This window comes from Strix uralensis, chromosome 5, assembly GCF_047716275.1.
Source record: "Strix uralensis isolate ZFMK-TIS-50842 chromosome 5, bStrUra1, whole genome shotgun sequence".
In the NCBI taxonomy this organism is placed as follows: domain Eukaryota; kingdom Metazoa; phylum Chordata; class Aves; order Strigiformes; family Strigidae; genus Strix; species Strix uralensis.
The window spans coordinates 70,318,819-70,388,978 of record NC_133976.1 but is presented as its reverse complement, the minus strand read 5'-3'; the positions used below and the strand labels follow the sequence as shown (position 1 = coordinate 70,388,978).

Sequence of the window (70,160 nt, the reverse complement as noted above, 5' to 3'; positions counted from 1 at the left end):
ATGTTTAAAAGGTTCATGGCATATAATGCCTTATTTAGCCTTTTGTGAGGTGTAGATTGATACCCTCCCTCTCCCCCTTTTTGTTGTTGTAATAGACGCTTTAGCGTGCCGTGCCTACGCTCCACAACGGCCCGTCCGGTCGGTGAGTGGGGAATGCCGGTCAGATGCTTGACTCCCCACTGTTGAAAGAAAGAAAAAAGAGAAGCAGAAACATAAGCAGGCCCATTGTCTGTCTTAATCTGTCGTGGCACGCCCAAGGAAGCAAATGCAGCTAAAAAGTGTCTTTGCACATCGCGTGCTTTTTCACCTGTATGGCAGGACGCAAACACTGCTCCAGAAAAGGTATCAACAGACACATGTACATATTTTAACGTTCCAAATGCCACGAAGTGAGTGATGTCGGATTGCCATAATTCTGAGGAGGCGAGTCCCCGAGGGTTACCACCACTAGCTGCTGAAGAGAGGGAGTCCTTCTGGCACTCAGGGAAGTGGCAATGATGTCTTTAGCCTGACGCCTTGATAAAGCAAACTGGTTTTGTATTGCCCTGGTGTTTTGGTGGGAAAATGCATGTGAAAGCCGAGCTTGCTCAAAGACATTAGGTACCACCTGTGCCACCAGAGTCGACGCGTCTGCTCGTCGACTGCCTTCAGCCAAAGGTCCAGGTAGTGCAGTATGCACTCGGATATGTACAATAAAACAAGAAGTCTTGCGATTATTTAATAATCGTAAAAGGGTGTGCATTAATGAATATAACAGTGGATTATTAACGTCCTTCAAACACAAATTTTCTATACGCTGTACAAGATTGGCAACATAAGCAGAATCAGTAACAATGTTATTTGGGGTGTCCCAGTGTTGAAATACACAGACTACTGCAGCTAGCTCAACGATCTGTGGCGATCCCGGGGACTGATTGCCAAATCTGAGTGTGCAGATCTTGCCATACTATGACTGATTTTCCCATTTTTCCAGATCCATCAGTAAACACAGTTAAGGCTTGCAACGGTACGTCGCTGACAAGGGACGCCGCATCCCAGTGTCAGCACCTTCTGTAAAAAACTGCCGCTTCTGGTGTTCGGGGCGGGGGCGGGCGGGCGCGGGCCGAGAGCACGGTGCCGGGCTCGGCCGCAGGCGGTCGCCCCGCAGTGGGGGGCTCGGGGAGGCCCGGGGCCACCGCCACCAACTCCGCGCTTGCAGGTGTGGGGGCGCGAATGCTGAGTACAGAGATCCACACACTCGGTTTTGCAGATAGAATACTGTGCCGGCGTTAATACCATTTTTAAAAGTGCCAGCCAATCCCATGGATCAATTGATATCCATGAGCGATTGCCTCCAGTATACCTGTTGTAAATGATTTTCGAAGCCCATCCCCACTAATGCTTTTCTGCAGTTCCTTAACAACAGAAAATTGCAGTCCTTCCCAACGTGGCTGACATCCCAGCTCCCAAATTCCAGGAGCAACAATCTTTCTCGCCATGTCTGTATCCCCTTGCGCCAAGGTTTCTTGCCTCGCTTTTACTCACAGATCATGCCCAGCTAGGGGAGGACACAGGCCAGGTTCTCTTTTAGGATTTACAGTGTCAGGGTCTGAAAGATTATCACAGTCAAAAGACCCAGCACATAAAGCTTGCTGCAGGGGTTCAGGACATGTGTCCTCGCCCTCTGTGTCCTCATCCTCTGTCTTAACAGACTGGCCGCGTTCCTTATCTTGTCTTTTTATTATCTCAAAAAGAGATCTCCATGTCAGTAAGAGTTCTGCCGCAACCCGATTCCCTCACGTTGCACACTCCCACAGTCTTCCTCCTGCTTTATCCCATATCGGAACAGGGAATATAGTAACCGCGGCTGCTACCCACTTTAAAATTCTCTTCAAGGCATGCGAGCTAATATGCGCTTTATGTTTAGCTAACAGTCTTTCCATCAGTGCAACCACTGACTTTTCTTCCGAGGGTATTGACCTACCCATCGCTTCCCCACAGCTCACCTTGCTCACCCTGCAACGGTGATTAATGCTGGCTCGTGCTTCCTCACAGCAGCTCTGAAGTTCTGAGGCGTTTGCCACCGGAGTGATCCAAGCAGGTCACACTAATCGCCCTCCTCACACGGGGCACCATTTGTGGCAATTGAGGCACGGACTCTCCATGAAGTGCAGAAGGAAAGACCCTTTATTATTACAATAGTACATACTTATGCTCTGGTCAAAGCTCTTACTTCATAATTAGCAAATCAGCAATTAGGCAGCTCTCAACCTTTTCTCCTAGCAGCATAAGACCACTCTAACACGCGCTGCGCAGACCAATCATCTTCTCGTTCACGCGCTGTTCACGCGGCGGTAACTTTTCCCAGTTCAGTGTTGCAGCTGTCCGTTGTTTTTCCCTGCCACCTTGGCACAACTCGGCAGTTCCTTATCTTTCTCCCAAGGCCTGTTTCTCATCCAAGCCTTGCTGCTTGTCAGGGGCTGCGCAGAGCTAAGAGGCCGACGTCGAGTTGCCTGTCTGCCACAACAGATCACGGTGCACGTATTGTATTTGTACACTTTGACCATAGGAATACACGTTTACTGTAACGACCAGCGGTTAGTTTCTTATCACAGGGGAGGGACACCCCAATTTCAGCCCCTCCCCGCCCCCCCCCCCCCCTCATCTTTGAACGCAGAGAGGGGGCAGGTGTACGACCTGCGGCTGGACGTGGCCCACTTGGCCCTGCGCCCCATCGGCCTCCGCCAGCCCATCCACACCACGGTCACCGACCACAGTGTTGCATTCCTCACCAGTACTGCCCCCTAAATCCCCCAAATTGACCCAAAACCCCACCCCTCCTACACGTGTGAGCCTGGCGGTGCCCTGCCCAGCCAGTGCCTGTGCCCCTGCCAGTCAAGGTAAACATGAGGGTCCCAAGGGAGTCCCTGCCATTGTTCAGGCCCACCGGTTCCCTTTCAGCATCTAAACCCTCACTTGTAGGGCAGAAAGCATCAGTTTAGGGTCCAAAGCCCCACTGATAGTGTCCAAAGCCTCAATTTTCCTTTCCTAAGTCTTAGTTTCGGCTTCCAAAGCCTCATTTTTACAGTCCAAAGGCTCAACTGTAGTTTGCAAAGTCTCCTTTCTAGAGTCCAAAGCGGCATTTTGACTCTCCAATATCTCATTGTCAGGCTCCAAAGCAGCATTTTTAGGAGGCGGCCAGCCATTCTGAGGGTCCAAGCTGCCATCTTGAGTGTCCAAACCCCTCCTTTTTATGCTCCAAACCCCTCTCATGGAACCCAAAGCCTCATTTTTTGGGTACAAACCCTCATTTATATGTTCCAAACCCCAGCTTTTAAAGGCCACAGACTGGTTTCAGGGGTCCAGAGCATCATTTGGAAAGCCCAAAGTCTGACGTTGAAGGTCCAAAGCCTCAATTTTAGAAGGCAGACCCTTATTTCTAGGGTCCCAACTTGTCTTTTATTACCCAGAGCCTTTTTGTAGAGCCCAGACTTTGATTTTTAGCGTCTAAACCCTCACTTCTTGGGCAGAGCGCAGCCATTTAGGGTCCAAAGCTGCACTGACAGCGTCGGAAGCCTCCCTTTTCCTTTCCTAAGTGTTAGCTCTGGCTTCCAAAGCCTCATTTTGGTGGTGCAAAGGCTCAACTGTTGTCTGCAGCATGTCCTGTGAAGGAGTTTGCGTGTGCCCCCGTGGGAGGTGCGTTCTACGAGCGCACGCGTCGCTGGGTGCACGCTGTGAGCTTGCAGGTGGGCGCAGGGGTGGGTGCACGCGGGGTGCGTGCGTGCGGGGCGTGTGGGTGTGTGCATTCCGCGTGCGTGTGTGCTGCAGCGTGTGCACGCGCTGCCTGTGCGCGTGTGTTGCGTGTGCGCGCGCACGCTCGGGGGGTGTGTGTGTGTGAACACTGCGCGTTGCGCTCTGTGTTGCAGACGTGCGTCTCCCGGGAGTGTGTGCGTGCGCACGTGCCCCAGAGCTGTCTGCGTGTGGCATGGATTTTTCCTATCCTCTTTCTGGCCCCGCTGTGTCAGTCTTCTCCGTGCCGTGGTGGCTCTGAGCACCCTCCTCTCGGACCAGGCTCGGGTTCAGCCCTTTGGAGTGACTCTTTGCCTTTGTGGCCGACGTGGCTGCCTGCGGCCTCATTTTGCAGGTGGCAGGCATGGAAGTCCTTGCCTTGCACAGGAGACTGAATTGGACTGCAGCGTGGTTAGCTGTGAAAATTGGAAGCTTTATTTGAAGAAGTAAGTCATGTTGAGCGTTTGTGTGCGCTCAGAGGAGCGTGGGCAGGACGGAGCAGGCCTTTGACACTGAGGCTGCCTTTGGGTGCGCAGGCAGTGAGTGCCCCAGCAGGAGATGGCCGTGGTACACTGCAGCCTGCGCTGGATCCCATTCCTCCTGCTGCTCAAGCCTTCTTCCCCTTTAGGATCTGCAGGAGCTCCTGCAGCCGGCTAAAGAATTGCAGCAGCTTCTGGAGTGGAAAGGGGCAGGAGCTAAACCAGCCCGACTGTGCTGGTGTTGGGCTGGGCCTCTGCAAGGGGGTTGAGGTGGTGATAAAAGGACTCCATGGCCGTGATGTTGGAGCAGCCCTTGCTGTTGAGTAGAGTCCCATCTGTACCAGGATCCAGTCGTAGAAGTGCTGAGTGGAGGTGTAGATTCCGGGCCGTTTGGCTCTGGCACAGCCTCTCCCCCAGCTGGTCACCCCAACAAGCCAGAAGTAGTCAGCAGTCTTGTCTTTGCAGACGAGAGGACCACCGCTGTCACCCTGCAGCAGAGGAATGAGGGTCAAGGTGGTGTCGGGTGGCCGCTGGCAGCAGTAGGGCCGGCTCCTTCTCTCTGCCAGCACCTGCCAGAGCTGTATGCGCTGCACGGAGAGGCTCTGCTCGGGTGCTGGGGCCTCCGGGACCTTGTCTGGGAGAGGGTCGTGGGCCCGTGGGGTAGGACTGGCGCTCATCTCTGCACAGCGATGCTGGCTGTGTGGAAGAGGGATGTTCCAGGACTGGGAGCTGGACCTCGCAGCTGCCAGGAGCGCTGGATGGGCTTTCTGGGCAGAGTCGTGGGCCTCTGGGACAAGTGGGGCCCTGGGCAAGGACATGCAGCTGGGGAAGGGGAGCCCCAGCAGCGGTGGGGCCCCAGGGGTGGGAGGGCGACTTGGTGGGCAAAGCCCACGCCGGGGTGCGTTTGGGCGGCTGTGCCGGGGCTGCGTGTGCCGCTGGGCGCTGCCTTGTCGCAGGCTCCTACCTGGCAGGTGTCGATGCCGCCCTGCGGATAGCCAGCGCACAGGTTGTAGGGGTGGACGGCCCCTCGGTACCACCGGCTGCTGTTGCAGAGGTTGGGGTCGATGAGGTGGACCTTGGCCTCCTGCAGGACATCCGTGGTTCCTGCGGCTGCAAGGACAGAAAGGAATTAACACGCGGCAGCTCGTTGCCAGGTCTCCTGCCCTGTGTGGGTGAACCCCTTTGCTGGGGCTTGGCTTTGCATGGTGAGAGACATTGTACTGGTGTTGGCCTTCTGTCTCGCCTTGGGCCCTGGGCCAGGCCCATGTCTCCGTGGGCATACGTCCCCACAGCCAGACTGTGGCTCTCGCCTCTGCTGTCAGGAAGCCCAGCCCGCCTCCCCCCGTGTGCCGAGCTCACGCTCGGGACGCGAGCGCTCTTTGTGAACTCACATCTCGCCGTCGTGGCCCCCCAGCCACTGATGTAGCAGTTTGTCAGCTCTGACACTCTCAGCGAGGCGTCGGGCACGCAGGCAAGCTGTACATAGTAGCCGCACTGCACAGGCTGGTCCAACTGCAGCAGCGCAATGTCGTTCCTCTTGGTGATGTTGCTGTAGCGCGGGTGAACCAGCAGCCGCTTAATACTGCGTACTTGGGTCTCCGGGCCCGGCTGAGTCAAGTGGTTGGCCCCAACCACCACGCGCCACATGGCGATGTGCCTGGAAGGCAGATGGGGAGAGGGCTCAGAGGGAGCCGAGCCACGTGCTGCAGCAGTCCAGCAGTTCCCTGCCCTTTGCTTCAGACGGGGGAGAGGAAAGCAGTGCTACGGAGGGTGCGACTGCCCTAGCACGCCTTGGGCTCAAGGCGTGTCGAGCTGGAGGCTGCTAGGAAGCCGTGGCAAGAGCCCAGCCCTCTCCCAAGCAGTCTCTCAGCCAGGCTCTGCAGTGCCCAGGCACTTGGTGTACCACAAAGAAAGGGGACGGGCGTAGCACGTGGTGCTGCGGATGGGGCACCTGCGAGTGCTGGGGGGATATCCCCGTGCCTGACCCTCCTTACCTGGCCTCGAGGAAGCAGTGGGCTGCTGTGAGGACCCACTGTGGGCTGACGAGGGACCCTCCGCACACATGCCCCGTGCCTGCTTCCCAGGGATCCTGGATGCTGACGATCCAGGGCCAGGCCCCTGGCTGGGCACCTGTGCCACCCACAACGCGTGACGTGCCGTAGTAAGCGCCGTAGTAAGCATCCATGGGCCGGAGCCCGCAGGTCCTGTAACCAGAAACTCATCACCGTCCTGCTCGATGGCTCGCTGCTGTTGCGGCTGAAGGTCAGCCGTCTGCCCTCCCCACGAGGCGCTGAATGGACAGCGAGGCCAGGGGACCCCGTGGGGCGGGCGGGCGTCCGCCCCCGTTTCTGCTTTAGCCCCGCAGGCAAGTTGTGCCAGCAGCCCGGGTGCTGCAAGGAACCGAGGCTCCCGCGTGAGGCTGCGGAAGCCGTGGTGTGGCCACGGGGGACAAGCAGGCACCCTCCAGGGAACGCCATCAGGTTGCCCAGGCTCCCTCCCAGAGCCTCGGCCCACTTACCCACAGCTCTCCCACGCGCCATGCGCAGGCCAGCGCAGGGCCAGCAGGATGAGGAGGAGGAGTAGACGCATCGTTGCCAGTGGCATGTGCCAACTGCAAGAAGCGAGGGCTTGCTGCCACCAGCGCAGCAGCTGACAGAGTGGCCGCAGGGCTCACGTTGCCCACGGTGCCCTTGGCAACGAGGCTGATGTCACAGAGTCACAGTCGGTTCCAGGTGCTGGGCACGGTGGCCTCTCGGCGGGGGGACACCACGTGGGGGTTTCCAAGCGGGAGGGGAGGCAGAAGCTGGGATCGGACAGCCCCGACAGACCCCCGCTGAATGCTCTGCTTGGGGGACGGGGGTGTGCAGGCCCCGTGGCAGGCAGCAGCGCCCGGCCCCCCGCACTGCCTGCCAACGGCGAGCAGGAAAAAACCCAGTGTGGCACCCCAGCCTCTTTGGGGAGTTCAGCGCCCCCCTGCTCTCCGCAGCCCTGTGCCACCAGGTCCTTCCCAAAAAACGTATGCCAGAGAACGTGACTGCTGCGGCACTCCCTAAATTCGCAAGCACGGCGTGTTCGTGGGTGCCTTCAATATGAGCATGGGAGTTCAGTTCCGTTCAGATCTTGCCGCGTGCTCCTACCTGGCAGGTGTCGATGCTGCCCTGCACAGCCAGTGAGTCCTGTGCTGGCAAAGAATGTACCTGTGGCTCTTTAGGGACTAGTGAACAAATGAAATGAAAAAAGAAGGTTAAGATCCCAAATCAAAGCATACAGGCCATTTCCTGGTTATCTAGAAACGAAAGAAACACATACAAAGGGGTTTTAAGAAGAGTGAAGGGGTTCTACAGATATCTGTAGTTTTGGATGGAGATGCATTTTTTAGTTTTAGCCTGCTCTTGTTTTGGTAACTACATGCAGAGAAAGTGTTAAAGTATCCTTAGGACTGGTAAACTCTGGAGACTAGTGCTCTTAGTGAACCTGCAAGAATTACTGAATTCAGAACTGTAAGGGATATCTGAGTCTGTACAAGGCCACTTGGAGAAATAAGCATCTACAGCAGGTTGTGCAGCTACTGCACACAAGAGGGCAGTGGCTGCTATGTGGAGACAAAGACTAGGTGATTTTTTGTATGTGAGTATACACACAGTTTGTTTTTATTTTATATGAATAAAAAAATATTCAGGGCAGATACCAGGAAGCCAGTGGTGTGCCAATACATGCTCTGCTTCTGCATATGCAGTTAAAACTGACCTCCCATTTCCACCTGGGTGACTGAGTGAATTGTGCATGCATATGTGCATGCATGCATGAGAAGAAATGCATATGTTGTGTGAACACTTATCTGCTTTAATAACAGATTGATGTTATTACTAATAACAGAACAAGTAAGGTATTTTAAGAAGTTATGTTTGTACTTTGTGTACCACAACTTCATTCCATATCAGGATACAAGAGATCTACAACATCCTCATGTGTACTAAGAAATAATCATCAGCTGTTAAAATGCTGTGTCTACTTTGTTCTCCCTTTTTCCACCTCCTCATTCAACTGTAATCAGAGCTTTATAATCCCTGAAAACTATTAATTTGCAGTCATTTAGCAGCTTACCTGGTAATTTTCAGGCTTATGCTTCAGTCCTGGCTTGTTCAAGATTCTTTCAGTCTGTTCATCGTTAAATTGGAGATGCCAAAGGCTTTTACCAGACCAGCATCCACCAGCTCTTCCAGGGCCTAACATAAAGAGGAGCAAAGTCAGCACCCAGTGTACAAGACAGGGCCTGAAGATGATCTTTCTGGTATGGCTTGTTTCCCTTCATGGGAAGGGAAAGACAACTAATTGGAGTTGCAAAGTTAGTCTCTTGCGGAAAGTGCGCACTGGTGTATCTGCGCCATGTCTTCCATCTCACCCAAGCCCAAAGGCTCATTTCTTGAAATGGCAGAAATTCACACTAAGGTATTTATACATGGAAAATGATGATCAGTAATGTGCTGTCAAGCCAGCACTGGATGGCTGTACTCCAGGCTGTAGGCAAGATCACAACCTGAATTATTTTTATTCCTCCAAAGTGTATTTGAGCAGTTTAAGAACTGTGGTGGTGAAGAGAGTTCTGTGGTTCTTATGGTCAAACACCGTGGTCTGCAGCTCCACTGAAGATTATCAGCTTGACTAAGCATGTATGTTTTGAAAAGCTGCATTGTATACTGTATGATAAATACATAAGAACTTTGACTGCTGAAGCTAATGAAAGCATGGAAAAGATTGCCAAGGACAGAAAACATGATTCTCCCACTGTGGCTGAACTTACCTACATGCATGTAGAATATCTCTGTTGCTGGGTATTGACATGCCTTTGTCATCGGTGGGAAGCTCCTCTCCTGCCTGTTAGGGACAAAGAAAATGCTTGATACACTCTTCGGTGGGAAGTTAATACCAAGACAACTGAGGACCATGATAGTTTTAACTTCTAGTACAGAAAATACTAATACTTGACTACATTGTTCATGCAGATTTATGGCATTTTGCCAGCAACCATTCCTAGTAGGAGGGACAGGTGTATCTCCTGGACCCTGCAAACTGGTGACTCACCAAAACACATGCAGATAAACAAATCACATCACTTGTGGAACAAAGCAGAACAAACCAGCTTGCTGTACTGCTCTTCATGCCTATTAAGGGAGAACAAGAACTGTTTTTTTAAGATTTATTTTTTTGAAGACCTGTTCAGGTCCCCAGTCCATTTATGTTAGGTCTAGGGTGAGCCACATCTGCTGAACGAGGTATTATGTACATACACAGGTCTCCTGGGAGGAGAGCCTCAGCTTAAGTAGGTGTCACTAGGAAAATCAGAACAGAGATAGATCTCCACATCTCCATATTGCTCTACACCTAGTGTGTTGTGCAGATGACAGAGTTCTATGCCATGACACTTTTATTCAAGGGTTTTGTTCACATAAAACTAGCCATGACAGGTTTGAAAGCAAGACAAACAGCCGACAAGCTCAAAAGCAACAGATAGGATGGAGGTCTTAACCTGTCTGTAGCAGAAAGGAAAAGCTAAGAATAGAAATAGACTGAGACATCAGCTTCTTTGAAGTACAAAACTTGGATGTCAGAAAGTCTCCTCTTTTGAAGTCCAAGGTCTGCGAAACAACTCTAAGGCTCTTACAGGCAAGGTCAGCTCAATCTGTACTGTATTAAGGTCTCAATGATTGAAGACAGAAATGGAAAACAAAAGCATTTTCTTCTGCTCTGCAATTCTGTAACTTGTGGAGGAAAGAATCTCTGTCAGGCAGCAAAGCACAGCCCTCCTTCCCACAAAGCAGGAGGCTAAGTCATTGGCAGATGAGTATACTTTGGATTTGTAGAGGACAGCGCGTAGCCAAAAGTAAAGCAGCACAACGCAAGCTTGCAGCTGGGAGGCCAGATCCTAGTGCTAGGTCTGCATCTCCCACTATTAAAAGGGCAGAGGACGCTGTGCAAGCTGTGGTCTCAGGAGCAGAGACAAGAGCCTGGCTCATGTGACTGGAGTAAAGCTGAATAAGCAGCACTGCAGCAGTGCTGGTACACACCACAGACATATGCTCTTTCTGGACTGGAGCAGCAGTAGTTCTGCAAGCGTTACCGGCAGTTTTGAGGAGGTCTCCCAAGAGGGGAAGCCAAAGGCATTGCTGTTACTGTACCTTGAACCCAAGAGGCCAGTGGATGAGGTAGAGATCCAGGTAATCCAGCTTCAGGTTGGCAAGAGTCTTCTGGCAGGCTCCCTTCACCAGAGGCTTTTCATGAAACGTGCACCATAGCTAGAGACAAAAAGGCAAGGCACACCATGACCTCCTGGGTTAAAGCTCTTGGAACCCTTCTGTCATTCTTGAGAGTACCTGTCTCCTTTGGAAGGCGATGTGGAATGAGGCCACCCCAGTGCTCTTCAGATGGAGCGGGATGGGCCAAGGGCCAGTGATACTGAGGGCAGGATGTGCTGTGGTGGCGTATGTGATCAAACAGGATTGTAAACTGAAAAACTCATCCTGTTCCATTAGTCAAGACATGTAAAAGCCACTTACTACAGGCAGATATGGGTTAAAGAGCTCTTTTTAAGATAATAATTCCAGTGGTGAGCCAAATACAGGATTTCCTGCATAAGCAGGGGGAAAACCAGCACACTTTCTGGGACTGCCTGAGCTTAATACATACTTTGAACAGTCTCATGAAAATGGAGAACGTGGAGGTTATCTTAGATAACTCTCTTCAAAATAGGGTGACAAAAAGAAGCTTCCACCAGTATTGACCTGAACTATACTCTGAATTACTCCATGCTATAGCACACAGCCTTCCCCACTGCTCTGAATTTCCTCCTATGAACATGTTCTACATAAAGCAGGCCTTCCCCTGGATCCTAGGTCACCAGATCCTTACCTTGCTGACAGTGAAGAGGTCATCTCATTTCACAACCCTTTCCTGGATTTTCTGGTGGATCCCTCCCCCAGCTTTGTTCATTGTGGTACACGTAGGCACAATCGAAGCGGCGGTACCAGCATCGATGGCAGCCATCACTGCAGCTACTTGCCTGGCCTGAGACTGAAAAAAGAAGGTTAAGATCCCAAATCAAAGCATACAGGCCATTTCCTGGTTATCTAGAAACGAAAGAAACACATACAAAGGGGTTTTAAGAAGAGTTCTTCCATGCAGTGTTCTTAAAGCTGTATTCGTCTTACAAATGCAGGCGCCTGGGCTTGAGTCCAGCCTCCAGCCACTTATCTGTAGCCCTACTCTCATGCAGGCTCAGCCCAACAGCGAGGCAGAGCAGAGCCCCCAACACCAGGACAGTTCTGCAGAGCTGGACCAGGGGGAACCGAGTTTTGTGCCAGTGAGCTCTGCAGTGCCCCTCGCCCAGCGCACCTCGCTTCCCAGTGCTGTGTCCGAGAAGAGAAACAGTGGGCAACTGCCCAGCTGGGAGAATTTTAGTTTGATGGCAAGGGCAGTGGTCTCTGCCTTAGTCATCCATAATCACCATGGAGTAGCCCAGCAACTCCCCTGGGCACATCCCACCTGTAATTTGAAGGTTACCGCAGCTGCCTCCTTCCGAGATGAAGAGATGTGCGTTTCTGTGTTTCTACACCCTGAAAGGGCATGTAAGAGCTGTACACGAACGTTGGCATATCTTGCTCATACAAATCCAGCAACGTTTGTTTTCAGGCACTGTACGGCTCACCGATTTTGCAGTCGTCGTAACAGCGTGCAAATCTCTTTGTCAGAACTTGCTTGAAGCGCAGGAATTGTCTTCTAAAGCCGTGTCTTATTACCAGGTGGCTCCAGGTAACCGCACCCTGGATTGAGGTTGCTCGGCGCTGAAGCAGCAGCCCCCCGAGGGTCCCCGCAGCCGCCGCGGGGAGGGCGAGGGGCGCGGCAGGGCGCTGCGGCCGCGGGAGCCTGGCCGGGAGCGGGGCAAGGAGCCGCCTCTCCCCGGGCCGGCGGGGCCCAAGGCCCGCCCCTCCCTCGCGGGGGCTGGCGGCAAGAAGGACGGCGGGCACGCTGGGCGAAACAGCCCCAGGCAGCGCGGGGCTCGGCCGGCGGCCACCGCCGCACCCAGCGGGCAGCGCCGGCCGCGGTGGCGGTCCCCGGGCTGGGCCGCCCTCCCCGCCGCTCCCTCCCCAGCCTGGGGCGCTCCGGAACCCCCCGCGGCCCGGCCGAGGCCGGGAGGAGACGGCGCCGGGACGGGGTGCGGATCCGGGAGCGAGGGGCCGCGGCCCGACCGGCGGCACCGTCCAATGCCCGTTACCGCCAACGCGCCCGGCGCCGGGAGGGGCCTCCCGGCCGCGGTGTCCAGCTGCCGGCAGGTCGCCGCGGGCCCCGGCGGGAACGGTGCCGGGCAGCGCTGCCCGCCCCGCCCGGGGACCCGCCCGGGGACCGCCACCGCCCTACCGCCGCCGGCCGCGGTGACACCGGGCTCTCATCGTGCGGGTGGCCTCGGTGAATTTGGGAGCTTTCAGACCTCCGTGCCCCTGCCGAAGCTGGAATGGTCGCGATGATAGGAGAGGAAGTGAGCTGTTTTGTAGGGGTAATTTAGAAAGAAGTGATTTTAAAGAAGAATGTGTTTTAGTGTTGGGAGAAGTTTATTTTAATGTTCTTTGAAAGTCGAAGAATAGTGAGTTTTTAATGAGCGTCATGACGATCACATTGTCCCTCTATTTTCAGGAAGGTGCAGGCCATATTTCAGAATAAAATATAGAAGTGTAGATATAAATGGTAGGTGGTCTGTAATTTCACATTACAAACTGGCTTTGAAGTTTTGCAGATAATAGCATGCTGTTTTGTTGAAGTGGTCACAGCACAGTGGGAAAAAAAAGGTACCTGCAGGATTCAATAGATGGTCCTGGATGTTATGTTAAGGCCATCTGAGAAACTTTGCAGCTTGCTCATGCTTGGAGAATTCATTCAGGTGCAAGCATTAGTTGGGAGTATAATGGTGCTTTTCCCACAGCAGATGCCCAACTGCTTTGTAGCTTTATACTTTTTGCTCCATTTACCTGAGGGCAGACAAGGTAATCCGTCGTCTCTTTAATCTTCCTCCTGTTTTTTGTCAGCACCATCAGCTATCCTCAGTAGGATGTGATGTTTTAGTTCCACCACAAAACAGTTATATACATGGTCTTTTACATTTTTCTGGATTCCTTCTCCGTAAATCTGCTCTGAGTATGCTCAGACTCTTGGAGTTTGCTTTGGGGTCAGTGAAATTGGTGGAAAGATTGTGATAATAGGAGTTCCATTGATGGTATTAAAAGCAAGCTCCATGAGAGGCCTGCTGCCACCCTAGTTGAGGGGTTTTCACACTTCCTTTTTGCCTTCCTACTGTCCCTCCCTCAGTTCAGGGGAACGGACACCAGCCGTGTGCAGAGCTGTAGGGAAGTTCCCTGTGCCAGTCATGGCATTGTGCCTGATGGACGTTCCTGCTGAGCGCCACTGATGGTGGGCGAGGGACTGGAGCTAAAGTTAACAGAGGTGCAGAGCTGTTACGCAGAGCAAGTACGGTTGGGGAGGTGGACTATGTGGTGTTAGCTATGCTCAGAGAGAACAGTTTTCCATGCCTGACCTCTGTCTTGGTCTTAATTATTAGCAGAAGTCATATGGAGACTTGTCCTGACAAAGATTGTCTCCCTCCAGAAAAGTCACCCTATTTTGAAACATCAAAGTGATCACCTGCACTGTCCCCTTTTTGCTGACAACTGCTAAATTTTATGCAATATGCACTTCACTTTTTTTTTTTTTTTTTTTTTTTTTTTTTTTTTTGGCAAAATAGTATGTTGAGCCACAACTGTGATTTGCTTTTTCAGGGCAGCCTGAAGACCAGATGAAGTACCAGTTTGCCTTTGCTCTCCTCTGTATTTTCTGGATGCTCGAGCTTGTGCTGATGTTTTATTAATATCAGCAGTGTGGTGCTTTGACTCCATATGTTGTAGTTCTCAGTGTAGGAACTGTCAGAATCAGTCAGATTTTGTACTGGAGCAGCACCAAGGTGAATGGGTACCGTCAGAGAGTCGTGCCCCACAAGTCCATGAAAGCTTGCAAAGCCCGGCTGTTTGGTCGGTAAGATGGGATCTGCTACAAGAAAGGGCAGAAAGCCCTGCAGTGTTTGTTCTCATTCTTCTGAGCTTGTCTTTTTGGGGAGACATTTCAAAGCCTTGCATTCCTGTGGCTAGGAACTGGGTAGAGTGTGGGATAACATAATGAGACTTGGTGGAGAGCACAGCTGAGATGCAATTTGTCCTTCCTCTCATTTTCTTCTGAGATTTGTGTGTTGCTTCCTCTGCGAACTCCTGTTCTCCTGTGAAGGCCGGTGCTTGGTTTTCCCCAATGGTTTCTTGAATGAGAGATGTCTGGGTCTTTTAAGAGTGGATTTGGGGCAGAAGGTTTGCATTTTGCTTTGCTGTTTGTGCCTGTTGGTGTGAGACTTTCCCCAGATCATGCCAAGACACAGGAGCTGTCAGTTGTTTCTCTGTCCTGAAGGCATGGCTGGGGTTGTCAGATGATGGTAGGACCTTTGGGAAAGAAGTACCACATGCATCAGTGGACGACTACTCTGGGAAATATTGCGAACTGTGTGCTTGATAGAATGCCCAAGGGTTCCTTGCATGAGATGAGGAACTGTGTGTGTGAGGAAGGGTCTGATTTGATCTGAATGCAAAGGTTTGTGCTAAAGCTGGATGCTTATTGTGTCACCTTTCAGGTTTGTTGTGTTGACATCTGCGTGTAGTAATTCTAATTCACCAAAAATCATAGCTTCAAGAGATGAGCAGTTTGGTATCTGAGAAAAACAAGACTTAAAATTATCAAAGTGGGTAGGTCCCAGTGGAAACCACCTTTACCAGGAGGAAGGCTGCCTGGTTTGCTCCTGGCCTGCAATGACAGAGAAATTCAAGCCTCCTCTGAGGGCTGGCTGCCCTCTGATGCCTGTAGGAAAAGCACCGCATGGTTTTATTGGTGGGAATTGTCCCAGGAAGGGTTCATGTCCATTAAGTGCAGGGGACTGCAGCTGACTTAACCTCTGTTACCAGGAAAGGGAGATAGAATGCATTAGGTCTGGAGCAAGATGGGCCAGAGCCACGAGCAGCCCTGGCCCTGGGTGTAATGAATCACACTGAATGCTGCTGCCTTGTTTTGCCCAAACATCTCTTTGTTGTGACTGAAGCTTAGAGGTGGGCCGAAGTGGCTGCTTGCACTCACACTGTGGACACCTAAAGTTAGGTGAGATTAATTTCCCCAGGGAGACTGCTGTATGTGACCTGGGCATAAAGGACAAGTATGGCCAGTGCAGAGCATTTCAGATATGGAACTGCGTTTAAAAAAAAAAAAAACCCAAACCCACAAACACAGCAAGGGGAAAGCACTGCCCCTTGTAAATTCTGATTCTTGTGTTTGCCTGTAAGTAATATTTAACATTAAGATTTGTGCTGCAATACTTCTTCCATATTTTTTTGCCTCATCTTGAGGTTGCATGTTACATTCTTTTGGAAGTTTTGGTTGGAAATATTTGGATGAGCTCCATCTGAAAAGCATATTACATATATTCTAGGGATTTATAAATATATATTTTATATATATATTTTAGAATATCTTATGTGATCTCAATATATCAGTGTACTGAGACAAATATTTGCATGCTGTGTTTTTTTCCTGTTGGAAAATGTAAATGGGTACTAACAACACCTAAAGGTGTAATGTATCTGAGGTCCATTGTCCTGTGTCTCTCATAACCATAACACTCAAGCCAAAAGTGGAAGTTTTGTTCCCACCTCATTTGAAAACAAAAAGGTTCTTTCTCTTTAATCACATAACAAGGCTAAGTTCTTTTTGCTTTTGTCATGGGGTAAGGGAGCACCAGGCAGTGTGACACTGCTAAGCTGAATTCATCAAGTGAACCACTGGAGGAGTAGCCTACAGTAGTTACATATGCACAGGAGGAGTCTTGGTACATATGAGCTATGGCTGTGAAGGTACAGGAGAACAATACCTGGAAGTATTCACAAGGTGTAATATTATGTGTCCCTCACCTACTAGTCCAGTGAGTAGTGTGAGTTTAATCATACATATAGTTACAGTTAACAGAGACCTGGCCTAGCTACCATGCTACCATGCCAGTGAGTCAGCGGGAACACTAGACCAGGTTGCTCAAAGCCCTGTCCAACCTGGCCTTGGCATCCACAACTTCTCCGGGATGCCTGTTCCAGTGCCTCACCACCCTCACATTAAAGAATTTCTTCCTTAGATCTAATCTAATCTACCCTCTTTCAGCTTAAAACCATTACCCTTCATCTTTTCCCTACACTCCCTGATAAAGAGTCCCTCACCATCTTACATGTAGCCCCCTTTAAGTACTGGAAGGCTGCTATAAGGTCTCCCTGAATCCTTCTCTTCTCCAGGCTGAACAACCCCAACTCTCTCAGCCTGTCCTCATAAGGAAGGTGCTCCAGCCCCCTGATCATCTTCGTGGCCTCCTCTGGTTTTGCTCGAGCAGGTCCATGTCCTTCTTACACCGGGGGCCCCAGAGCTGGACACAGCACTGCAGGTGGGGTCTCACAAGAGCAGAGTAGAGGGAGAGAATCCCCTCCCCCAACCTGCTGGCCACACTTCTCTTGATGCAGCCCAGGATACAGTTGGCTTTCTAGGCTGCGAGTGCACATTGATGGGTCATAGTCAGTTTTCCATCCATACTACCCCCACATCCTTCTCCACAGGGCTGCTCTCAATCCACTCATTGCCCAGCCTGTATTTGTGCTTGGGATTGCCCCAACTCATGTGCAGGACCTTGTGCTTGGCCTTGTTGAACTTTGTGAGGTTTGCACAGGCCTGTCAAGGTCCCTCTGGATGGCATCCCTTCCCTCCAGTGTCAACCAGACCACGCAGCTTTGGTCGTCAGTGAACTTGCTGAGGGTGCACTCAATCCCACTGTCCGTGTCACTAACAAAGATGTTAAACAGCACCGGTCCCAACACTGACCCCTGAGGAACACCACTCGTCACTGCTGTCCACTTGGACACAGAGCTGATGACCACAACTCTTGAGTGCAACCTTCAAGCCAATTCCTTATCCACTGAGTGGTCCATCCACCAAAACCATGTCTCTTCAATTTAGAGACAAGGATGTCATGCAAGACAGTGTCAAACACTTTGCACAAGTCAAGGTAGATGATGTCAGTTGCTCTTCCCTTATCCACCAACACTGTAACCCTGTCATAGACGGCCTCTGAATTTGTCAGGCATGATTTGCCCTTAGTGAAGCCATGTTGGCTGTCACCAATCACCTCCTTATTTCCCATGTGCCCTAGCATAGTTTCCAGGACAATCCACTCCATGATGTTGCTTGACACAGAGGTCAGACTGGCCTGTAGTTCCCCAGGTCTTTTTTCCTTTTTAAAAATGGGGTTACGTTTCCCCTTTTCCAGTCAGTGGGAACTTCAGACTGCCACAACTTCTCAACTATGATGGATAGTGGCTTAGCCATTTCATCTGCCAGTTCCCTCTGGACTGCTTAACACAGTCCCCCCCCCTCTTCTCCCAGTCTGTTACTCTGGGTTTTTAATAGCCAGATGTCAGCACAGGCTACCAACCAAGTCAGTCCACAGTGGTACCACTGTACAGCTTTCCATCAGTTTCAGGTGCTGGTCTCCTGTTACTTGTTGATCCAGGATCTATAATAAGACTTGTCATTCTTGACTGTTCTTGTCAGCATTGCTCTGTCAACCAAAGCTCATTATACCAAGTTATTCAACTTCTGATCAAGACAAGATCTTCATGCTCCTGTGACATCATTTAAAATTAAGTATGGATGATGGTTTCCAATGACATTGTTGATGCAAGTGGCTTGGTTTGTCAATTTTTCATATTAGACTAGAACTTCCAAACCAGCAGTAATCTAAACATTTTTTATTTTGGATAAGAATAAAATTGAACACAATCTCTGCCCAGTTTCAGCCTGTAAAAGAATGCGACTGAAGTAAGGCCCAGTGTGAGTTGGTATGCATCTGTAGGTCTGGACATTTCTCCCATTTATTCTTTCCCAGAAAGCTTTGGGCTATGATCTAAAAGGAAAATTAATTGCTGTCTTTATCCTCAATTATTTGTTATTATTATGTAGTTCATTCTTTTAGGATGGATCTTTCTTCTGTGCTAACATATCCTTAACCTGCAGCCCTAAGTGGCAAGACAGAAGATTAAAAAAAAAAAAAAAAAAAAAAATCAGTTGCTGGTTCATTCTTCATGTTTTCTGCTTTGCCATTTCAGCCATGCAGGGACTCTCATCTAATGAGTGGAGCATTATTATAGCCCATATTTTGTTCTTCAGAACAATTTTACTATTTCTTTCCACCAAAGAAGAAAAACCCAAAGTCACTGAATACATATACTGTGCCTTTGCTGGCAGGAGATGCACAGTGTGCAAGCTACATAGTGGACAACTCTAGGCAACGCTAGAAGCTCAGACCCCAGAAGCCTGCAGGAGGGCAGGATAAAATTATCTTCAGTATTCTGCATTGAAAGGGTACTCCTTGTGGGTTTTGCACCTGGAGAAAATCAAAGAGGAAAGATTACTCTCAAGGCTGAAGTAAATGCTATATAGAAATGAGTGTATAGAGGAGCCTTCAAGGGAGGCTCTGAATTGTGTAAATGCAGAATGACTTTAAAAGGCTTATCAGCATAGAAATGTCATACATGACCAAAAAGTTCAAGTGTTTTTCTATTATTCAGGCACTGAACAGTGGTGGGACGAAGTTACTTTCTAGATAAAGTTCACACTGCTTACAGAGAAAACAGCAGTTTCTGTGGCCTTTCAGCCAATACTTCTTGTCTTGCTATAGGCTTCTAAGGTGCACATCTGCAAGCAGTTGTTCATACTGCACTTCAGATGGTCATTCCCTCCCCCAACTACCTATGTAAGAGCTGACATCAGTTTAAAACTGCCTGATGCTCATTTCTCCAATATGGACATAGCCAAAGTTATCAACTAGAACGCTCCTTTTGAAATTGCAGGCACACAAAGTTTCCTCTAGAAGGGATTCACAATGAATACACAGTATGACTTCCACTCATCCTTCAGTCAGTAAAGTGAAACTATAACTCCAATAAGATGTTAAATAACAGATTCATCCCCTAAATGATTTCAGATTTCAAAATATACCAATTTAAACATCTATACCAGTACTTGTGAGATCAGAATAAAGATTGAAAAATGTAAGAGTTTGAAGGAAACAAGCTGTCACTTACGTGATCATTTCACAGATCCTCCAGTTTCTGTTTAAGCTGAGAAGAACTGCCATCTCCTCTTTGGTCAATTCAAAGTCAAACACCTAGCAAGAGAAACAGCTGGAAATCACCTCTTTGAACAAATCAAATCAGAAGCAAGAATCACAAGATTAAAGAACAAGTTCACATCAGAAAGGGTGCTGGTTAGAAACGATGGTTTCATGAGACAGGGAAAGGAGAAGTATCTGGATTTTTGAGACTCTACTGGCGGGGGGAAGAAATAAACAAAAAAGATTGCCAGTTGCAGTTACGTGTGCCAGCTGTTCAAAGATGTTTGGTAAGCACCTTAGTGTTGCAGAATGCCTCTATCTGTGGAAGATGCATTTCTCTCCAATTCCAAAGAAAGATCTGGAAGACTTTCATATTTCAGTAAATCCAGCTGTGTTACTTCTGAAATCTTGATGTCCAATATCAGGAAAAAAACCCTGATTTAACAGTCAGAAGAGCAATGTGGCTTATTGACACCAGGACTCTTCCCTTAACATTGCTTATTCTATATTTTGAGGAATGTTACTGCACTTGGGCTCCAAGCAAGCCTTGCCCGCCACTTCATCCACAAGTCACAGAACAAGAGACACTATGTAAGGTGGCTGATAAGGTTATCAGCATACTGTTTCCAAGAGCTCTGTATCTTTTCTCCAGCTCTAGTTTTCATTGTAGCCCTAGCTTCCAGACAGAGAAAAAAAGTCCAGTCCTCCTGCTGGAGGGCCTGGGAAGGGTGAGAAAGGGTCACTGCTGGCTCTGCAGGGGGAAGGCACGCCATCCCTGAAGGGGAGCACCCGGCTTACTTGTAATCACTCACCTTGAAGTTCTCCACAATGCGCTGTGGTGTGACAGACTTGGGAATCGCAATCACATTTCTCTGGATCTGGAAGCGAAGGAGAACCTGCAGGAACAGATCACTGAGTCAGAGAGGATGTCTCCTGCTCTGGAGGAAGCAGAGCCTGCTCCAACAGCTGTTTTCTGTAAGCTATAGCCACTTCTGCAGAGCTGCATTTCAAATCATTCCCACCCCTGTGGCTGAGGTAGCGCTTCCTGGAGAGCAGAAAGAAGTGGTGGAGGCCCACATGGAAGGCCTCCTTTCCCATCCAGTTTTGGGACAGTCAATTAGTTTTTTCCTACCTGGGCTTTTAGCAGTCTATGTGAGGCTTTCATTCTCTGCAAGAGGACTTGAGAGGGGAAGTGACATCTGAAGATGGGTCAAGAATCTTTTCCTGGCTGAAGGCCAAAGAGATACTAGTAGCATATATTGTAGGCCACAGAGTAGGCAACCTGCACTGCTTGTTAACACAACAGAGCACTACAGTTCATAGGGAACACTGAACCTTCTCTTCAGACAGTTTCCTTAATGGCCGTGTTACAGGAAGTTGTACCCACTGTCCAGCACCTACATACCTGTGCTGGGGTTTTATTGTGCTTGGCTGCAATGTCTTTGATCTTGGGGTCATCCAGAAGGGAAGGCTCCTCTGGATTAGCCCTACACAGAGAAAAAAAAAAAGAGGAAAAACAGCAAAGAATCACTCCAGAATGATTCTACTTAGCATGAGTAATTTAAAAAAAAAAAAAAAGTAAAAAAATGTATATACACCTGCCCCATTACTCATTCGATTAATCTGAATGTTTCAAACTTAAACCACACCAACACACTTGGAAATTACCTGTCAGGGCGTCCAAGGGGACAGTACGCTGTCACAGTGATCCCTTTGGACTGGCAATAGTTGATCAGCTTCTCCTGGGTGAGGTATGGATGACATTCGATCTGCCAACACAGGAGCAGTGACTGACAGCTGTAGAACTACTGTAGTGTTCCCATACTCCAGAGATTTTTTTTCTGAATCCTAATTTCCTAATTACAGGCTGCCTTCATCCTAACCTGCACGTGGGCACCAACTTTTCTATTGAGTCCTTAAGTACTTTTTGTATTTTGTTCTGAGAGACTTTATAAAAGTCATTGGTTACAGTCAGAATGATAGCTCGTGTCTAGATTCTTTATCCCTCCAGAGAGTGTTTCATAGAAAAATACTTCAGAATTTGTAAAAAGTGGTTCAACAAGGTGAGACAAAAAGGAAATATTCTGGTCCTTTTTGTACTGAGAAATATCCATGGAGCAGGACTTAAGAGTAAGTGCTATGTCTATTTTGTTCTCCCTTTTTCTATCTCCTCATTCAGCTGTTATCAGATCTTTATAATCCCTGGAAACTATTCACCTGCAGTCACTTTGCAGCTTACCTGGTTATTTGCAGGCTTATGCTTCAGTCCCGGCTTTTTCAAGATTCTTTCAGTCTGCTCACGGTTAAAGTTGGAGATGCCAATGGCTTTTACCAGACCAGCATCCACCAGCTCTTCCATGGCCTAACACAAAGTGGAGTAAAGTCAGCACCCAGTGTACAAGACACGACCTGAACACATTCTTCCTGATGTGGCTTGTTTCCCTTCATGGGCAGCACAGAGTAACTGTTTGGACTTGACACGTTTTTGATTCTCAAGTGGAAAAGTGGATACTGTTAGTATCTGTGCCATGTCTTCTATCACTCCAAAGCTCAAAATCATTGTTGAGACTATGAAATTCACTGAGTTACACAAGGAAAAGATGACTAACTCTACTATTGTCACAACACTGGAGGGCTATGCCCTAGGAGGAGGGCAGGATCACAACCTAAGCATCTACTTCTGCAAGATCTGTTTGAGCAGTTCAAGAACTGCATGAGAACTGCAGTGAAGAACAATTGTATAGTTATGGTTGAGTAAATAACTTTCTCCAGCCTCACTCTGGTCTGCAGATCCACTGAAAATGACTGTGTAGCTTGGTGACTTGAGACACTAAACCACGGTGAATAGGAATAATAGCTTGACTAAGCATGCACATTTTTAAAAGCTACCACATACTTTTGTGAATTCTTTCCAACTAATTGTGCATACATGCATAAGGCATTCTGTGACTTCTGAAGCTAACGCCACTGCTGAAGACAGAAGACATGACTCTTCCACTGTGGCTGAACTTACCTCCCATGTATGTAGAATATCTGTATTGCTGGGTATACACATGCCTTTGTCATCTGTGGGAAACAGCTCCTCTCCTGCCTGTCAGTGACAAAGAAAATCCTTGAAAAATTTACTGAGAAGTTCGCTTAATATCACGAGAGCTCACAACCATGATAGTTTAAACTCCTAGTGCACGCAAGAACACTAATTCTTGTCTACATTCAGTCATTCCTTTGAGGAGCAGGAGGAATTTAAGGCATTTTTGCCTGTGACCACTCCCATAAAGACAGGTTTTTCTGCTGGACCCCTCAAGTGATGACTCGCCCAAACACCTACAAGGAAACAAACCACTCAGAACTATAGCCTCCAGTCTCATACATGTTCATTTCATGTATTGTTCTTTTGTGCCCACTTAGAAGGAACTGTTTTGTTCTTTTCCCAGAAGGGCATCAGGGACCTAGTTGGGTACTAGGAACACACAGCTTTGGCCTACACAACACCAGATCTGCTGAAGAGAGGTACTATGTGCAGTGACAGTTCTTCCATGACAAAGCTCAGTGTAATGCCACTAATACTAGGAAAATTAGAAGAGCCTTTGTGTACAAGTTATGAAAGGACACCAAAACTGAAATATATTTAACAGCTGTTTGCTACTCTCACCATGAGACAATTTCATTTCCATGGTTTTGTTAACATAAAGCTAAAATAGAGTATGAAATAAAGATGAGCATCTCAAAAACAACAAGTAGGATGGAAACTGATCGGACTGTAGCAGGACAGAAAGACTAAGACTAGAAAGACTGAGACATCAACTCTTTCACTAACCTGTGAAAGAGTTTAGGCCCCCAAGAAGTTTCACCTTTTGAATTCCTGTCTCAGAGCAACACTAAGACTCCTACAGGCAAGGTCGGCTCAATCTGTACTGTATTAAGGACTTAGTGATTAAAAAGAGAAATGAAAACCAGAAATATTTTCTCTTGCTCTGTGATTCAATAACACAGAGGGGAAAATTTCTGACAGGCAGCAAAGTGCAGCCCTCCCTCCTGCAAGGGGTAATTTTGAGATGAGCATACATTGATTTGTAAGAGAAAGGAAGAGCAGCCTAGTTTATGCTTGCAGCTGGGAGACCTGCCCCTAGTTTTCAGACCATCATTTCCAGGATCAAAGGGGTATGCAAGCAATAGTCTCAGAGGCAAAGATCAAGAGCCTGGCTCATGCAGCCAGAGTAAAGCTGAGCACCACAGCAGTGCTGGTGCACACAGACACGTGATTGTCGTTCTCAGCCAGAGCAATTGTTGGGCTGTAAAGCCATGTAGCTCTCCAAAAGCCGTAGTCACAAGAAACAAAACCAAGGGCATTACTATTACTGTACCTTCAAACCAAAAGGCCAGTGCATGAGGTAGAGATCCAGGTAATCCAGTTTCAGGTCAGCAAGAGTCTTCTGGCAGGCTCCCTTCACCAGAGGTTTGTCATGAAACGTACACCATAGCTAGAGAAAAAAAAAAAACAAGGCACACTGTGACCTCCTGCATTAAAGCTCTTGCGTGCTCTCCTGTACAGGACAGGAATGCTCTATCATCTTCTTTGAAAGGTGATGTGGAATGAGGCCATCCTAGCACTCTTCAGATGGGGCCTGCTCTGTGATGGGACTGGTCCATGACACTGAAGGCAGTGTGTGCAGTGGCAGCACAGGTATTTGAGCAGGATCATAACAGACAAAATCCTCTGGTTCCATTACTTAAGACATAATTTGTGCTCCCCCCTTTTACACAGCATCTGCCTTGGCAATAGGTGGCTTTTAAATGAAGACATAGATCTGTCATTCCTGAGGACGCATAAAACTCCTGCATTAAATTTAGCAGGCAAAGCCAAGAAAATATAAGACAAGCCACAAAGAAGGGGTTGGCACCAACCTTTACTAAGGTAAGAAGCAACTTCAGAATCCAGCTAAATATCCTGTTTTCCTTAGGAAGCAAGAGAAAGAGAACTCACCAACCACACCTGCCTTGGGACACATGTTGAGCAGATTACACTGTCCCAAGGTGCCCAGAACCTCATCTTCTTCACACAGCAGAGACACCCCTTTGGCAGGGCTGCGGGCCCAGCTGCTGGAACAAGCACCAGGCACTGCCAGGCTTTTCTCCTCTGCTGGCTTTAGCAGTCAGTGAAGTGCCATTACCAAACTGGTTCTGCCTCTGTATCGGTCCATGACACCAAGTGGTCTCAGACCTCTGCATCACGGGTTTCTACCTTGCTTGGTGCTACCTGGCCCACCCTACCTTTTCCTGCTTCCCTTCCGCATCAATTGGTTTGCGGGTATGAGATGCAGAGCTAGGTTCCTCCTCATCCATCCCCCAGCACTTCTGGGTCTCCTCAGCAGAGTGCCAGATCACAGCAGGGCTGTGGTGCTCAAGCTTCCTGTAGCTTTTGCAGGGGGAAAATCAGAGCTTGTTTTCCTTCAGTGTTATTGGGTTGACTGGGGAAGAAAGCTGCCACCAGACAGTTAGCATAAGGGTGATTATTCTCCCTGCTCAGAGCTCAAGGAACATACTCTTCCTATCCAGTGGCTACAACAATAAATATTATTATCAGTAGACAGGAAAGAATCAAACTCCATCAGTGTTCTGATGAAGTGAAACAATAAAGTAGTATCAGGAGTGATCTCATTTACATTATGAGCTTCTCCAACTACTTTAGTTTCCTACTGTAAAAAAGGTAAAACCAGCTTGTCCATGATCCAAGACCATCTGATCCATACCTTACTGACAATGAAGAGGTCACTTCGTTTCACAACGCCTTCCTTGATTTTCTCCTGGATCCCCTCCCCAACTTCCTTCTCATTCTGGTACACGTAGGCGCAGTCAAAGTGGCGGTACCCAGCATCGATGGCAGCCATCACTGCAGCTTCCACCTTACCTGGGGGGGACTGAAGGGGAACAGGGCATAATAGGTCTTGATTTGGGATTCTCACTTGCTGCTCCTTCGGTAGTTAGAGAGCAGGTAAACACACAAAGGGGCTTTAAGAGGAGCTTTTCCATAAAGCTTTCCTGGGTACACATCTCAAGCACAGGCACCTGAGCTTAAAGCCAGACTCCAGCCGTTCCTCTGTTCCCCCCACCCCGCTCCCAGGCTGGGCTCTGAAAAGCCTTTGCAGAGCTGAGGCCCCAACACCAGCACCGTTCTCCACGGCCGGGCCCAGGGCTCCTCACTTCCCCACACCGCTTCTCAGAGGAGAAGCCCCCGGCAGCTTCGGGCAGGGATTTAACCCAGTGAGGGGCCTCAACCCAGGCCGCGGTGACCCGCGTCCCCGGGCAGGGCCCTGCAGCGGTGCCTGAGCCTGGGCTGCTGCGAGGGGGCAGCGGGCAGGGAAGGACCCTCGGTGCCAAGCGCCGCAGCGGCAGCCCCGTACCGAGCGGGGTGCCCCGGCGGAGACCCCGGGCCCGGGGTGTCGGTGGCGCCGGCAGCGGTACGGCCCCTCCGGGAGCGAGAGGCCGCGCAGCACGGCGGCAGCCCCGGGCTCCGCTGCGGGAGGACTGGCTGCGGGCGCAGTTACCTTCCATGTGCCCAGCCCCAGGAGGGGCACCTTGGCAGCAGCACCCAGCCGCACGTAGGTCGCCATGGCCCCACGCGGGAACACGCCCCGCGCTGCCAGTACAGCCCGTCCCAGAGGTGGAGCCCCCCACCCACCCCAGCGGCTGGTAGCGCTCGGCCTGCCCCTCCTTGGCAGCCAATCACCGCTCAGGTCCTGCCCCGATGGCAGCGCCGCCCAATCAGGAGCAAAGCGGGGCAGCCAATGGGGGTCCCGGCCGGTTGCTATGGTACGGTATGGGGGGACCTATGGGGGGACCTACGGGGCGGGGTGGGGGGAGCAGCGCGGGCAGCGCTCCCTGGCTGCCCCCAGCATCCGCTCTCTCCTTTCCGCCCGCCCGCCGCGGCCTGGCTTGGCGTTTCTCACCGGAGCCGATGGCCTGGTCAGGCGGGCCCGGCGGCGGCGGGTGGCGGCGGCCGGAGGAGCCGCCGGCCGGAGGAGCCGCCGCCGGGCTGGGCCTACGGCAGAGCCGGGCGGTAAGGGCCGTGCAGGGGCTCAGCGGGCCTCACACCGCCCGCTCCAGGGCAGGCCAGCCGCGGCTCGGGCGGGCCTTCTGCTGAGGCCCGGCTCGTGTGGGCTCTTGGGAGAGCTGAAGTCAGCTAAAAGTCGCGGAGGTGATGACCCCCACCCCCGGGGTGCGCCCTGTGGACCTCTCCTCCTGGTGAAGTTCCTTATCAAAAGAGAAGCGCTGAGGGCGTCTGTGACCGGATCCGGCTTGTGTTTGTGCAGGGTTCAGCTCCTGCAGCGCCCGGTCCCTGTGCCACAGGTTGTTCATGTGTATCTTGCTTGTGATACGTGCTGGGGTGTTGCAACACCCTGTTGCAGTTCACCCTGTCGGTTACCTGATGGAGAGCCTGTTTCATTCAGTGGCACTTTGGCCCACGGTTTGTCATTGCTAAAGCCAAGGGGTGACCCAAAATGAGTCAATAAATAGGAGTCCCAGGTTAGGGCATGAGGCAGAGGTCTCTGGCTCTCAGCTCATGGAGCTGCTCCCTCACTGCTGGCCGGGTGTTTGTGTGCTGTGAGCCATGGGCTGACGAAGGGCTGAGCTCTTTGGCTGGAGCAGTGTGTCCCCATGACAGTGATGGTGGCCTGGGCTGGTCCCAGGAGCCTTGTGACCCTGTGTGCTGATGAAGCGAGACAGTTAAGAGAAACCTCGGTATGAGATTACAGACGAAGAAGTAGGTCCTTTTCACGCACACACACGAAGATGATGGTATCTGTGCTTCACAGGCTGGGAAGCTAGGCACAGGGGAGAACAGGGAAGTTCACACAGGGCATGTGTGGCAAAGGTGAGAAGTAAAATTAAGTCCCCATTTTTTTCTGATCTTAACAGAACCATCTGGTAAAATTCAAGAGTTGCCTGTTTTTTCTTTTCACTTTTACTTCTCCTTGTTTTATTAGTACAGGCAAGAGGCACATCTCTATGGCTTGTTTTTTTAGTGGCCAATGCATTCACAAAGGAGAGTTTCATAATGCAGAGAGAGACACGTGAGTGTAGAAAAGGTATCCTGTAGCTACGTGGTCATTGTGGATGTCATATATAATTAAGTGTCATAAACTGATACATCATTTTGCACAAAAATGGAACAGAATCCAGGTAATGGATGGGAAGGTGTATTTTAATGTTTGCACACACGGGGGCAGAGTTAAACTTGTGTGTGACTGCTGCTTTTGAATTTCTTCGATAATCTGTCAGCAGATTGAATTGCATATTGCATTCCTCGGATTTTGTAATAATGAGAAGGTGGAAATCTCTCTTCCTCTGTCTCTTTTCCTAAAAAGGATAAGAACAAAAAAAAATGAAGGTGGGTTACATTTGTAATATATAAAGAGGCATGAAAATTTTCTGGTAAAGACTCAAAAGATACAATCTGAGTTTTGAAGAGGAAATTAGCAATTATTACTTACGTACATACTTTCTGAATTGTCTGATCCTTAAATTAAAGGCAGAGAAAAGAATTTCCTTTTCCCTGCTGTGTTTTGCACTGAAATGTGTGAGACCGCTTTTCCCACCTCAACTTACCACTCTGTCTCAAAGATGTTGCAAAACTTGTACTTTTAAGCATTGTTATATGTGGCGGGGGAAATCAAGTCTATTTTCTCTATTCTGTTAACTGGGCACTTATTTACAACATGTTGTATATCCTAGAGGAACAGAAAGACTTGTCTAAAATTTAGAATGGTTGGATTTACTATGACGGGAAACACTCTAGTGTGCTCAGCACCTTCAGCTTGTTTTTGACGGCAGCAATCAGTGGGGATTGTGGGCTGTCTACAGCTCATAGGAAGCAGTATGCGCTGAACAGAGTTGGGTTGTTAACTGCACATTTGCGGCCAGAGGCTACTTCCATTGGGAGATTTGGTATTGATTCAACAGCATTGGAGAAAGCTTTTTGTTAAAATGTCTGCCAACAGTGTCAGCTCTCTGTTTAGCCAGTCTAATACCAAACTCTGTCTAACCAATTTTGTATATTGGCCCTGATGTTCTCAGAATGGCTGGACATCATGATTTCAACACTGTATAAGTCTTCCAGTGCTTCATCATGGAGATCCCCTCTGTTCCCCCCGCTGCAGCTCACGATGGCCATGGTGGTGGTTTGGGCACAATGGGGGAGACAAAATTCCTCAGGATCTGCATCCCAGCCTTGGCTCGAGCATGTTGGTGTCTGGGGGAAGGAATCAAGAAAAGCCAGAAGAGTAAGAACTGACCTTTTCCTAAGTACTTTCCCCAGTTTGTAGTGTAAACCAGTGGGCTCAAGCTGATCGAACAGGTGCTGGGATATCATGCCAATCTAAGAAAGCAGAGCTGCTAAAAATGCTTTATGGCCTTTCTTATACTTTTGCTCAGTCACCATGTGTCACCCTCTGGAGAGAGATGGAATTCCCAGGAGTAGTCATATTCTGACATTTCCACAGCATTGGACACACAAGAAGCCTGGAGGGAACTTAATGGCTTTAAACTGCAACAGCAGAAGTTCAGACTGGACATTAGGAAAAAATATTTCACAGATAGAGTGGTCAGACAGTGGAATAGGCTGCCCAGGGATGTGGTGGAGTCACCATCCCTGGATGTGTTTAAGGGTCGTTTAGATGAGATGCTGGGGGATATGGTGTAGGGGAGAACTTTGTAGAGTAGGGCTGATGGTTGGACTCGATGATCCCAAGGGTCTTTTCCAACCTGAATGATTCTGTGATTCTGTGAACCCCTGCCAGTCTGGCTCTGAAGCTGTAGTAACTATTACTGTTACAAATAGAGGAAATAGGGGAAAGCCTGTAGAACATCAGCTTGAAACTACGCTGAAGAGGAACCTTTTAACTTAGCAGAACTGCAGGAAACTACAGTTTTGAGAGCTACATCAAATGGGGTAGTTTGGTGATAAAGAGAAGTGTAACTTGCCAGTAAGTGGGTACCTGAGGGTAAGTAAGACAGGAAGAGATAGTTAATAAAACTGTCAGGCACTGGGTAGCAGACCCCTGGAGGCAGTAAAGGAGGTGTTGACAGCAGACAAGGGCAAAACAAGACATGTTCACATTATTCCCAAAGTATAATACGGCTACATTTTCTTCTGAGTCTTGTCAACATGCAAATCTTGAGCTGTTTCATTACATTGATGTAAATGCCTTTTTTGGACACATATCAGTTGAAGTATGTTGTGTATTGATTTAGCTTAAATCCATTCCTTACCACTTCAGTTAAAACAGTAGAAAGCACTCTTCAGCTGTGGGAGTGCACCTCCCACAGACTTAGCGTTAATTTAACAGCACCAGTTTTTGAACTGGTTTAATTAAACTGCAACTTCCTGGCACAGGTCAGGACTGGTTGCTGTGGAAGCAGAATCATGTCAGTGACTTTTGTGTCTTTTCTCAAACTTGTAAAAAGAAACCTTCTGATCATCGACTGGAGAGGTGGATTCATGTTGGACTGGCAATTACTTTGCTTGATTCTCTCTAGGTCAAGCCCTGTGACAAGAGCAGGTACCAAAGCATCAACAAAGACCATACCTTCTGTTATTTCTGTGGAAGAATGGGCTTTGTAATGAGGGGATAAGCAACTTAAGTTGAATAGGAAGGACACCATGGCCAGCTTCCTAACCCAACTCATCCAGAAATGGAAAATTTGCCCATCCCTGTCCTTACCTACATTCCTGTCCAGTTCTGTTGGTAGGCATGGTTATCACAGGAATGAGATTTTCCTCTCTTGTATATGCAGACTGTAGGTTTTCCAAAGCTCATCACTTTTGAGAGCAGCCTGCTATTTTTCTTGCCAAGTGGAGGCTCTTGTCCTTGTGGAAAAAGATTTTCATGCTCCATTTCAAGTTTCAGCAATCAGCCGTGTCTAGTTTTGACAAGAAAAGGGGTGCTTCAAATGCCTTAAGAGTGGTGGAAGGGATATGTTTTCCATTTGTGAAACAGAAAAGTGTTGAAAATATTTTCCTTATGTTTGAAAAACAAACCAAAATTAAGCACACAGTAAAACCAATGAGTTCATCTTGATGAGGAACAACATGAAAAATACCACTGTGGAATCTGTGCAATTAGAGCTGAATAGAAATTGCTTTATAACCTGAACTCATACACAACAGGGGAGCCAGATTGTTTTAGCTGACTGAGGTACTCCGGTTTTGTGAATACAAGAGCAGAACCTCATGTGGTCTTTCTCCTGTCACATGGCAGGACCCATGGGCAATATGAACGTTTAGTGGGGATGTGGAAGGTCAGTGATTCCCACAAAAGTTTGGGTTATTGTCCTTCATTAATCCATGGATCTGCAGTTATTTCGCTGTATGCTCCAGGTTTGCTGTAGGGTTGGTCAGATGGGCTTCCGCACTCTCAGCATCTGTCATTTCCAGAAGTAATTCAGGGCATGCAGGGAGGAGGCCATAAACCAGGAATTATTCTGGCAGGATGCTTCCAGCTATTATCTTGTCTGGGGATGCCTGTGTGTGTCCTGTAACCAGAACATGTCTGTAACCCAAGGGGCTGGGAAAAGATGGTGGTCAGGTGTGGGTTGTTGCAGAAGACAGGAAAATTAATTTGGCCTGTGTGTGCTCCCAGCTGCCCCCATAAACTAGGTGTAACCAAGAAGACCAGATAAAGTGGCTTCTTCATGTCTAAAGTTTGTGAGCACCTATATCTTTAGAAGGGCAAGAGACCTTGGTCAGAAAGCATGGGCATCATTTTATGGTATCTTTCTAGAGGTATTGTAAGCCTCCCCCCGCAATAGATAGTTTGTTACCAGGTATATGCTACTTCTGCAAATGCCTCTTAAGAAGGGCAGGACCATAGTCCCCAGACTTTTTTCTCAAAGATCCATTGAATTGATCTTGGCTCAGTTACTTATTTGGTATATTGCAGATGTGGACTTTGACAGGGAAGAATAATGATGGCAGTACCGAATGTTTAAATGAGTACTTGACCTATCCAAAATGCTAAATGTTGGATAGTGTCTCCTATCTCTGGGAAGCAGAAAAGTGTCTTTTTTTGTAATATAAAAAGGAGATACTGAATTACAGGCAAAATATTTTTTCCAGGCTCTTCTGTGGACAGCTAGATCTGATGGCAATAGAGAGGAATAAACTATCTGAATCAAAAACCAGTGGAAGTCAGGCACAAAATTATTTAAATGAATAGATTTCCATGTAAGTAAAACAGGTGTGAGATGAAAATTAGAATTGAAAAATTCTGGGAAGTTGGATATCCTGACTCTCCATCTATGCATGATTTATTGGTCCTGTCTGCCTTTCCACTCATGCTCCTTTTTTGTTCAAGAAATGAGGGGAAGCATGAATTAACTTGTGATACACAGCTATTCATTTAGCAACTTCTAAAGTTTCCCAGGAAAACATCCTGTAAAAGAGAGGCCTGATTTTGTTGCTTTTTAAAGTCAGGAGCAACCCCAGTGAATTCTGAAAAGTTACAGTAAAGTAGAACAGTGTGACTCAGTCCTCTTTATATTACCTAATCATGACACATAGGACAGATTTTTTTATATAGGAAGCTCATTTTTGTGCTCCATTCAAAACCAAACTAAACATCAGTCAGGCCTGTTTTGTAAACTGGTATGCTGCAGGAGAGCCACATACCATGGAAAGAAACGTAAGTAGCACAAGACAAATCTTTGTGATTTGTAGAGTGTTTGTGATAAAACAAACCTAATAAATACAGACCGAGATAGCTCTGCACACACACATCAGCGAGTTCTTAGTTAACCCATGGCTCATTGTAACATGGAAGTAAAAAACATTAGAGCAGCTTTTCTGAGGTGAACCATTAATTTTTCACAGACATTGGTACAAGTGAACTTGAATATGTCTTGTGTGTGTTTGTTGTTCTCCCCATTCTCTGCAATGACACTGGAGTTCCCATTTTACCCTTTTGGTTATATTTTCCCAGATTCTTATGTGCTGTTACCATGCTCTAGTATCAACACTATCCAGTCTGTTTTCTAACTAACTTATCATGCCTTGACTAGACACCACCTTGCTGCTTCCTTTTTTACAGAGGCCCTTTAAAATTATCTCTTCCCAGACAGTTTCTTAGTGACGTCTGATGTCTGCAGCACTTTGTTGATCACAGGGAAAAAAAGGCAGATTCATCACGTTATTTTCTTTGCTTTTGATACTGTTACAGTAAGTTAATTTGTACAGTATTATGACTAGAAAACAGTGAAATGCCCCAAACCAAAACCTGCAATGTAAACCACTCCAAACCCACAAAATTTAAAAGTGAACCTTGTAGATTTTCAACTTGTGTTTCTTGCTCTAGAAATAGGAAAACTTTTGTTTGTGAGAAAATTTTGTTTTCCTACCTGTCGGCACACTGTACAACTTATTTTATAGCTATTTTTGGGAGCTAGAACTGTATCCATGAGGTCTCCTTCAGTACATTGTGTTCTGTACACTTTCCTGTAGCAGCTAGGCACCTGTTGTGGTAAGGTGTTTATTTAATGATGTCCATGTAATGGTTTTGAGGGCATAGAGAATGTAAGGTTTTTCGCAGGTGTATGTTTTCAGCTTGGGATATGCAGAAATAAAATACTTTTTTGAGTTAAGATTTCAGATGAACAGACAGAATTCACATGTTTTACTTCAGAATAACATTACCAGTATCTAGCCATAGGGATTACGTAAGAAATTCAGTTCCCACTTCAGGTTTGGAATACGATGCCTTACATAGCAGCTTCCCTCCATCTGTTTTGCATATAGTGAAGGCTTTTATGTATTTTCTTCCTCTTTCTCAGTCATTTATTCGGTACTTAATAATTCAGAAAAACTTCTGCATTTACTTAAAGATTAAAGCTATGATTCTGGTGACAAATGCAGGGTTAGTTTAAGTGCTTACACACTCACTTTTTTTTTTTTTTTTTGACAGATTTTCCCCCCAAGCAATGGAGTTAAGAGTTTAAAAAAAAAAGTAGAATACTTTATTTACCCTTCACAGGGACTTAGGCTTCTGGTTTTGACATAAAGAGAATCCATGGGTGAAGTTATATATTGCCTCCATACCCAAACAGGATGAAAGCCGCACTGTATTTACATATGAAAGCAGCATTGTATTAGGCACTAGTAAAACAAAAGGTGAAAAAGGCCCTTTGCTGAGAGCTTAAACTGTAATTGGGTGACTAACTGGTGTGCAAGGTACGCCTCACTGCTCTGTCTGGTGCACCCCCAAGTTTTAGGTAATAAGAGGCTTGGTTTAAGACGTGGTGGTGCGATATATTGGCAAATAGGGGTAGGTGTGTGATGAAAAATTACCCACGCACAGGTATGCTTGAGCCAAAAAAATGTTGACAACCACTCATCTGGTTAATGCAAGACGCGGTGAGTGGCTCTAAGAAAAGAGACAAAAGTAGGACTGGCATGTCCTTGCCTGCTATGTGCTCTCTGAGCTCTGATGGAGAAGGCTTTATTTGCCTCATATTATAGACCAGAGTGTAGTGTATAGAGATGTATGGAGGACTTCAGGCCAACAGGACTGTGCAGCATGTCACGTGAACTGTGCTGTGATCTCAGGACAAGAAAAAGAGCTTCCAGTCCATAAATACACTTAAGTTTGCTTGAGATTCAGCTAAACAAGTGGGTGTAAAGACTAGACTTGGGTGAAAACATGATATTGATATCTTGTGGACTTGCAGTCTTCCTGGGATGGAAAAATGGAGTTGATTGAAAAAAGCAGTGAATAAAGTGGTCTTTTAAACTGGAAAAACTGAATAAGCAGAGGTGTAAAAAGAATACGTAAGGAGACTGAAGGCGTGATGGATAAGATGGCTGTGGTGTTACAAGGAAGGGTATCCTTCCTGGGTAGCACTGTCCTGCTAACAGGAAGATTAATACACTGTGTGGGCTTCCCAGGCCCCTGTCCACATTGCAGTTGATTTCTTGCAAGAAATAAAGCTTGTGTTTAGTTTACAAGAGAACACATAACCACTGTATTGAGGGATGATGGGCAGGGAGATGGATGTAGCCAGAGTGATTTTACGGTGTAACAGTTCTGAGTCCTCTTGGGGAAACAAGGAGGTGTTTATGTCTCTGTGTACTGTGTTGTACTCCCAGACCCTTCTCAATACAAATTTGGCCTCAAATGAAAGTGGACCATCAGAATAGTTGCAGAGGAATGTGAGACAACAATAGCATGGATAGCAGACAGAGAAAAGATGGAATCTAGGACTTTTGTAGATGAAAAACTGTCAAGTGTTGAAAATAGCACGAATGGGCCTGCATCCAAGAAAAAGGTGAGGTTGGGCATGCATCTGGGTGGCAGAGAGAATGGGCATGCTGCTGGCAGCAACCAAATATGGAAAGGAGTAGGGAGAGTCTAGGAGGGAAGGCACAAATTCATGCAGTAGAAAAACACCCAGGAGGAAGTTTTAGAGAGGAGGTTTCAGAGTTATTAAAGAGTGTGAGGATTTGATTACAGAAGTTTCTTTTGAAGATGAAATTATTAATGAAGACAGATCATATAGCAAATAGTTCTAAACAAAGAGCTCAGGCTCTTCTTGAAATTACAATGGGTATGTCTGCAGTGCTCTATGGCAAATACTTGATCTAGCTTTGAACAAAATAACTATTCTATTAAGAAGTACCAAGGGCGTTATCAGTAAAGAACACTCCTGTTTGCCACAGTTTTCATCAATCATGAATCAGTCTTTTTTTGTTCCAGTTCTGTTTCCGTCTGTTCCTGCCTTGCTCAGCTTCAGGCCTTTTTTCAGTGTGGTGCAGTTGTGCTGGTGTCAAGTGGAAGTTTATGTGTTGAGGAAAGAAGTTTCCTGAACTGCTTCTGCCATAAACATTCCAGCTAAACTCTACAGCCTGGAAGGGCTCCAGAGCAGAGACCCTGAAAAACACAGCCCAGCTGGTCTGAGAGATTATAGTTGCCAAATGAGTGTAGCTGTCTGCAAGAAGTCATGTATGGGGATATGGCTTTGACTCTTCTGTCCTTGTGTAGTCAAGGTCAGATCAAAGTCATTAGGCTGTTTTTGCCATGCTGATGAAACGGTCTTGTTCAAAGACTAATGGAGATAAGAAATCTGTATTTAATGGCCATGGAGGTCCTGGCACATGGCACGGGTTGTTGTCTACTCCCTTGTAGTTATGACTATATGCCTTGTAGGCATATAATGTTTCTTTCTGTTAATTGTATTCTTAATAATTGAAGTACAGCCAATACATAGTGCTGATGCTCAAGAATAGATATTTTTCTTTCTATCTCTAGGACCTTTGGTTCTTTTCCTTGCAAAGTCAATCAACCAGTTTGCCTGTGATGCACCCATATTCAGAGCTGTACCACTAGTACATTTGTACAAGAGGAGGCAGGTTTGATCTGACTGGAGGCAGGATGACTGCCGGTGTGTGATCACGCAGTGTGATGTGGGAGCATTTTTCTTTACCAGTTAGAGCTGATGGGAGGCAAATCAAACTCTTCTGGTACAGTGAACTTAAGAGTACTACTTTGATTACATAGGCTGGACTGGCTTTATACTGTAGGTTCTGGTTTAGGCAAAGTCGATAGAGATGAAAGGTAATTGTTAACATTAAAGCTAGTGGGTGAGGTGAAGAGGATTATATGTGTAAGTGCAATTCCCATCCAGTGGAAATATTTTGCAGAAGCAGCAGATTTAATGTGGTTCTGTATTGAGGTCAGGCATAGCTCTTTTTATCAGGAAAAGCATTGAAAATGTTCTCCCTGAGATGCAGAATGCTTTCCAGAGCTTCCCAGATAAATGAGGAACAAAGTCAGTGCAGTAACCACCAAAGAGACACAGGATGCTGCTCACTTACAGCCTGGCCACTCTTACCACTTAGCACACTTAGTGCTATGCCGTGCTGAGAGCCTAGTGAAGCAGTGTTTCAGCTGGCTGGTCCTTCTTTCCCGCTGACAGGTTAGGATCTAATCCCTGTAACTGCAAAACAAAACACCCTTTTTCCTCACAGCACATTAGAGACATTAACACCTCTGCCCCAAATTTTGTTAAATTTCCTTGTGTTGCATTTTTCTATGGGAATCTGAGTCCCCCATCTTTCATTTTCATGCACTATCATTTTAACCTAATAAAAATGGAAGACCACCTCCATCTCTCTTGTAGAGAGGGTGATCGAACACGTTCGGTATACATTCAGTTTGTGGCCCTTTAAACTTTACATTGTGGTTGTTCCAGGGTAAGCACTTGCAGAAGAAAATGTGAAACTGATTATGTACAGAAGATGTGCTCTGATTCTTTTTAAAAATAAAAGCAGACCTATGGCAATAGAAGCAGTAAAGGACACCACCTTCCCACACCATTTCTCACCACAGCTGCTCCGTCCACTTGGGTTTGATTACTTTGAACTGGAATTACAGCCTGTGAGTATGAGGGTAGATAGCATGATCGTTAAGAAGACTAACGTCTGTTTTTTTTTCCTGCTGATTTCATTATGAGTAATGAGATTTTGGACCCTTGCTTCTCACCAAAACCAAAAGGTCCTCAAGCCAGAAGAAAAGGAGAATCCTGCCTGGGGAAACCCCCGCCTGCCTGACCCTGCGCCCTGTTTCCTCCCCTCGGGGAACGAGCGAGAGGCTGGACGGCAGCCCAAGGCATCGGTGCTACGCACGGCGGGGGCTCCGGGCAGGGGGGGCCCGGCGGCTGCGGGCAGCCCGGCTCCTTCCCTCGCCTCTTCCCGGAGGCGGCAAGCGAGTGAGCGGGCGCCCTGCTCCCTGCCGGCCGCTGCCGCAGCGCCCGGCCGGGCGGCGGGTGAGGCGGTGGCCGGAGGCAGCCGCGGCTCGGGGGGCGCAGAGCCCACCTGCTGCCGGTGCGGGGTTGGCCGGGCCGGGGGTGGTTTCGGGGCTTTGGCTGCCTCTGGTCTGCTCTGCGCAGGCTGCCGTGGCCCCGTTTCTCCGCGTGGGTGGCGCCGACAAAGCGGTCAGCATCGCCCACGCCACTGCCGCCTGCGTTTGCGCGTCCAGAACCACGGGGGGCACCAACACCTCTGCTGTGACCCCTCGCAGAGGAGCGACCTGCTCTCGCAGGACAGGGACGCCACGGCGCCGGCATCCCCAGGCTCCGCCGGACTGGGAACCGCGCGCGGCCCCAGTCGGCCCGGGCCTGGCTCCCTTCCGAGCGCGCCCGTGGGCACCACGCCCCCCGCGCGTCACCGCCCGCAGACCCGGCCTCATTGGCCGAGGGCGGTGCTCATCCTCTGGACCAGCCAATCAGACTCACGCAGCTTCGCGGGCGCGGGGCCGCCGAGGCCTCATTAAGACGCGGGGCCCAGCCCTCCTCTCCCGGCGCGGCGGCGGCGCGCGGAGGGCGGCGGTGGCGTTGCGGGCAGGCTGCGACCGGCTGCGGTAATCCCGGTGAGGCAGCGCGGATTTAGTCCGTTAATTCTCTGAAGACGAGCGTGGGGGGAGGGCGCCGGAGTCCAGGGCGGCGGGGGCCCTCCCTCGGAGGGGTTGTGCCGGCGTTCTGGGCCGGCCCCACGGAGTGGGGTTGCCGGGGCCTGGGGGAGACTCCCTGAGGCGGGGAGTGCCAGGGTGTACGTGGGCTCCCTTGGCGGGTGCCGGGGCCCGCACCCGGCCGGTTGTGTGTGGTGGATCCTTGAGGGGAAGGGACGGTGGTGCGGGGGCCTGGGGCAGGTAGTGGCTTCCTGAGGGGGCCGTAGCTATGGGGCACCTCGTGTGTGTGTGGGGAGTTGCTGCCCTGCTAGCGGGTAAGTCTCTCCGTTCTTAGGGAAAGCTGAGAGGGACACAGGTGGACTGCAGACCTCACAGGAATTTGTATAGAAGGGCTGAGCAGGTGAGCTTGTGCTGGTTGGGGTGAGGAGTCCTGGAAACGACTTCCTCCGGCAGTTAGACCTTAAAACTATGCTTGGCTAAAAACTCTGCGGATGTAAGATGTTGTCCAGAGCACCTTGCTCTGTTCTGTGCTGAGCTGGAACTCTGTGTTTCTGTTCCCGGTCCAGGTATGCTGGCTGTATCCTCCATGGTGTCCCAGAGATTTTAGTAGATTTCTGTGCACTAGAGCTATAGTAGTTGCCGTTTAAACAGATCTTGGGGAGCAAATGATATCCTGGGGCATCTGGGAGACAAGAAACTTTGTCTTGTTGGAAGTGCAGGACCTGTGCATTTGCATTTTTTTGGGAGAAGGCAATTGGTAGCTTTCCCAGCCTGTGCAAGGGGTGTGTACTCTATTTTCTTACAGTTCTGAGAGCAACTGACGGTTGTCATAACCATTTGCACTTATGGCTTCTTTTTGTGTGAGTACTTGGTGTTTATTCTCTTCCTGCAGGTAACTAGCCAAGAGTGTGTGGTGGCCTCTGTATAAAGCAGCTCTTGAGTCTGTGCTGAGATTGGTGTAGGTTGTTCCTTTGCCATAGGAAAGGTGAGTAGGATTACTTCCATGTGTTGCTCTAAGGCTTTCTAGCTTAAATGATTCCATAAGTGGAATGGTATTTAAACAACCCTGTGACTGCCAGTCCTTCCTAAATTTGTTTAAGAACGGTGATTCTGCCTAACCTTTTATATAACTGGAGTTTATGGTCCCCAGATGATCTTGAGTCTTTGTATGAGTCTTTTTTTTAGTTATATTCATTGAGGTTTTTATTGGTTTTGGTCAAAAATAGCCAGCTAAGAACTTGTGTGAACAGGTGCATCTCCTTTATTGTTGGGTCTTGTTTTTTTTGGTAAATTACGCAATCTGTTCCTGTGGATAATACAATCAAATAGTCTGAAGAATGAGGTATCTGCAGAGATAGAGCTTTTTATGGGACTATGTTTTGTGTAGTAGTTCATGTTGTGAACACACTGCAATTTTTAGTCATACCTGTGGGATGTTGGAGAAGGCATTTCCATCTAAAGCCAATGTGATCTATATGATACTCCTTTTTGTTACAAACCTGGGATCTTAAAGGGTGTACTTTACTATTGTATCTGATGTGACATGATGTCTGGGATTTTGTCTGAAATGCTCCTTGTACGCAAAATTCAGGCCTCCTTTGCATGAAATCACAGCGGACTTTCCTTTGTATTTACCAACTGTCTATTGTGTGTCAGACAATACCTCCTGATACTCTAAAAATCTCAGTCCTCAAAGGCTTTTCAGTCCTGAGCTGTACCAGTTGTTAGAGCTGGGGAGGTGTTGTGTAGTGTCCCTGTGTGATGTAGTCTGTCTTCTGTGGGAGTGAAGAAGTAAGCTGCTGTTACAGTTAAGATCAAATTACTGAGGTTGTTAATGAATTCAACTTTTCTATGCACTTTTTGAAAGTCTGGTAAAAATGAATGCTGGTATTGTGCTGCGCAATTCCCAAAACCCAGAGTGCATGGGCCTAACCTGTCCTATTGACCTAATTCAGGGTCACAGCAGGCCTGAATTTGAGACACTTGAGGACCTGGAGTGTGACTGAACCAGCTCCAACTGATTTGAGATGATAGGACCTCCCACATGTATGTCTCTTACGGAAACCTGATCGAAAGTTGGGTGTGCAGAAATCAGACCTCAGTGTCCCACTGTCCATGGTTTTGAGAGCACTTGATGTGAGTATACAGCAGTACTCCCAGTGCGGAGAGTTGTATTTTTGTATTTTTTCCATTGCTCTGACCATTGCTGTCTAGTCTGTGACATCTCAGGTCAGAGTGATCAGATGGGGATTTCAGAGTTGCAGTGCTGTGTTAGACGAGCCTTTCAGACATAGCACAATCTGCTAGAAGGTCTTTCGCCATGTTGCAAAAGCTTGGGTGGGTGGTCAAAATCTGTCTCCCATTGAAGACAATCCAGAGGTGGTGTTGCTTAGTCAACAGGAGCAGGGAAAGGTGCTGTTTGACCTTATGAATGTGTAGCTGTCTTATTTAATGAGGACAGCAAATTTGTGCCCACTGCATAAGTAAAAACATTAATCCTGGTGCCTCAGAATCTGGCATTGTAATTCATAGACATAAGAAGAAAAAATATACTTGAAAGTCAGGAAGGGGATGGAATAATCTGAGATCACTTCTGGATTCAGTGAAATGAGGACTCACTAGTTGTGCGTTGCATCCCAGAGTAGCTGTGCTGTCACACTTGTGTGGAGTGATGATGGAGGAGGTGGCCTGGGGAAAAATGAAGCAGAAACTGGCATAATTAGCAGGACAGGATGGGGATGTGAGGAAACAAGTTATGCAGAGCATGATTATGGTGACATCTCCTTTGAGGAAAGCTAATAAAGTTCTGTGTATTACTGGTTCCAATTCTGGTCATCTTCTCCAGTTGCTCTGGCTGAGGATCACAGCTGCTGTCTGTGCCTGCATTCCCTTGGCAGCAGTGTGGGTCTGGGCAGCTCTTAAGAGCTTGGGCTCCATGTCTCACCTCTAATAAGTTCACCAGTGAGAGCGAGATCTACTTCTCTGTCTGGGAGCCTCTGATGTTGAATGAGGCTCTGTTTAAGCATTTGAGGGAAATCTGTAGGCAGGAGCAGCTTGTGCAAATCTGCTGTTAATCAATTGGTTAAGTGGGCTAGTTGCAACAAACTGGGTGGAGGATGGTGCTTTTCCTCCCACATGAGGGTGGGAAGGAATTCAGAGACCTCAAAGGTAAAAACATACTCAGCAGACACTTGTATTTGATTGTTTTGATTCTGATAGTTGTCTACTCTTTGCTGCCATATGACTACTTGTAATGCATTATCTATGGGATGTTTGATGTATCTGTCTCATGTCTCTGTCCAGATGCATCATTATTAGATGCCAGACCTGTTGTCATCTGTGCTAAGCTGCAACCAGAATGGCTAAGTACAGGCTTGTTCTTTTAAGACATGGGGAAGGAGCCTGGAACAAGGAGAATCGCTTCTGCAGCTGGGTGGACCAGAAGCTGAGCAGTGATGGGATAAAGGAAGCTCAGAACTGTGGCAAACACCTTAAAGCGCTGGGCTTTGAGTTTGACCTCGTCTTCACCTCTGTACTCAGCCGTTCCATCCAGACTGCATGGCTTATCCTGGAAGAGATGGGCCAAGAGTGGGTTCCCATTCAGAGTTCCTGGCGGCTGAATGAACGTCACTATGGTGCACTGATTGGTCTCAACAGAGCTGAAATGGCTCTGAATCATGGGGAGGAGCAAGTGAAAATATGGAGGAGAAGCTATGATGTTACCCCACCTCCCATAGCTGAATCTCATCCTTACTATGAAGAGATATACAATGATCGCCGGTATAAATGCAGTGATGTCTCTCAGGATAATCTCCCAAAGGCTGAAAGTCTAAAAGATGTGCTTGATAGACTCCTTCCCTATTGGAATGAAAAAATAGTGCCAGAACTGAAAAGTGGCAAAATGATCCTTATCTCTGCTCATGGTAACAGCAGCAGGGCATTGCTGAAGCACCTGGAAGGTAAGGGGCTTTCTTTTAGCTTTTCCCTCTTGTCCTTACTCAACTGCTTAGAGCTTTACATCTTGATCTGTAGCATATGTTACTTACTGGGCAATTAATGCCAATGTCTGTGGTCTTCAAGGAGAAAGTAAAAAGTTGGCCTGTTGGAACAGAAATCAAACTGGGGGATGTGGAAGGGGGAGAGAACTAGTTAGGTTAATGTAGTTAAGAAAAGATGCTTTCACTGTGTTTCTCACTGCTCATTTTAAACTACTGTATTCAAACTAGCTTTGAGGTTGGTCTAGATAGACAAAAACTCTTCAGGCTCTAACTATTTTTGGATTTATCTGGCTGCTTTGGAAGGGTTGAACTAATACTCTGTTCATTAAACAAGCGTTGCTGTAACACAGCAGAAAAAAGTGTCTTGGGTTGTGAAAGACATTCTTGACTGTTACTGTGGTGGGTGACTTTTGAGGCTTCATTCCTGGTAATTCTTTACTTAAAAAAACTGCTGTGACAGAGTTCAGAGAGTAGATACTTGCTAAAGCTTATGCAAATACTGTATTTCCCAATATAGAAGATGCTTACCAATAAACAGCTAAGTTGGTAGCTTAGCATAAGGTTGCTTATTTATTTGGAATGTAAAAAGGATGTGATTTATCTTTAAGTCATTGCTTGATTTTTTTTTTTTTCCCCCCCGCCTTCTCTTTAATGACATGGCTTCTAATTTAGGTCATCCTAAACTGGAAGATGGACTATATTAATTTCTTCGTAGGTAGAATAGAATTTAGTGATAACACATGTACAAATGCAGCCTACTAGAGTTGTAGTTGCAAGTATGCACAGACTGGATTGCGTCCTCTCAATTTTTTTAGTTATAAAACCCTTTGGTGTGTGCCTCCACAGCTCTGACTCTGCTGAGCACTTTTTGCATTCAGGCGTGCTGGAACAGTCAGGACAGCTGATGCTTTAGCAGGAGTCAGAAGCCCAGGGAATAAGCATGTACAAGTGGCTTCTGGAACTATAGAGGCTGTGAATTCTGGGGTACAGATCACTGCTTAGATGAAGGAGGAAGGCTGGTTCAGCCAGTTCCACTGATGCGGTCAAGGTGGTTGTCCACACTATGTGAAATGATAGAATTACAAAGGAAAAGGGGTAGGGGGATCTGCAACCACAGTGTCTCCCCTGCACACCCCACCCCTCCCCCCAAACTGAACCAGTTCCATGAAGCCATGCTGGCCAAGCCCTTTGGGGGTGAAATGCTGCAAGAGGACCACAGCTTCAGCAGAGACCCTGGGCCACCTTCTGTGCAGGCATGCACCAAGGCTAGAGCTGACAGCATCAGTGACTGCTAAAGGTTACCTGAAAGTTAATATGGCTGGATTCCTTGCTGCGCTGAGATCAAAGAGAACAGTGTAAGAGCAGCTGCAAAGCTTTTCTTTGGGACTATCTACTGGGTATAACTCTTCAGGGCTGCCCATACTCAACCAAAGTAGAACAGAGCTGTATCTCTTGCCTGTCCTACCTCTTACCTTGTCCCTCCCAGCATGTGCTTACATAGGGAAATGTGAAGAATCCTTGGCAGATGATCTAGTTCTGTTGACTGAGGACTGTCCATCAGCTACTCCAGCTCCCACACAGGAGCAATTGTCAGATACATGCTGGCTTTTCTGCCCTTCATGCAGTGGAGATCTGGATTGCTGCAGAGCTGGCCTGAAGGGTGGTGTGAACAGAGCTTTAAGACCCCTGTTATTGCAGCCTGCTCTTTCTTTCAGAGCTCCAGTCTCTCTCTGGCTGGATCTAAGAGGTTCCTTGTCTGCATTGCTGACTGTTTCTCCCTTTCTCTTCTGAAAGGGTGTGAGTTGAGCTGCGCTGGGGCCTTGCTGGAGCTGGAACTGATTCAACAGTGCTTAAAGTTTGTTAATCTACTGTATCTATAGCACTCACTGTGAGGTGGGCTTTTTTATGGACTTCTGACAAGCTTAGTGTGTCCTGCACTGGAGTGCAAGTTTCTAGGCCCCTCTGTTAGCTGGAGCCATGGTTTTTGGCTTTTAGAAAATTGGGCTCCAAATGCATCAAGCAGCAATCCTACATGCTTGCTTGGATGTCTTAGTGATAACGTAATCTTGGGAGATGTAGCCTGGAAACTTTAAATGGCAGTAAATATGAATGTTTTAATTCAGTTTGATCTGATGAAATGATTCTAATTGTTTCAGTGTGAAATTTAGTGTCTTTTCTGAAAGACTTCAGAGTATGCTTGAAGCTACTATTTCAAGGAGGTATTTTTTTGAAATGGGCCTGCAATTCTCAATCTGAATGTTTTCCTTGTTATGAGTAACTGTTAAAGAGCTTGAAATGTGGATCTGCTTTCTGCTTGCACGCAGATCATCAGATCAACAGAATGTCAGGCTAACAAGGCTTTGATTGTGGGTTTAGATTTTGTTCTTGTTTTCTCAGTGCTCAGAGTATACCTCATTAAGGTATACGAAATGTCTGTAGGATCTGTCATGGTTTGCATGTGAGGACTTAAAAAGTGAAACCCCAGTAGTCTTTCTGGAAACAGTATTTAACACAAACTGGTCCACACTCTTGTATGCACTTGGAGATCAGAAACAGCAGCTTCTCTGAGAGCTTGTTCTTCTGTCCCAGTGGGCTGAGTGACATTCTCCCAGAGGGTGCTGCTGAAGATCTTGGTGCTGTGAGCTGTTGGTGTCCAGTGGGGATGCTGGACTGTGTTCCTTCTAGGTAATCCCACCAAGGACAAGTGTAGCTGTTTTGTCCTGTCAAAGATACTATGTTGGTATCAATTTTTGAAGTCTCTAACTGAGCTTGTCTAGTCCTTTCAGAGGAATCATTGCCACAACTAAAAATTGGCAGAGCAAGAGGGCAGTTTTCATTATATGTTGTTAACATTGGAAAGGCTCTCTAAAAGTAATATTTTCTTCTTTAGGCAGCAGTCTTGTGCTTGCTGGTGGAAGTGTCTTTTCATAACTTAGCAACTGTTTTATTCTGTGACACCTACTGGTATAGACCATGACCTGTAACTCAAGTCTTTGACAGGCCATGTTTTTTCTTTCGTGGTATGCCATCTGATGCCTTGAAAAAGGAATGGCAGCAAGATGTTAATGAGGAGGGTATCTAAAGTAACCATATCAGAGTTGTACAATTGATGTTTCATCATCCAAAGTAAAATCTTATGATTATGAAAGCATCACTTGCTAAAATCTGCTAAACAAGCATCCTAGGTGCACAAGGTCTATTTACAGGTGATTTTTTAAATTCTTTGAAGGAGCAGTTTGCTCTTTTAGTTAATAACTGATACTTCAGATTGAGACCCTCTTAGCACTGTCCCATTGTGAAGACAACATTAGTAATAGTTGTGACCACCTTGCCCAGTTTCTGTTGAAGTACTAATTGGAGACTAAGTCTAATAGACTAATTTTGCGTGTGACTGGCAGAAGGATTGATGGGCTGTCTCAACTTTCTTCCCTCCTAACCATTTAACCCTGAGGACTGACATTAAGTACCTCAAGACAGGGTCTTGTGGACGGCCTCATTATAGAATTTCCTCCCTGTTGAAAGGTTGCCATCTCTTGGATGTGGTATGGTGGTCACTGAGCCTTGTCAGGCTCAGGGTAAAAAAATGAGGGGAGGAGTTACCTGGTCTCTTGAAGGACGCAGTTGTTGCACCCATTGGGCTTGTCTGGTTGTGGTCACAGAGCTGGGGCAGAGCTCTGGAACTGGGCTTGCTGGCAGAATCTGGTGACTGGGAAGGCCTGATGCTGGTGTCACCAGTTGGTGAGCAGGGAGAGCAGTGCCCTCAAGGATTCTTCTTTCTTGCGTTACAGTGAGTGTGATACTGTGCAGTTACAATATTCCAGTAGTTTAACATGCTGGAGTTACACATTGTGAGTTGTGCTATGGATTGTGTTGAGGACTACCTAGTAAGTTTATTTTACTGATTTTTTTTTTTTTGTTGCTTGACTTTCTTAAGGAGATACTACTTATGTTACTGTAGTGTCTGAGGGTAGTTACAGAAACCAGCTTGAAATGTCAACTTGCTGCTGCTGAAATGAGATAGTCTTGCACTCCCTGTCGTTCATCCCAGTCTTTGTTCTCTGCTTCTACTGCTTATTTCTTGTGAGTTCATTGGGCCTTTTTGCAAGTTAACTTGGCCTGTAAACTGGCAAGAAGCAGCAAGGAGCGGGTAGTTTTTAGTCATGTTGGTGGTTTGAATTAGCTCAGGAAAGGGGCTGACAAGTACCTAATGATAGTGCAAAAAGGCTGGAACAGCCTGATCAGGACCTGCAGCTGGGACAGAAAAGTTTCAGACATGAGTTGTTAGTGACTGGTTTTCACAAATGTGGGTTTGAGGGATGCTCAATAGTGTTTCAGCCAGAGATGGGAACCTTTTGTCAGAGCTCTGTCCAGGGCGGTATGTGTGCTGGTAGGCTCCAGAGTTGCATGCTCAGAGAACTCAAATGCGCATTTGTCAGTGTTGCCTTGAGTTCCTGGTGGTGGTAGTGCAGCCTGGGTCTAATCAAGAGTGATGGAGCTTTCTTACCTAATGCCATAGTTGACAGCTAGTGCTGGTAGTAGCAAATCTCATGCCTCCTTCAGCCAATTTAATCTTGGACTGCTTGAGGAGTTTAAGGCAGGCTGGATTTCTCTACTGCATGGGAATATCATAGATTCATGGTTTGCTTTCCTACACTGTGTCATATTTTCTCAGTAATGACCACAGTCAAAGTCAGACTGATCAGGAGCTGTTTATGTAATGACATTGTATTGGGTCTGGCTGAGATGGAGTTAATTTTCCCTGTAGTAGCCCACAGTTCTTCATGCCCCATGTTGGGTGCCCAAAAGAACTAGAACTGTGGTGGGTTGACCACTCCACTTCTCAGTAGGACTGTAGGGGGAAGAAAATAAGATGGAAGAAAGCTCATGGGTCAAGTTAAAGGCAGTTTTAATAAAGCACAAGCAAAGGCTGTGCACAGAAGCAAAGGTAAACAAAAAATGTAGTCTCCATCAGCAGGTGATGTCTAGTCACTTCCCTGGAAGGAGGGCTTCAGTATGCACAGCAGTTGCTCTGGAAGACAAATGTCATAATAATGAATGCGCGCCCCCCCCCCCCCGCCCTTTCTTCTCTTAGCTTTTCTTGCAAAATGAGCAGATGTCATATGGTGTGGAATATCCCTTTGGTCAGCTTGGGTCAGCTGTCCTGGCTGTGTCCCCTACTAAGATCTTGCCCACCCCCAGCCTACTGGGTGGTGGGGGAATGCTGGAGGAACAGCCTTGATGCTGTGTGAGCACTGCTCAGCAGTAGCCATAATACTGGTGTGTTAACACCTTTCTAGCTACCACTACAAAGCACAGCAGTATGAAGGCTGTTATGGGGAAAACTAACTCCATCTCAGCCAGACCCAATACAATGTCAGGACAGGGGGAGAAAAAAAATGTGAAAGACCCATGGGTTGAGGACAGGGAAAAATAACTCACCAATTGCTGTCACAGGCAAAACAGACTTGCCTTGGGGAAATTTAAAATTAATTTATTGCCAATCAAACCAGAGTAGGGTAATGAGATATAAACCCAAATCTTAAAACACCTTCCCCTACCCCTCCATTCTTCCTGGGCCAAACTTCACTCCTGATTTCTCTACCGCCCCCCCTCCAAGTGGTGCAGGGGGATAGGCAATAGGGGCTGTGGTGAGTTCATCACATGCTGTCTCTGCTGCTCTTTCCTCCTCATACTCTTGCTCCAGTGTGGGGTCCCTCCCATGGGAGACAGTTCTCCATAAACTTCTCCAATGTGAGTCCTTCCCAGGGGCTACAGTCCTCCACAAACTGCTCCAGCATGTGTCCCTTCCATGGGGTGCAGTCTCCTTCAGGAACAGAATGGTCCAGTGTGGATCCCCTGTGGGGTCACAAGTCCTGCCAGCAAACCTGCTCCAGTGTGGGCTCCTCTCTCCACAAGACCACAGGTCCTGTCAGAAGCCTGCTCCAATGTGGGCTCTCCATGGGTTTACAGCCTTCTTTGAGTGCATCCACCTGCTCCAGCTGCAGGTGGATCTCTGCTCCACCTCTAACCTCCCTGGGCTGCAGGGGCACAGCCTGCCTCACCATGGGCTTCACCACAGGCTGCAGGGGAATATCTGCTCCAGGGCCTGGAGCGCCTCCTCCCCCTCCTTCACTGACCTTGGTGTCTGCAGAGTTGTTTCTCTCATTTTCACTCCTCTCCTTTGCTGCTGCACAGCAGTGGGTTTTTTGTGGTTTTTTCCCTTCTTAAATATGTTATCACAGAAATGTTACCACCATTGCTGATGGGGTCAGCCTTGGCCAGTGGCAGGTCTGTCTTGTAGCCAGCTGGCATTGGCTCTGTTGGACACAGGGGAAGCTTCTAGCAGATTCTCACAGAAGCCACCCCTGTAGCCCACCTGCTACTGAAACCTTGCCATGCAAACCCAATAGAGACGTACAAAATCTTGGCAGACATAAGGGTGAAACAGATAAAGATAATATGCTGCAGCCATGGTTGTAAGCCCACCCATCTTCCTTCTTTCCTTAAAATCTGCCCAGTGAGCTAACATTCTGTAAAGATTAACAGCCAGATTCTAATGCTGTGCCCACTTACCTTCTCTACCCTACTGAAGCTAGGTCCTCTGCTGGCCTGCAGGGAAGGCAGAATATGGTCCTGAATATTTAACTTATTAGGCTAAAGCTTCAGTATTTTCATTAAGCATGTGGGAAGGATGCTATGACCTGATTTGGATCTCAATTACAAAGCACCAGTTCTAGAACAAGCCCATTGTGGCTGAATTTATGCATATGATCATCTGTGCTTTGTTGGATGAATCATCTGGCCTCAAGTGTAGTTGACATGCAGGGGAGGTGTAGCTATTCTCAATAGCTGTTGTGTTTTTTGTGTTGCTCTGACCATAGGAATAGAAGGAACTTGGTAAGAGCAGGTGAGAGGGAGGGAGAAGCTGAGCCAGCCCTTGTAGAAGTTAGGTGTAGGTGCTCAAAGTCAAGTCCAGTGGGGTTTGCCTCTAGGACTTTCCAGGGTGCAAGTATTGCAAACCACTTCATGGACTACCAGGTAAAGGTGAATTCTTAAGCTTGCACAGAGATATTACTGGTCTCTGTGTTTGACCTAGTTCAGTTAAATGGAGTGTAAGTGAGGTGGGAAAGAATTCTGGAATATGATTTTAGAAGATCTTTTTTGAAATAAGTGCTGTACCAAACTCTTACAATGTTCATGTACCTAACCGTTTCCTGCTATACAACTGCCATTAAGGAATAGTGCTTGACAGGTGCTCATGAGAGAGAACATGGGAGATGTCCACTTGAGGAATGTAGTTGCCCAGTCAGCATCTTACCTGGGGTCCTGAGGGAGACATCCTGAGTACTTCAGTAATGTATGTGGGTTCGCATGGCTGTAAGTAGGTAGGACCTTACTTTTAAACCTTCTTGGGGAAAGACTGCTTCCAGCAATACCATACCCTTCAGCAGTGCTGAGACCCAGGCTTTAGTGTTATACTGGAGGGAAGAGTATTGCTTTTGCAACGGTCTTACTTCCCATTGCACCTTGTTAGCGGTTGAGTCCTTGCCCTGATTTAACCCTTCTTCCCTGTGAGATAGAATGGGGTTGTGACACAGGCCAGCTCAGATGAAGTGCAAGAAAAGGTCACTTTGCTATAGTTACAGCGCATGAAGTAACCGGATAGCAGATAGCTTGCACTTGCAATGTCTGGAGTGTAAGATGTGATTGCTTTACTGTCCTCCTAACTGGCTGCGTGGGGAGTGTTCTGTGCGTGTTTTGCCTGCACCTGAGGAGCTTGTGTGACAAGCCTGATCAACTTCTTGCTTCCTGAAGAACAGAAATGCTATACAAATACAGTAACAGTACTGAAATAAAGCAACAGGACGCTATTGTTTCTTTAGGATTTTCATCTGACTTCAACTTGCATTTCTGGCTTTAGCCTTCTGGCTGTGAGGCCACACTTCTATATGAGGAATAATTCTGAGAAAGCCAACATGTTTGCTGCAGCTTGTTTATCCTAGACTGCACTGTTTTGCTTTGTAAATCAATACTAGTTAACATTGATGTGGTCACTCTGTTCTGTAAAAAGCATTTCTGAATCCATGTAGCTACAGCTAGTTTTGTTTAATCCATCTTTAGAGGAAACCTTTAAATATACTGGCTCCTGACCACTTTATGTGGTTTGCCTAAATTCTCCTGCATCACTTCATCTCCTTTGTATATATCTGAATGGTTTAGTCTGGGAGACTGAGTTTGAGAGGTGGGCAGAACACTTCCTAGGGCTAGATTCTGTGTTGATACATGGTGACATGCATGTGTTCTTAAAATCTAATATATTTAAGAATCCTTGAAATAAGAGTTCAGGCAGCTTGGCTGCTTGTTTTGCAAACCAGAGTCCTTGAGAATAGTGCTTGTGTCTGGTGAATAGACTTGGTATATTTTCCCATTGATTTCTGTGTGGTTTTAAAATTTTACATTCTCCTTGAGTGCTTTTCTGTAGGTCTGATTCTGCTGCCTACAACAGGTGAATTATTTATCCCTTGTATACAGGGATTGTTTAAACTGGCAGAGTGTGACTTTTTTAATGGACTGATGGCTCAGTATTTAACAAGGTGTAAGCTTCTTGCAAGGATTTGGCTGTTTCTCTTGCTCTGTGCCCTTCTGAAATTTAGGGCTAATGTACAGCTGAACTTAGTGCTTAGCCTAATCAAAACAAGAATACGTCACTGCAAAAGTTGCATGCTTGTGTAGTCTCTGGGCAGGGGCATAAAATGATTCTCACCTCATGATTAGTTCTGTGTTTTCTGACCTGTTGTTATCCCACTGTTGCTGAGTGGCTTGACTTTGTGGGTTTTCCTGTTAATATGTTCTGCTTTTCTACTTAATGTGAAAATCACTGGTAAACTTGCACCCATATGTACTGAGAACCATCTGTTTTGTCAGCTGCTCAAGAGGATGTTTTCTTCATGCACTTTGGTCTAGCTTATATGGTGTCATCACTTTAGAAGCTTGATTGTGTTCATTTTGTAAGCATGAATTACTTGAAGCTGCCCTGCTTTACAACAGCAGGCTGCTGCTGTGATGTCAGTGCTCCCAAAAAGGGGACAAAAAAGAAAATCTGATGTTCCCAATGACGCTAGATTTCTTTTGCATGCAATTTCTGAGGAATAATGTATTTGCAGTCACTGCTGCTTAATCAAATATTTAGACCTTGTGTGGAAACTTTACTAGGCGGTTTGGTCTCAAAATTTACTTGGATGCTTTACTGACTTGTGTGTTTGTAAAATTAACCAGCAATTTCATTAAGATGAGAGCTCCAGAATATTTTAATTAAACACAGCTGGGTAAAATAAATTTTTTCCCCAGGTACATGTTATTTTTGTGAAGTAGAAAAATATAGGAAAATGCTCCAAGTTGTACAAGTTGACTTTCTCACTTTTCTTGCCTTCTCCATCACTTGAAAGTGGAAATGAATATCCTGTACCTAGTAATTCTGAAAATAGTACTGTAGGCAAGATACTATAAACTTGCTTTCGAGAAATTAGATGTGAGCAAACAGTGATTCTTACACTAGAAGAATTAAATATTGATTTGTAAGACAGCTTGTGTGAGAAGCTTTGTATAGAAAACATAAGAGAAAAATTAACCTTGGTATTGTGCCTTTTTAAAGAGGCTGTTTGTATTGGTTGCTTAGCAGAGGTGGTTTCATGTTGGAGTAGCACATGCGCACTCTAATCCTCTTTTGTGATGAATGAGTTGGGAGGATATGGAAGAGAACCTATTGTCCTCAGTGTCCTGTATTAAATGAAAGGTATAGTCTCCAGGGCAATCTCTTCCTGTTTTTCATAGGTGTAGACTGAAAAAAACAAACTGTCTTCACCTTGGTGGGAATCCCCTCCTTTAGCTGTTCCTAAAGCACTAATCAAGCTGCGGTCTAGCTGGGAATTGACCCTTGAGTAGCTGGTGGTGTTGGAGGCTGTTTTAAGACTAGATAATCTCAGAAATAAGGCTGAGCTAGATAGACAATTAGGAAGCTGTTCACTAGGTGTAACTGTTTTGATTTTGTTTTTTTTTTTCTTTGGCAGGCATCTCTGATGAGGACATCATCAATGTTACTCTCCCCACTGGTGTGCCCATACTTCTTGAACTTGATGAGAATCTGCACCCTCTGGGCCCTCACCAGTTTCTGGGTGATCAAGAAGCTATTCAAGCTGCCATCAAAAAAGTGGAAGATCAAGGGAAAGTAAAATCTGCTGAGAAGTAAAATCCCATTAACACAGCTGTTTTCAAAGTGTGGTGATAAGTGATGATTGATGTATGACTGCTAGGTTGCACTGTGTGAAAGTCTCAATTTCAAGCACTAAATAATTGGAAGGGACAGCTGTTGAGTCTCAGGTTGGTAGATTAACCCTCTGCCTTTCAAAAACTGGAATTTAGATCTCAGCATGAGGCTATAAATACTGAAAAATCAGAGATCATTCAGGTAATGGGAACTTGCAGGGCAGTCTGCCCCAGATGTAAGATTGAGGGGTGGCCCAGTACAGAAATGAAGGGATATGTTATTGGTGTCTACCAATAATCAGTCCTAATCTGTGAAGGGGAAAAGCACCAGCTTACTGGACTAAGTCCAGGTTGTTATAGGTACTAAAATTTTCTCACTGATAAAGTGGGCACCAGGTAACAGAGTTATTCAGTATGATTCTTCTGTGTCAGTGGCCATGACAGTTTGTTCTGGATGGAGTTCCTTCAGTCTTTTAGAACACTTTCAGCTGTACAGCTCTTTGCCTTTGATATTTTGAGTCTTCCAAGGCCAGTTCATGGTCCAGAGAATTTTGTAGAGATGTTCAGACTGTTATAGTTACCATACTTGTCTCTTGTTACACTATATTCCAGTTCTTAAATAATCTAGAAGGAATCCCTTTTCCTCCACCATCTTTGCAAAGCCTAGCATGACTGCATTTTGCTGACTTGCAATAATAGGATTTAACTCAGACTTTAGTCCACAAACAAGCACAGAGGTTTCCTGCTCAGTGTTTAAATTATCACTTAGCTCTTAGTGAGTGACCTGAATAGCTCTGAAACACTCAAGTAACATGTACTAGAGGTTTGATCATCTCTTAGTCAAGTTGTTAGAATAATTCCTGTTTACCTCAGTAAAACTAGATGTAGGAAAATCTCCCTCTCAGCATTTCTGAGTTGTAAAGATCTCTTGATAACATGTTCCACAGTAATATTATGTGGCATTCTCTGTAGCAATTTCTCTGGAGGGCTGGAAAAGATACATAAGGCATGTAAGATGTGTTACTGGGTACAGCTCATTTGGCCATCATGCTGGTAGGGAAGGATATTCTGCCATGCCTGAAAGTGTTCTATAACACTCTCCTCACAATCATAGCTTGATTCCTGCTGAGTGTGGCCTTGCTGTTGTGTTTGGCACTAAATTCGAACAGTTCATACTGTGTTTGGGTGTAGTGTAGCATGTATGGCAGTTTGTTTTCTTCATGTATACAAGCATCAGGGTAATTCCACTTTGGAAGACTTGCTCTAATCTTACTTGCAAATACAAAACTGTTACTTAAATTTATATTTGACCCAGTGTTTCAACACCTGAGCATCTGGATTCTGATCTCAGTTACCAATATGGCTGGCACTTGTGTGTATTTGAGCTAAATGTGTTCTCAGCATGTCCCAGCTACAAATCTCAAGAGAAGTTGATGAGAATTCCCTTGGTATGATGATAGTATGAACTTTTAAAATCATAGAGTAGCTGCTGCTTTGTAGTGAGCAGCTCTGTAGCTCACTTCATAAGTGTAAGAGGATTTTTTTTTCCTTTGAGGAGAGCAGTGTGACAGTGTGGGGTGGTTCTGACAGTCTCCCTGCTATACAGAGGTAGACTTGCCAGGTCTGGTGTCAGTTCACATTAGTGTCACACATACTCCATAAAAGACTTGCTAGATGGTAATTTCTCTTGCATGATTGATGCTTGGGCTTCCTTTTGGTTTTGTTTTTGTAGCCCTTGCAGTAGGAATAAATTTACATATTTCTCTTTTAAACGTAAAGCTGGTAGGTTTCCTCTTGCTTTGTACAAGCAATGATATTTCAGTGTTTTTCTCGGAAATACTATTAGCAGCTTCCCTACTACTGTTTGATACTGACTTACTCCTTTCTGGGTTTTTAGTTTTCTGTGCATAGAGTAACTCTGAATCTTAGTTGATATTTTACAAGTCAGTGTTACAGAGTTAGATTGTTGATCAGCAACTGTTCACCTGTCAAAGCCCTGAGGGGGGCTGCTGGCACTTGAGTGCTTAGGTTCTTACCCAAACATTCTGCAATGTGTCAAGTTCAGTATCAAATAAAAGTTACTGTAGGTTTGTTAAGGCAAGCAGAGCCACCTGTTGTCAGTGGGAACTGCCTGCATCCAGATGTGTGGGCTTACAGGCCTTGTCTATCTGTCCATATCCCTTTGGCATTGTGGTATTGTAATGTAGAACTTCTTCAGGACTTGAGGTGCAGCTGAAATACTCGGAAACGAACCCAGCTGAACTGGGCGACATGCTCTCTCCTCCCCTTCTCTTAGAGAATTCATGATCTATTCTAGGGAGGGAGTGGGGAATGGAAAGGTGGATGAGTGAATATAGAGAGCATTAATATCTCTTCTTGCAGTCAAATGGATGAAATCGACTGTAAACAGCTTTTCAAAGAGTCATGGACAGTAAGAAGAGAACAGCAGTTTCTGCAGTGCTGCTTAAGACATCAATAGTGACAGTGCCCTGGGAAGTTTGACTTCATTTGCTTTGTGACTCCGAAGTGATGACAGGATTTTACATGCACATCTGGCAGCGATACCACCTCCCAAAAGTATCAAATGGAACCAACTGGGGATTTCATTGTGCTCTTTAAGATTATTTTAATGCCTTGAAATGCTTGCTTCTGAATAGCTGTCTGATTTAAATTCCTGATTCAAAACATGTATATTGAAGAACAGAAACAATCTGCCATCAACAGTTCTGTGAGAATGCCTGATCTTCAGGCATAGCTACATTAGAAGGAGAAATGAGAATCTTGCTGGTGGCTTTAGAGATCAGTGGTTGGAAAACACTTTATCCATGTCTGAGTATGCCTCAAAGTCCTGTAAGGTAACTGGTGTTTCTACAGTTGACATGGATATAGCTGATTTGGTTTGTTTATGCATTTTTAACTTGTGGTTCAGTAGCAGTAATAGCTCTAGAATACTCTTGAAAACCTTTGTAAATATGGTGGAGCTGCCAGGTTCTTTATAACTCAATAAATTCACCTGAAATAGAATTTAACTTCGTTTCAGTCTTTCTTCCTTCTACTCCCTTCCCCTTTGCCGCCTTCCCAGGGCTGATGGGTAAATAAAACTGACCAGCAGGGTCCCAGAAGTCATCAAGCAGTTGTTAATCACATATCATGCAGTCAGTTGGGTTAAAATAGTGTTAGAGAAAACACTGACTTATGTTTACATGTAAAGAACCTGGGCTGGAGTGGAATACATACCTGTTTGAAACTATGTGGGTATTTGTATAGGAACAACAGATGAAACAGTTCCACAACAATAAAGCTTCACTGTTTCCCATGCTTGCTTTTCTTTTTAATAAGAAGCATTACTTTTTGATGGTGTGTTTAAAACTAGCTTCTGGAGACAAAGACAACCCTTCACTCTCCAAAGTACTTGGTGTCAAGTAGAGTTATGACTCAAATGACAAGTGCAATGAACTGCAAGCCTGATGAGGACTGCTCCTTGTTATTGACCTTCACAGAAAGGTCTTGGCTACTGGGGTAATGGGAGGCAGTATAAAGGTCCTAAAGAAGTCCTCAATTCAGGTAGAAATGGGGAAGACACAACTCTTGTGGCTTAAAACAAAAGCGTACGGAAGAAACTGACTTCTAAAAAGTTGGTCTTATGATTGTGTTGAGAGTGAGTGGGGAATGGAGCAGACCTGAGCCATTTGTGTACTGATATTTAACATTTTGCAGTTAATGTGGGAGTGCTGCCAACCAATTCAAAATTGTATTGGTGTGTTAAGATGTTCTGTGATGCCCCCCTGCCTTCCCCCAGTCACCTTTTATACTTTGCTCTGCCGTGGCTAAATTCTGCTGTAGTTACACCTCAGATTCTTCTGGAGTCCTGTCCACCATTTTCTGTGTTGGGAAACTGCCTTGTCCATCTTCTGTGCTGGCTATAACCTCTTCTCAATCTTAAATTCCCATGGGCAGGAAAGAAATCAGATATAATAACTGCTGCTCAAGAAAGCTCAGCTATGGTTGGAACAGACTCAGTGGTTCACATGGAGTACAGAAGGGTTTGGAGAGAAGAAACCCCCCTTTGAAAGCTCTGCCAAACGGGTGTTGCTGCTTCTTCCTTGTGTTATGGTGGCTGAAGGTTCTGCAGTGAGTGAATACAACAGGGAACTTGACTTAGCATCACACAGAGGGCAGAATGGCTATGACAGGGCACTCTTCCCTTGTACCTCCTTATTAGCTTGTTAGTCAGCTCCCAGACCTCCTCGGGGCTATTCTAGCAGAATTTAGCAGCTGTGTTGTCCTCACTCTACAGAAGGAAGGGGCAGAGTGGGAAGAGGTTCTCTGTTCTTGCTCTTCACATTATGCTGACAGAGCAGGGGAGGGCAGCAGATACCAGTTTAAGGATGTTGCTGTGCTGTGCAGTCAAGCTCAGTACAGTAAAGTGTCCTGAAGATGACCTGATTGCTGTTTTTTAAAGGATGGGACATTGATCCACAGCTTAGAGATGACAACACAGATGCTGTGATTACTCTTGGGTTTCAGAAAGCAGTTGTGGCCCTAATGGGACCTTGGCATTAGAAGTGCTGTGTCTGCAAGCATATGCTTCATTAATATAATTGTGTTTTTCCTAGATCTATTCCAGCTCCCCCACAGCATGGTATATGAGCTTGAGCCCTTTCCCCACCTTCTGTCTGGCACTTGCATGAAAGAAAAGTACTAGTACATATTAACTAGGTAAAAGAAATTATCTCTTCTAGAAAAGCAGTGCGAGCCCAGTGACAGCAAATCTTAAGTTTTGGTTGCCATTGGCCTTAGAGAAGCCAAGCAGCACTTTGCCATCTCCCAGGTCAGTCATTTTGAGCCATTAGGAACAAGCAGCACAATGGAGTACCATGGAGGACTTTGCTGCCAGTGCTGTTTAGTGTCTCTTTCAGTTAAAGACATATTTTCTCCTTGTTCTTGGTGCTAACCTAGTAGAAGTGCTGGAAAGGAGGAATGTGCATTTGCTGGTAATCACATAATCTAAATTGGAGATGCTTTGAGGAGTTAACTACCTAGTGAATGCTACTTTCCTGATAGATGCTTGTCAGGCTCTAACTCTATAGTGTACTATGATGAAAGCTGAGCTAGTTTTCTGGTTCAGATCTGTGGCTCTCCAGCTGTTCTGAAATTCTGTTGATTGTGCTTTCCAGGATCTGTAGAGAAGGCAGTGGTACTGGCTATGCTAGGTGTGAGCAAGCAGGCATAAAGATTCATAACTATCCCTAATGACAAAGCAATTTCTTACACAGATTGCAACAGTAGATGGATTTGCAGAAATGCAAGTGGGCAACAGGTGGAGCAAGTGCATTGTGGCAAGTATGTAAGTACGGAACAATTTTACACTCCTGTGTGCAGATAGGGATAACAAGGTGTAATCAGCCTCTCCTGAAAGGTAGCAGTTTTATCTCTGCCAGTGCTGCCCTGTAGTTTAACAAATGGTGTGAAGGTAAATTAGTTCTGGTGTGGAATAAATTGCAGTCATCATCTAGGTTGCTTGTGCAGACTGGCAATTAGTTCTATTTTTGTCTTGCATCAGCAGCTTCACTAGACTAGATAAATTCAATAGGAGCAAGATTGGCTATTTGCAGACATCTTTAGTCTGGAGAAAAAAAAAAAAAAAAAAACAAAAGCTCACAGTGCCAGTCAGTGATAACATATTACTAACTCTGTGTGTCAGGAAAGGTCAAGGGGAAGTCAGTGTTCCATGAGAAAAGGAGCTCAGCAATGAGTAGATGCCAAATAAATTTTAAAAAATAATAGAAGTTGGAGGGTGCCTCAGGTTTCAGGGGTCTGATTTCAGATACTCTTGTACTAATTTTTTCAAAGGACTGTGTATTCTTCTTTCTCCCCCACCAGAAGTTTGGAAACTTACAAGCATTTTAAATGCTTTCAAATCGAGCTTTAAGGGACACAGTCTAAATGCCCTCTTATCCAAGTAGAGTGAGTGTGTAGGTGTAGCTGATAGAAAAAGACCCCAGCAAACCAAACTCCTAGTCTTGTACTGTAAGCCCCAATATTGCTGCCTTCTCTAACATGTTTGTGTGAAAAATGCTTGTTAGTGATATGAAACTCCTGAGCTTTGTTTTTGCACTTGCCATATACTTCAGCCCGTGCCTGTAAAGGAATGTTTTTCTAAGTACATGCACACACACAAATTTCAATTTAATGAAGTACTGTGGGAACTGACACTCAGTTTTTGTCAGGCAATAACAAAGCAGAATCAACTTTCACAGGTCTCATTTTCCCAGACGAAAGCCTTAGCAGACCTACTGAAATGAAAAGTATTCTTTCAATACTAGAAATCTTATGTTCTGTGCTTTCTCTTTCGTGTGGTTGGCTAAAGTGTTTTCCACAGCCAACAGCTAGGAATACCTTCCATGAAGCTGTAAATCCTTCATGTGAGCTGCTGATAAGGGATTTCTGGGAAGATCTGAGAACCATTGTTTCATCACCTCGTCTTACTACTGGGGATAACTGAGGTACCTATACAGTGACTATTAGTAATATAAGGTCAAATATTCCTCTTACTTTTAAAACTGTGTGCCTTCTCTTATTTATAGGTAAAGTTAATTTGTTTCTCAGAGTCCCTGTTACATTTCATAACTTTAATTCTTCCTGATGCCAGACTGGGCTTGATCTGATCCCAGTCTTGTGCTGGCTTATATAGTAGATGAACTACATTTTAACATTAAGTAACATACATTGGTAATATCAGATGCAGTCAGACACATATGCAAATAATGATTACAAATACACATGGTTATTGTTGTGCATATATAAATGGATGAATTGGTTTTTATTTTTCTTTTCTCTAACTTTTCTAAAAAAAAGTAAAACTTTCTATTATCAGTCCTATGCTCTGAATGTCCTTGTTCATGCCACTGTCAAGTAGGTTTATGTAGGTACATAAGTCTGAATTCCCTAAAGTGCAATATTTAAAGTGGAAAATTAGATCACCATATCAGCACTTCTGATCTGTAAGCTTGGTTCATTTTGCTCAGATCTAGAACTTGCCTATAAAATGCTAACGTTTTGGTGGTGAAGTTTGTATTTTTAGCTGAAGTACAAATATATTTTGTACTTGAAGTTGGGCAGATTTTCTATTTAATAGATCTTAGAACTGAAAGTTCAGGCACATTAAGTATCCTCTTAGTGTTTTACCTTCCCAAAAGTATCAGAATTTATGATTGTGAGGGTTTGATTTGTTTTGAGGCTTCCCTCAGGGAATTAACTAGAATGTGATTTATCAGTGTGATTTTTCTGCAGCACAGGAATTCTGCATTTTGATTTTTCTTAATTTATGAACTCAGTAAGCTATGGCTTTAAGTGTAACAAGTTAATTAAATTCTGTAGCAAATTATTATTCATTAGGAGGATAGGCTACAGGTTTTGGTACTTTCTAACTTTGGTAAGTTAGAAGTTGCAGATTCGGTTTTGCCATAGGCACCTCATCACAGGCAGGTCACTTCTCTCATCTGTGAAATGGGGACCTCAGAACTTTGTGGCCTCGTATGGCTGCGCACTTTCATTAGGAGCTGAAATGCTCCAAGCGGACTTGTTCAGTAGGATGTAGAATTTCCAGCACAGGGTTTGCTTCAACAGTGTGGCTCTTGTTTCAGTGCCTCAATGTGAGTGAAGCTCCTTTTGAAAATCTTTATGCACTTTAGAGAGGATTTGCCTGCAAGGGTTTAGCAGTCAGTGTTAAGATTTAAAAAAAAAAAAAAAAAAAAAAGCCTGAGAACCTATTGGTTTGGGGCAGAAGTCTCCTGTCATTTTCATGACTAAATAGATGGGCCTGCTGGCATCTCTCTTTACCAACACCTTTGTGAACTGTCATAAAATCAAAACTTTGTTAACATTTAGTATAATACAGTGGGTTTTAGGCATATGCTTGAACTGCCTATATGAAGAGGGTTCTCCCAGATGGGAGGAGTATTGTTGCCCTTCTTTTGGCTTTTAGCTCTGGCAATGCTTTTGGAGCAGTTATTATTGATGTGGAAGAAATTAGGGACTCCTTCCCACTTCTGCAAAGGACAGCCATGTCTTGCTTGAGCAGTGCACTAAGCAGTGGTGGTTGTATTGCAAATATGTACTAGGGCAGATTCCCTTAGCTGTGTACCATCTTTATACTCTGTTCATACCTCAGGCTGGGCTATTGCTAAAGATGTTCAGAAAAAATAAATATTAGTGCTGTATAAAGGAAATATATTGCGTCCATATCACCCTGGGGAAAATGTAAACACAGTTATTTCTGAAAGGGAAGGATATGACCTTCAATATCAATGTTTTAATAAAATTATTAATCAGTATAACTATAACAATGTTTAAGATTTTTTTTGTGTCCCAAGTTTTTAATTTAGTGCCACTTGAACTTGCAGTCTCTTATGGACATGATTTTCATTTCTTGTACATAGGACAGTAAAACTGATGCCTGCAGTTACTCTTTTCTCTCTTCTCAATTCCAATTTAAGAGAAAAAATTTGGCTAAGCTTAATACTTAACTGGCTTCAGAAATACAGATAATTCAATTTGACTTCAAGAACTATAAGATCACAGAATTGTAGAACAGCCCATGTTGGAAGGGACCTTGAAAGATCATCTGGTCCAACCTTTTGTGGGAAAGGGAGCCTAGATGAGATTATCTAGCACCCTGTCCAATTGCATCTTGAAAACCTCCAGTGACAGGGACTACATGTGTCCCTGGGGATATTGTTCCAGTGATTGTTCTCACTGTAAAGTTTTTTTCTTGTATTGAAATGAAACTTCTCCTGGTGCAACTTGCACCCATTGCCCCTTGTTCTCTCTGTTTGGCTCCTTGTGAAGTTAGAACTTCAGTCTTCTTTGTAGCTGCCCTTTACTGTGGAATACTGTGATGAAGTTCTCGCTGAGCCTCCTCTAGGGAGAAAAGACCCATCTCCTTCAGTCTTTCCTCATAGGGCAGGTTCTCTAGCCCTTTGATCATCTTTTTGGGCCTCCTTTGGGACCCTTTCCAGTCTGTCCATTTCTTTCTTGAATTGTGAGGATCAAATGGACACAGCACTCCAGATGAGGCTTGACAAGTGCCGAGTAGAGTGTGGTGATCACATCTCTATCTTTGCTAGTAACGCCCTTGTGGATGCAGCCCAGGATCCAGTTTGCTGTTGTTGCTGCAGGAGCACACTGCGTGTTGTCCACAAGGACCTCCAGGTCCCTTTCAACAAGGCTGCTCCCCAGCTGCACATATCCTAGCCTGTACTGGGCTCCTTGGTTATGTCATCCCAGGTGCAGGACTTTGCACCTCTTTGCTAAACTTCATACTGTTCTTGCTAGCCCACTCTTCCAGCCTGTCCAGGTCTCTCAAAGATGGCTCTCCCTTCTGACGCATCTAACTCACCACCCTGTTTGGTGTCATCAGCAAACTTGCTGAGGGTGCTTTCAGTCACGTTGTCCAGATCACTTACGAAGATGTTGAACGGCATGGTGCCCAGTATCCATCCCTGGGGGACTCATCAGTCTGAGTAAAAACTGTTGATCATCACCCTCTGAGTGTGGCCTGTGAGTCAGTTTCCTACCCATCTGGCAGACCATCCATCTGATCTATATCTTGGCAGGTTGTCCAGGAGAAGGCTGTGGAAACAGTATTGAATGCTTTGCTGAAGTCCAGGTGAACAGTGTCCACTGTTCCAAGACCTAAGTCTGGATTCCAACCTGGCTTTAACAAATATTCCAGAAAGCGCCACTGATTCTTTTAATAGATGTATCAAGCTGCTTTGAAATGAGAAAGTCTTATGCCTCAGACTTAGAACAAATAAAAAAAAACCCCAACTAATTCTGTAAATCCATTTTATGTATATACTCAGTACCTCCTGTTATGGGTAGTCTTCTGCTATTGACTGATTCTAATCTGCAATTGTGTGCGCTGGGATTAGGCCTACTACATGCAGGTTTTCCCTGTGGTGCAAATCTGCAGGAGGGCAAACTGGGTAGCAGTGGAAATTACTGTATAACTGCATTCCAAGTTTAAGTGGACCATTTTGCTTGTTAGCATAGGAGCAAAAGGTAAGTATCATGACTTTGTGCTTGATAATGCGTGTCACTTGCCATATTCAATAAATCAGCAGTAAAGTTGTTAGGGTTTTCCAGATGAGGCAATACCCTCAAAGTACTTTATCTCCTATCTTCCTCTAGTTCCTTATTTAGCTTCTCCATTCTTCCCTTCTGCTACTCTAGAACTCAAATTCCAGAGGAGCTTGGATTTTGGTGATGATTTCTCAGTTTAGAAAGCATTAATCAGATTTGGTCAGAATCCATCTGAAATACTGACGACTTCGTTCAGAACAGGACATAAATGAAAAAACAAACACCAGCAAATGTCAAAACCATTTCCATAGAAAGCTGCTGTCCATGCAATAAAGAAACAAATGACGGTTGACTGAAAAATCACATGGGCCTTCATGTTTGTTTGAGAAGTCACCACCTGGTTCTCGGTGATCCTTTTGGCTACCATGTTTCTTGCATCTTTGCAGTCTTGTGGTTCTGCCCCATCCCCTGATGTGGTCCTGCCCTAAACTTCTACATCCAACCACCTGGTACCTTCTCCAGCAGCTCCCATGCAGCATACCTGCATGACACCTTCCTCAGTGTTGTGCCCTGCTAGTTTCAGACCTGCTTATAAGAGGTGCTTAGATGGGAGGAGACAGGGTGGAGTGTGGAATAGATCTGAGAGGGAGATATAGCCAAAAAGGCCTGAGAAATGCTGTGCTGAGGTATGGATTTCCAGCTGGATCACGTTTTATATTTGACAGTCCTGTCTGCATTCCTGTGATGCACAGGAGAAAATGAAGATTTTTGTATTTTAACTGGAGAAAGCCCCCCACATGAGAAACATTAAAGTGACCCATTTTCCTCTTAATTTTTCTCTGCTTGTTTTGTTCTTTCTCTTGTTCCAGTGAAACTCTCTCTCCCACAAGCAGCCGCTCATGCACAGTGGTTTTTCATAGCTGACAGAACTACTTGCACAGCAGGACCAATTGGATGCATTAGGAGGATGCTATGATCTGATGGGCTGTTGCAGAGCGTTTCTGTTGTGCGTGGGCTCAGCAGTGCTACATGACAAATGATTTTTTTTACTGCTGTGGCTTGCCAAAGACTTCAGTTTGTGCCTCTGCCACTGCTGGTGAGATTTGTGGTTGTTCATCACCTCATGGATCAGATCTTTTGCTAATGATGTCCCTACAAACAGCGTCATACTTAGAGGCACCAGTTGATGTTAATTCCTTTGGGGTCCAAGGGTAGTGTGCCAGGAATGAAGAAAAATTGGTTAACAAAGGGAAAAATTGATTACAGAAATATTAAGGGTGTTATATTAGATATGCCTGTCCTCCTGAAAGGATAAGTTAAAGGCTGTCAAAACACTGCAATGTATTTTCCAGTTTTCTGTAGCTTTGCATTTGGTTTCATGGAAAAGGCTTTATAAAGCCTGGTTCAAGGTGCTTAATAGGTTTGCCTCCAATGTCCCTGTTTTTAAGTGTTCAATGCAACAATTTCCACTGTACTCAGCATTTCTGAAAAAACAGTCACTGGAAGAGTCATCTAACTGGATGTGTTTGAATACGTGATCTTGTACAGCTCTCCAAGACAGGGTGGGGGGGGGGCGGGAAGATGAGGCCAGGAAGTGCCTTTGTCATGCAGGTCCAGTTGCTCCACAAACGCTTAGCCCTCATGTGTTCAGTGTGTCCACTGATGACAACAGAGCTCCTGATTGAAAGCACAATAGTGCATCTCTCTCTTTGCACTCATGTTTTGCTGTGTTCACCTTGCTTTTTATAACCTGGAATCCTGATCCTTGTTTTCCTTACGGGAAATGGTGGAAGTCTTGCTGACAGCAGAGGGAGAGGACCAGACTCACCAGAGACTCTCTATCCTCTGGATGCAGAAATAAAGCAGCAGACTTTGAAATGTAACCTCTGTATCTCGTCAGCATGTTTCTTTCTAGATTCCTGGGAGGGCTCTTAAAGGCAGCAGCCTTGATGGACAGACAGGAAGAGGGCTAGACATTGCAAAGCATGAATAATCCTAAATTCTAGCCTGGTCATTCACCTAATGGAGCTCTGAGTAATAAAATGAGGTTTCTGAAACCTTTTGTTTACAAGGGTTTTGTGCATTTTGGTTTTGTGTGTGCTTAAGATTAATTTGTTTTTAAAATGGAGTTCCCTGCTCTTCTAGCCACATGCATGGGGCCCCAGCACCCCACTTGCCCCTGTAGCCTTTGCTTGCTTTGTGAGAGCACTGGCCATCCTGTGATCATGTCAACAGCTACCCAGGCTGCAGGCGTACTGCTACTCAGAGTGAGCAAAAAGAGGTTTTGTTTGGGTCCCTGTAAATGAGTGGATAGCACAAGAAACAGCTTTGTGGTGTACTGAGCAGGACAGGAGAGTGGAGAGAGCCGATGTCCACGTTTCCCGCCTCTGCTACCAAAATCACAGTCTCCCTGTTGCAGCAGCATAGCCCCCGGTTCTGACAGTACGGATCCCTGTGGACAGACCCATCCCACTGCTTGCAGCACTCTGGCATGGACCACTGTCTGTTTGTTTGTGTAGTTGTAATCTGTGGACAGTGATCCTTTCCAGGAGGATTTCTGAGGCAGGATTTGCAGGGGGCATTGCAAACTGCCCCCAGGAGTCATAGAAACCAGGAGCCATGATGAAAAAATCCATATATATTTACTGTATTTGTGACCTCTCTAGTTCTTACTACAGGAACTGTTACAAGCATTTACAATGTAAAATCTGTAGAAAGAGAATAAAGCTCAGAAGTGTCTGGCAGCAATTTACATTGCACTGGTAGAATCATGCTGTAGGTGCCAGCCAGTATCACTTCAATAGTTCACTCATACAAGTAAATTAATGTCCAAAACCAGCCTGCAATAGGCCAGTCTGACCACTTCCAGCTCTGCAACAGGCACGAAGATCATTTTCACAAGTCTTTGTAATGCTGTTGCAAATGGCCAGGGACTTTTTCAAGTTAGAGTTAAACAACCATGATAACAAAGTTAGACCTGGAGGAAGAGTTCCTGCCTGTTGTGATGCAGCGCTTCAGGGCATGTTCCTGATAACAGTGTTTTCTTTACCGAGAGGAACAGGCTTTACCCCATCTCCTTGTACATGTCTGCAGTAGAAATATCCCCACTTGAGCAAGACTCTCCCTTAGCTCCTTTTAATAAGAGAGTAACAGGCCTTTTTAGGATGTGAGTCATTGGACCTATTTTAGACATTTAATTTTTGTGAGATTAATGGTGGCTTCCCACTATTTGCTTCTCTCCAGTGACTCGGGGAGCTCCAGTATGACTACATCTAATTTAGCATGTGTTTTACAGAAGCCTGTATCTGCACAGAGGCATCACCCTGCCTGATAAGACCTGGTTTCGTAGCTGCAGAATTGATTTTGATGACACGTTACACGCAAATAAAACCATGGACAAGTACATTTATGCTCTACTTTGTCATCTGCTCCAAAGCTGGATTTTGCTGTTGATAAAGATAATGACCCAGTAAACTTGGTCTCATGTATGACTACAGTTTCTCTTTTACCCTGTCCAGGGCCATGGAGACAGCTTCCAGCATGCCTTGCAGGTTCATACACTGCCCAAAAACACCCTGAGGGTATGTGTGCTGGCTGCCCTTCTGTGCTTGCTCCTCAGCTTCAGTGTGGGCAAACCCATGCTGTCAAAAGATGTCTTGGGGATATGACACTCCTCCTGGTTTCAGGCTGTGATTGCACAAATCGGAAGAATTACATTAGGGGAAATATAGAGTGACCCATGAGAGAAACAGATCCATGTTTTTTCTCAGAAAGTCAAACGCTTTATAGTACTTTGGTTTTCATCTGCTGTAGGCTCCAGCAGGTCCTGCTGGGGAGACGGGTCAGGGCGGAGGGAACTGGGCTCTTTTCTCTCATTATCAGTGTTAAATGTTTTACAGAATTCTGGTGTTGAAAGCTTCAGTCTGAATGGTTGAGAAAAAGTTCAGACCTGCGCATACTTAGCTTCCAGCAAATGCCCACATGAATTTCTCTGATTAAAGTGGAGCAACCACAAGGGAAATTCTCAGGACAGACAATTTCAAATTCTAAATAGAAATGTATCAGGAAATTAAAGTAAAAAGGAAAGACCTATGGCTAATACCCATAAAGAATCATTTGACCTGTGTCTAGATTTCAGCTGCATAACAAATCTAGGCAAAACACCAAGAAATACAAATTTGTTATGCTCTTTCAGTTATGTTTCTCAAGCTCAAGCCTCTTGAAGTAAATAAAACTGACTCAGGAAATTAATGTATTAAGGTTTTCATTGATGTCATTGTAACTGTAAAACATTTTTTACAGTATTAATGTCAGCACCCAATCATTACTTTGCAGTCAGTATAATTGGATGCATCTGATAATTAAAGGCTCAATCCTGATCCCATTGATCCTTTTAGAACTGCTTCCTTTATGCTGCTGAGTGTGTCAGCAGCTGTATTTGATGTGTATGTACAGGTAAGAGAGATTTCAAATGATGAAAGCTCCAGTCTTCCTGGCAGCGATGTCTCAATTATCTCTTCAATGATTTTGGTTTTAGGAGACAGTGGATACCTACCTGACATTAATGAGCAAATGTTCACAAACTCTCCTGTTTCAATCTGTGATATGACTTTACAAGTAACTTCTTACAAGTTGGAGGTGAGTCTTCAGCACTGGGCCACTAATACTCTGGATCTTTAGAGTTCACAAAACCTGCATGGCAATGCTGACACATGCACAGCACCACTAAATGGGACATCTGGTGACCTAAAAGTATGATGGAATACTTAGCTCTATTTGTAAGCCTGAAAGAACAAATAATACAATTGCAAGCTTATAGTCTACTAGCCTTTCTTCTCAGATTAACATTTCCAGACATTCAGTGCTAGAAAAGTTTTCAAATGAAAATTCTATTCTATGTATAAATATACACTCTGTCCTATATATGACAGTATAACAGTAATTGTAATGGAAAATCATACAAACGGAGTACACTTGTTACTTCATTAAAATTGCCTGTTTTGGTGTGTTTGCACATAGTAGCTTGATGTTCTTTAAAGTGAAAAAGATTTAACTTTATTAAAAAAAAAAAAAACCAAAGCTTTTTGACATTTTTCATCTCCCTACCCCAACCAGCAGAAATGAATTAGATTTCTTAAAACTCAAAGGATTCTTTTTTTTTTTTTTTTTTTTCACTCTAGGCTAAGAGCAAGCATGAAAAATGTCAAAGGCGGTAACAGATAATTATCTATATATATATGCATATATGTAACAGCATACACATTTTTACATTTTATATATAAGAAACTTTGGCGATGCAGGGTTTCTAAGGGGCTGTACCATGCCATCTGTAGCAGCAATACCAGTTGCTTCCCCTCCCTGAGCATTATCCCATCGCTTTTGGGGTGGAGAAGCAGGGAGCAGAGCTGGATCTCTGCTGTTGTGAGGAACAGCTGGCAGAAGCCCCTTGAGCGTTAGTGCTTGCTTGCTTTGCCCTTGAGCTCAAATAACTGTTTTATTGGTCTTCCAGGAAAGCTGTGAGTCCTATTTGTTTCTCCAACATGGAGGGAAGGAGAAGACCCTTAAAAAGTCTTGCAAGTGTTTTTGCTGCTGATGATTATGGAGCCGTTGCTGTGTGCTTGAAGGGCCTGGGATGCTTCCAGGGGTGCTAGGTTCCTGCATGTACATGGGAACAAGCTGAAGAGCACCTGCAGCAAGGTGGGAAGATTTATTTCTTGTAGTTTTTCAAAATAGCTGGATAAATACAAATAAAAAGCAACTGAACAAATTATTCTCTAAGTACCTCCTGGTCAGGAGGAGTGAGCAGCAGAATGGAAGACAGATGGTTCTGTAGGGAGCCAACTGAATCTTGCTTGCTTGACATCTTTTGCTATGATTTGCTAAGTTTTTCTCTGCTTTCTAAATATGTTGTAAGAATTCTTCTCCCAAGTTCTTCTCCTCTCATTTCCATTCTCTTCCCATGGCGTATTTATGCAGGGGCTTGGGGGCTGCTTCATTCAAAGTTAGAGATTAAGATCACAGGTAATTAGGCCCAATTTGTCAATCGTCCACCCTTGCTGGAATTTAAAGGGGTTCAAAATGTATCAGAGACACTGGCATGGTGCATGACTGACAATCCTGTTTTCCACATGAAACAAGGCAAAAAATTAGTAGATGGAGAGAAAAAGCATTTCCCCCAAACTATAAGATACTGAGTATATGTACCTCTTCCCCATATATGACCCTAAAGACAGTATAAAGTTTTCCAGTGAGAATCCAAGCAAACATGAGTCAGAAATCTTGTCTCATTATGTCTACAGATACTTACTGAGATAAAAGAGAAAAAAGCAGTTTGAAGTCTGCAAGCCACTGGCTGCTGCAGAAAGAGCAATCTTCTTACCATCTTCTGTGTGACTTGGAAGTCTCTCATCTACTATTGTGAAGAGCTGCTAAAGTTTTTTTCCCCTTAGAGCATTTCAGAAGACAAAAGTTTTTCATGCATAAAAAAAAAGTGAAATGAGAAACCTCAACTTTGAGGTACAAATGTTTTGTTTATAAAAACTGGAAATGATTCTGTTTTAATAGAAAATTGTTTTAAGAAAACAGGAGAAAACTCAGTTTTAAGTCCAGGCTTCTTTGTCCAAAAGGAAAACAATTTGTGAGGGGAAAAAAAGATTTTGTAATCTTCTACAAAAATACTTGGCATTTTTTGATCATTTCTATGTCTTTGTTTGCATCTCGCTCTGTCTCTTAATTGTCAGAATTTAGCCTTCCCAGGATGCAATATTATTTATCAAGGAATTTTGTTAAATATGTCACAGTCTCAAAGGAAGGTGACAAAAAGGAAGGTTCCTGTTGCAAGATGGCATTCCTGGGGGCAAGTCACTCTGCTAAAGCTCTCTGCAAGGAGATATATGTTATAGAAGAGTTTCATGCCACAAAGAATGTTTGCAGTGAGTTGTCTTTTCCTTTCTGAAAAGTATAGCGTATATGTCATTTTGCCAAATCATTGTTCTCATGTCAACCGCTTTCCATGTTGAGAAACCGCATATCTCCATGTAAAATTGCAGCTCTCCAAAGACAGCTGAAAGTTCAAGATGTTATGGGTTCTGAGGTGGGATAAGTTGCTGCCCCTACACATGGGTATGGTTGTGGAGAAAGGTGACGTTTTCTCCTTATGTTTCACCAAAGACTCACTCTAATTCTGGGCTGTCAAATACAGGGGAGAAATGATCCTCAGTGTATGATTTATTTTTAACATGAGACAGTCTGTAGGCATTTATAGCTTTCTGTGCTAGTAGATTTAATTACTATTTGTCCTGTCATTTCTTTTAGTGGCAGAAGTTGACAGCAGCAGAAGTTGACAATGGGGCCAATAATTAAGGTTGCCTAACATTCTTAAAAAGTTGTTAGGCTTGCCTAGATCCTATTTTCACTTGTTAATATTTTTGTTAAACTTCAGCCCTGCAGAATGATATTTTCCTCACCAGAACCTTTCCTCAAAATGGGTGTCAAAAGCCAAATCACAAATGGCTTGCTGAGTCTCCAGTTAGGAAGGAAACTATTTTGCCACTGTGAAGTCTCAGGAAGAAGGAGGAAAGGATGCAGTTTGCCCTGAAAGTGGAGGGGCTGGGAGGGAGGAGGCAGAAGGGTCAGCAGAAGGGTGACAGTTAACGTTTGAGAGGGAGGTGACAATTGAACTGCAACTGATATGTTGTCTGCCTCCTGCTGGTGCAGACCCTAGCAGTCCTATGTGTGCCACAACACTGGGGGCTTCCAGAAGACATGGCCTATGGTGTCTGTGTTGGTTTTATGGGCAGCTTGGATGGAGATGCCTGTAAATCCCATGCGTCCTTGTGAC

The 70,160-nt window shown here is 45.7% G+C and overlaps 2 protein-coding genes and 1 long non-coding RNA gene across 7 annotated transcripts in view; 2 read left to right on the top strand and 1 right to left on the bottom strand.

Moving 5' to 3' along the window:
• Positions 1–18,142: 18,142 nt before the first annotated feature.
• Positions 18,143–26,207, bottom strand: LOC141944624 (aldo-keto reductase family 1 member B1-like). The gene is made up of 10 exons (XM_074871532.1): positions 26,067–26,207; positions 25,272–25,439; positions 23,886–24,002; positions 22,535–22,612; positions 21,761–21,883; positions 21,190–21,290; positions 20,927–21,008; positions 20,334–20,417; positions 19,493–19,575; positions 18,143–18,792 (listed from the first exon to the last, which is right to left on the bottom strand). The coding sequence occupies exons 1-10, from the start codon at positions 26,130–26,132 to the stop codon at positions 18,750–18,752; spliced, it is 945 nt and encodes a 314-aa protein (XP_074727633.1). The 5' UTR covers positions 26,133–26,207; the 3' UTR covers positions 18,143–18,749.
• A 68-nt stretch (positions 26,208–26,275) lies between these two features.
• BPGM (bisphosphoglycerate mutase) lies at positions 26,276–55,263 on the top strand. Of its 5 annotated transcripts, none has more exons than XM_074871546.1 (5): positions 26,276–26,331; positions 38,866–38,958; positions 39,929–40,109; positions 41,277–41,932; positions 52,039–55,263. In XM_074871546.1, the coding sequence occupies exons 4-5, from the start codon at positions 41,332–41,334 to the stop codon at positions 52,215–52,217; spliced, it is 780 nt and encodes a 259-aa protein (XP_074727647.1). In that variant the 5' UTR covers positions 26,276–26,331; positions 38,866–38,958; positions 39,929–40,109; positions 41,277–41,331; the 3' UTR covers positions 52,218–55,263. The 5 variants fall into 5 exon arrangements, with proteins under 5 accessions (XP_074727647.1, XP_074727646.1, XP_074727645.1 ...); XM_074871545.1 differs by lacking the exon at positions 26,276–26,331 and adding an exon at positions 37,094–37,275; XM_074871544.1 differs by lacking the exon at positions 26,276–26,331 and adding an exon at positions 37,690–37,934.
• Positions 55,264–66,276: 11,013 nt separating this feature from the next.
• Positions 66,277–70,160, top strand: part of LOC141944630 (uncharacterized) — a 5,417-nt gene continuing 1,533 nt past the window's right edge. Inside the window, exons 1-3 of the long non-coding RNA XR_012629293.1 lie at positions 66,277–66,958; positions 67,830–68,017; positions 68,620–70,160. The exon at positions 68,620–70,160 is cut by the window's right edge and continues 1,533 nt beyond it. This is a non-coding gene — a long non-coding RNA (uncharacterized LOC141944630). The remainder of the gene's footprint in view (positions 66,959–67,829; positions 68,018–68,619) is intronic.

Bases quoted from the DNA above. Each gene is read 5' to 3' on its own strand.
- LOC141944624 (XM_074871532.1), bottom strand. From the start codon at position 26,132: ATGGCGACCTACGTGCGGCTGGGTGCTGCTGCCAAGGTGCCCCTCCTG. The intron at 25,440-26,066 runs GTAACTGCGCCC...GTTCCCCTTCAG, and splicing joins TGGGGCTGGGCACATGGAAG to TCCCCCCCAGGTAAGGTGGA. The intron at 21,291-21,760 runs GTAAGCTGCAAA...CTGTGTTGGCAG, and splicing joins ATAAGCCTGCAAATAACCAG to ATCGAATGTCATCCATACCT.
- BPGM (XM_074871546.1), top strand. From the start codon at position 41,332: ATGGCTAAGTACAGGCTTGTTCTTTTAAGACATGGGGAAGGAGCCTGG. The intron at 41,933-52,038 runs GTAAGGGGCTTT...TTTCTTTGGCAG, and splicing joins ATTGCTGAAGCACCTGGAAG to GCATCTCTGATGAGGACATC.